This window comes from Panicum virgatum, chromosome 6N (genome assembly GCF_016808335.1).
Source record: "Panicum virgatum strain AP13 chromosome 6N, P.virgatum_v5, whole genome shotgun sequence".
In the NCBI taxonomy this organism is placed as follows: Eukaryota; Viridiplantae; Streptophyta; class Magnoliopsida; order Poales; family Poaceae; genus Panicum; species Panicum virgatum.
The window spans coordinates 43591990-43663717 of NC_053150.1; the positions used below are offsets into that span (position 1 = coordinate 43591990).

The 71728-nt window shown below is 45.5% G+C and overlaps 4 protein-coding genes and 1 long non-coding RNA gene across 5 annotated transcripts; 3 read left to right on the forward strand and 2 right to left on the reverse strand.

Moving 5' to 3' along the window:
- The first annotated feature begins 2712 nt into the window (after positions 1-2712).
- On the forward strand, positions 2713-4673 carry LOC120679520 (aspartic proteinase nepenthesin-1-like). Its single transcript, XM_039961129.1, has one exon. It carries the CDS (start codon positions 3130-3132, stop codon positions 4522-4524), a length of 1395 nt encoding a protein of 464 aa, XP_039817063.1. The 5' UTR covers positions 2713-3129; the 3' UTR covers positions 4525-4673.
- A 5622-nt stretch (positions 4674-10295) lies between these two features.
- On the reverse strand, positions 10296-11654 carry LOC120680097. The gene has a single exon (XM_039961730.1). The coding sequence runs from the start codon at positions 10824-10826 to the stop codon at positions 10389-10391; it is 438 nt and encodes a 145-aa protein (XP_039817664.1). The 5' UTR covers positions 10827-11654; the 3' UTR covers positions 10296-10388.
- A 1986-nt stretch (positions 11655-13640) lies between these two features.
- On the reverse strand, positions 13641-19167 carry LOC120678192 (pistil-specific extensin-like protein). Its single transcript, XM_039959343.1, has 7 exons — positions 19007-19167; positions 16853-17334; positions 16580-16649; positions 16317-16372; positions 15555-15648; positions 15177-15366; positions 13641-14159 (listed from the first exon to the last, which is right to left on the reverse strand). Exons 1-6 carry the CDS (start codon positions 19165-19167, stop codon positions 15258-15260), a joined length of 972 nt encoding a protein of 323 aa, XP_039815277.1. The 3' UTR covers positions 13641-14159; positions 15177-15257.
- A 10703-nt stretch (positions 19168-29870) lies between these two features.
- LOC120679878 (disease resistance protein RGA5-like) lies at positions 29871-34631 on the forward strand. The gene is made up of 4 exons (XM_039961540.1): positions 29871-30801; positions 32390-34113; positions 34219-34266; positions 34395-34631. The coding sequence occupies exons 1-2, from the start codon at positions 30218-30220 to the stop codon at positions 34104-34106; spliced, it is 2301 nt and encodes a 766-aa protein (XP_039817474.1). The 5' UTR covers positions 29871-30217; the 3' UTR covers positions 34107-34113; positions 34219-34266; positions 34395-34631.
- A 34546-nt stretch (positions 34632-69177) lies between these two features.
- On the forward strand, positions 69178-71606 carry LOC120680095. Its single transcript, XR_005677463.1, has 3 exons — positions 69178-69714; positions 69817-69944; positions 71550-71606. It is a non-coding gene; the product is annotated as an uncharacterized LOC120680095 (long non-coding RNA).
- Positions 71607-71728: the final 122 nt, after the last annotated feature.

Consider the following 71728-nt stretch of genomic DNA (forward strand, 5'->3'; position numbering starts at 1 on the left):
CAGAGTTTTCTCCTTTCTTTTCCCCTAGAGGGAGGAGCATGCAGTAGCTGCTATGTTTGATTCATATGGTATACTCCTTCGGTTCTTAAATATATGACACTATTGATTTTTTTCTTCATTTGACTATTCATCTTTTCTATAAATATTTATACAAATAGTCAAATCTTCAAGTTAGATTCAAGAGACTCTTGATAATAGACATAAAGGTACTCATTTCACTTTATTTAACTAACTGATTAATTAAATAATATTGGTCAAAGTTGAAGAAAAAAGTCAATGGTGTCATATAAAAAAGAATGAAAGGAGTACTACTCTTGTACATACTAGCACTTTGGAGGACGTTATGCTCACTTGATAGTAAAAAAAACGCGGCCGGAGGGGTGAACGGACCCCAACCATTTTTCATTAAGAGGAAGCAACACGGCTTCACCCGGCCGCGGAAAAATCGCCCGAACCCTAGCCCATGCCCAAGAGGATCAAGCCTTGCGGCGAGCACAACGAGGGGGATTTTTTTGTCCACGAGAAAATTCGTTCCGGCTGGGAATCGAACCAGCAACCTCGAGTGGGAGTGTCATCGGGCTGGGCTAGCCAGTTGGCCGCCCAACCTTAGGCGCTCACTTGATAGTACGAGTATAATATTACTCCCAACGAGAGTAAACTTTGTTCTTACACTTCGGATCCTTTCAAACCCGCATGCTTGGGCACCTCGATATGCAGGCAGAGCTGCCTTGCGTATCACTCATGTGCTACTCCTCCCAAGGGAGTACTGATAACTGATAATGGTACATAGCCAGGAACGGTCAGTTCAAGTGGCAGCAGAATTCTTGGACACTGGCCTTGTTTGCTTCTTTCTAGAATGGGCTAGAACATACTTTAATCACTAATTACCACTGTTATGTCGGCTAAAGTGGACTATGCCCCCCCCCTCCTCCATGCTAGCTTCATTGCATATCTCTGTTTGCCTGAACTGTTACAACTAATAACATAGAACATAGAGAAAATTAGCATGAGAAGTAACAGATCCATGGAAGAGAGAGTGAGTTCAAGTACTCCATAGTGGTTGCCAAATAAGGGATCACCTTGCTCCCATCAAATTTCTTTGCATGGATGGGAGTTCCAAAGATAGAAGAAGAAGAGGCTCTATGCTCGTTTGGACTACATTGACTGAAAGAGTAAAAAAACAATCGTATATGGGCTGTAAAGAGTAAAAAAGTATTGAGCCATTGAACCAGTTCAGTCCACCATGTACTCAAGCCCCCATCAACTAGGTCATACCTTAATTCGATACTTTAGTCCAACATCAAATTAATCAAAGTTGTGGCATTGTTGTGATTACTGTAGCATTCCCCCCCTTTTAGGTTCAATCCTAGCTCCGCCACTGCTAATTACGGTGTCAAACAAAACTAATTTACAAAACTAACTTCAGAACCCCGCGTTAGGAACTTTGAAGAATCTAATGAGGACTTTGATCGCAGGATTAGAGAATGGTACTGTAGCATCACTGTAGCTAATCGTCAATTAATTATCATCATTATATTCGTAGCGAAAAGTTACACTCATCTCTGAAGAGATTTTACAAATAGACTTTATTTAGCCCGCTATGCATGCACTAGAATACCCGTTTTAGGATTCCTAGGTAGAACGGGAACCAAACGGGGGCCACTTACCTTGTGACCTGTCTGCAGCATTGCGCCTTCTAATTAAATGAATTGAAACGAATGTTTATGTTCTGAGATCAAACAAGAATTAAGGCATGTACAATGGCAATTATTATGCCGTCTATTGCTGGTTTATTGTGATTTTCGAGAGCAAACCGGGAGGCGACGGCCTCTGCCGTCCTCTCGCGAGGCGACGGCCCCATCCCGTTGCCCGAGAGGAAGCGACGGCTTGGCACATCCGTTGTAGCAGCAGCTGTAAGATGATAACGGCGACGACGGATCCTCTGCGAGTTCGTGCTCACGCTCCCGATTTGATGGGCAAATACGACTTTCCGCCCGCCCACGTTCGTCACGCCGCCCCGCCGCAACCGCTCCAAGCCAAGCCTCGCTGCTGCCCACGCCACGCTCGCCGGCAACCGCTCGCTGCTGCCCGACGGGTGCGGCGGCGGCGCCAGTGCTGGCCTCCGCACCAAGCCTCGCTGCTGCCGACGCCACACTCGCCGGTAGCCGCTCGCTGCTGCCTGCCTGCGGCAGCAGCCTGCCCTGCCATGGAGGAAGGTGGTCAGTGGAGCATGCAAGCACGGGAGAGAGAAATGAGGGGCTGAGAGACGAGAGAGATGAGTCAGAAATGAGTGGCTGAGAGACGAGAGAGAGAGATGAGTCGGAAATATTTTTGACCCACTTTTACACTAAAACCCTTAGCTATTTTATAAAATAGCCTTTAGCAATTCATGTATTCTAGTTATCTATTGGTCTATGTTTTTTTAAAAATATATATATTATTATGTGATTTATTTGCATTCACAAATGATTTTTTCATGCCACAAACTAACACATAAAGATCCATTCACATGTTTGATCACTATATTTCATGTGCCTAGCAATATATTAAATAGTCTGCAGACAGCTACAGTGACACACCATTATACAGGTTGTCTGTTCTGTCGTCTGCGTGCGTTATTCTAGACACATACAGACGCCAGTCGTCTAACCATTGTACATGCCTTTATTGTGCTATCATCATGGTTAACATGGACAGGAAGTTTGAGTCCCGGCCGGCTCCCCAATCCCCATCACCATTTCATAAGCTACTGAATGCCTTCCAAGCTCCATCACAATTCACAAATCTCTAGGTTTGATGAGCTTGCGTTGATCCGCCGGAGATGAAAACAAACCAAAATTATTCCAACTGAACACCCGTTCGTCCCTGCATCTCTGCGCAAGTTTCCACCTTCGGCTCCGTAACCAAAATTTTCACCGGCACTGAAGCCTGCGAATAGCCTCCTCTTTGCTCGAGTAGTTTACGCCATTATCCATGGTCAATCAACCCTTGAATCCAAATTCTCACCTTATCCAAGACACCAACTGGTAGTACATTCCCAGACCAAGCTTCTCCCTTCCCTGCAGTGCAGAAACCATCTGGAGCGTGGTTTCATTAGACGCAGTTTATAAAAGAAGAGGAGGAGGGGCCATGGGGAATCCCCCTGATTACAGCAAACCGCCGCTACCAGCTGCGTGTCGCACTCGCTACTGCTGCCACAGAATGGCGAGCCTCGCGCTCTTCCTCATCCTACTCGTGCTGCCTGCCAGGTCGATGCCCGCCGCGCATTGCGACGGCAACGTCGGGTTCGAGCTCAAGCTGACCCACGTCGACGCGGGCGCGTCCTACACCAAGGTGGAGCTCCTCCGACGCGCCGTCGCCCGGAGCAAGGCCCGCGTGGCCGCGCTGCAGGCCGTCGCCGCGGTGGCCGACCCGGTCGCCGCCGCGCGCGTCCTGGTGACGGCCAGCACCGGCGAGTACCTGCTCGGCCTGGCCATCGGCACGCCGCCGCTCTTCTACACGGCGGTCTTGGACACCGGCAGCGACCTCATCTGGACGCAGTGCGCGCCGTGCCTGCTGTGCGTCGACCAGCCCACGCCCTACTTCGACGCCAAGCGGTCCGCCACGTACCGCGCGCTGCCGTGCCGGTCGCCGCGGTGCGGGCAGCTCTACTACCCGGCCTGCTTCCAGAAGGTGTGCGTGTACCAGTACTACTACGGCGACACCGCGTCCACCGCCGGCGTCCTCGCCAACGAGACCTTCACGTTCGGCGCCAGCAACTCCACCAAGGTCCGGGTGCCCAACGTCTCGTTCGGGTGCGGCAGCATCAACGCCGGCGACCTCGCCAACAGCTCCGGCATGGTTGGCTTCGGCCGCGGGCCGCTCTCGCTGGTGAGCCAGCTCGGCCCGTCCAGGTTCTCCTACTGCCTGACGTCCTACCTCTCGCCGACGCCGAGCCGGCTCTACTTCGGCGTGTTCGCCAACCTCAACAGCACAAACACCAGCTCCAGCTCCGGGTCGCCGGTGCAGTCCACGCCGTTCGTCGTCAACCCATCGCTGCCGAGCATGTACTTCCTGTCGCTCAGGGGCATCAGCCTGGGGGCCCGGCGCCTGCCAATCGACCCGCTGGCGTTCGCCATCAACGACGACGGCACGGGCGGCGTCGTCATCGACTCCGGCACGTCCATCACGTGGCTGCAGCAGGACGCCTACGAGGCCGTGCGCCGCGGGCTGCTCTCCGCCATCCCGCTGCCGGCGATGAACGACACGGACATCGGCCTGGACACGTGCTTCCAGTGGCCGCCGCCGCCAAACGTGACCGTGACCGTGCCAGACTTCGTGCTCCACTTCGACGGCGCCAACATGACGCTGCCGCCGGAGAACTACATGCTGATCGCGAGCACCACGGGGTACCTGTGCCTGGCGATGGTGCCCTCCGGCGTCGGCACCATCATCGGCAACTACCAGCAGCAGAACCTGCACATCCTCTACGACATCGCGAACAGCTTGCTGTCGTTCGTGCCAGCTCCGTGCGACATTATATAGAGCTTTTCCTGTGAGGCCTCTAAGAATAAATTTGGTGCTGGTCGTTGCAGCTTGTAGTGTTGTAGTCATTGCATCACGCTTGAGATTGTATTGCTGTATCATCACCAATTCTGTAGCTGGAAATTTAGTGTGCAAGCAGTCTTTTTGGTAAACTAGGTTCGTTCCCGTGCGTTGCTACGGGTAAAATAAATTTATTCTATAAGCATCGATATTCATCGTATAAAATGTTTCTTAACTCTAGCAACATATAGCAACAGATGCATACCACTTTGAATCAGATTGAAATACAAAATCAGCGTCGATCAGAAGGGATTATCTGTTGGGCAATTCGGATGCTCAACCCCAGATTTTTTCCACGGTTATATCCAATGGTACATTTATAGTATTAGCTCCAAGCAGTAGCTATGTAGTATTGCTTTGCTAAATGTTGCTGCTAACTATGCTCGCCATCTTGACCACATGAATAATTCTGCTACATTCTCGAGGCACAAGTAGCTGTTGATTTGCAATGAAAATATTTAAAATGTTCTCTTTGACCATGGATTTGCCAACCCTGGCAGTCAGTCATCTCCCACGCCTTGATCTTCTTTGCTCGGCCGCTCCTTAGGCTGTCCGCATTGGGACCTCTATCCCGCCCGCTATGTCGTCCTACAGTATGGCTTTAGAGGAAATCACGCTGCACCAGAGCACGCTACGGCCTCCGCTAAAGCAGCGGATGGGAGTATGGCTTTAGAGGAAATCACGCTGCACCAGAGCACGCTACGGCCTCCGCTAAAGCAGCGGACGGGAGTGCGTCCGCCATCCTAGCAGAGGTAGAGGGGGTACGCTAAAGTAGCGGGACCCACGCGACCACGCCTCCAAGCGTCGTCCCCAACCACCCTGATACTTAGTACTATTATTATGGTAAGATTTAAAACCATAAGGAACAACCTTCTTTAGGAGGTCACAAGCGGGGGCGTCTATTTGTCGCCTTAAGCGACTTGAGATCGATCGCATCGCAGAAGGGTCCAGACAGGTGCGCGCACGCTCGGGGGGAAGCGGACGGGAAAGTTGGGCCCGGCCCATTAGCTGGGCGCATAATGTTGGGCCTGCGATTGTTTTTTCTATTATGTTAAATACTTTACAAATTTCTGAATGTTTCAAAGAAAAATTCAAATTGGTCCGAAGAAATTGGTAAAAAATTGCAGATTCGATTGAATACAATAAATTTCAGATTATTGGAACATTTTGGAGTGTTTTGGAAAAAATGTTTACAAGAAAAAGTTCTGAATAAATGTTGTTAAAAACTTCGGAATTGTTTGAAAACATTTCAGATTGTTTCGAAATAATTTCAGGTTTGTTTTGGAAGCATTTTAGAGTGTTTTAAAAAATATTTGCAAAAAAGTTCTCAACAAATGTTGTTAAACACTTTGGAATGTTTACACAAGAAAAGTTCTGAATAAATATTGTTAAACACTTCAAATAAATAATTGCCAGAAATGTTCAGAAAAAAGTTTTGAACTTTTAAAAATGTTCCTAAAGAATTTGTTTGGAAACATTTCATAATGTTCCTTAGAACTTTTCGAAATGTTCCCGAACATTCGAAAAGTTTTCAAACAAGTTTGTAAACATTTCAAAGTGTCGAGTGAAAAAATATTTGACAACAATTCACAATGTTCTGGATAACTGCCAGAAATGTTTAGAAAAAAGTTTTGAACTTTTAAAAATGTTCATGAGGAATTTGTTTTGGAACATTTTTAGAATGTTCCATTAGAACTTTTCAGATGTTCCAAAGTGTTCCGGAACATTCAGATGTTTTGGAATTGGAAAACATTTCAAAAGTATTCCGGAACATTCAAATGTTTCAGAAACATTTCAAAAGTGTTTTGAAAACATTCTGTTATGTTTTCAGAATGTTCCGAAACTTTTAATTTGGCCGGCCCCAGCAAAGTTCATTGCACGGCACGTTGCAATGGAAGAAGAAAAAGAAAACGAAGAAAAGCTTAATGGGCTTTCACGGTTCACAGAAACAAAACAAAAGAAAACAAAAGAAAGATAAAAAAAGGAAACAAAACAAAAGAAAGGGGGTGGCGTGCGTTAGCTGTAACGGAAGAAGATAAAAAAAAAGAACGAAGAAAAGCTTCTCTCACGGTTCACGGAACCAAAACAAGAGAAAGCAGGTGGCGTAAGCTTCCGGCCTTCTGCGACACAATGGCGCGCAGTAGCTCGCGCGACAAATAGAAATCCCCTCACAAGCTAAAAATATTACCGTCGCCCTATAGCACAAATAGCAGAATGGTACAACTTAGTATTATCACAAATGCATATGCATAAAAGTGTACCTCTCAAGTAAAATGGTGTCCTCCATCTTGCCATCAGAAAAACATCTAATATCTTATTATAAAACCCTCCATTCCCATATCCTGCAGCACCAGCGGCGCAAGAACACTCATTCTTCAGGACACTACAATGTTCACATGACAAAACAATCAAGGAAATGAAATGGCTCAGACCAGGAAAAAAAGGCAAAGTGATTTTTGCTCATCCTCCACCACTCCAAAGTATGATGCTACTAAACAAAAATTTTCATAACTCAACAAATATCCTGAAAGAGAACAAATATCACGAGCATAGTCACAGGATTCGGGGTCGATGCCTCGTCCCTCGACCCGGGAACGTCGTTCCGATTCGAGGGTCGGGGTCGAAGAGGGTCAGTGTCCCATTCAAGGTTGGATCGTGTCCCGGTTTGAAAGGGGTCGCAGCCCCATTGCTAGCAGATTTAATTGGGATAAGGAGGTTAAGGACAGTGGATTGGTGTGGTTTTTGTTAGACAATGAGCTGAGTACGTGTAGCATGGTCTAAATGTACTTTTTTATATGTTTCTTATATGCTTGTGCAGATTAGTTTCTTCATTAGTAGCACATATATAGTTTTTGTCTTTATCGACCCGAAGATATCGACCCCGATGAATCAGGGTCGCGTCCCACATAATAATTTATCGTTCCATAGATGTATACCCCCTTCGTACCACAATTTTATAAAATGACGACCCTCGACCCTCAACCCCGTTCCTCGACCCGGTCGACCCAGGAACTTTGTGACTATGATCACGAGACAAAGTCACTAAATTCTCTTACATAGTACACCTAAAAAACAGTAGATACTGCCTTCTACTCCTTCCCCATTGAGGAATTCCAATTAAGGGATCAAAAGTTTTGCCTGCCAAGTGCCATCATGATATAATCAAGCACATATCCTCCAGAATTATATGGTAAACATGCATTAGCAGCATCTTAGCACAAAGTGAGTAGTTCTACGATTCTAAATATAATCTTAGTTAAGGATTAAGTGAAGCAATTCAATACATGAGAAAAATAAGGTGGAGTTGGACCATAGACCAACCACAAGACACTGAGAGGTGCAGAAGTTGTCAGGAAAGGAGAACCAAACGCAGTAGCAGCAAGAAACTCCATGATCACCCCAAGCTAAGATCACCTCAATGCGTCACTCCACCTCACACAATTCTAGCGTCCATGACATTGGGGACATGCACAACTAAACACGCCACACAATCCCCCGAACCAGGCACGGAATCTCAGTGATTTGATCCAACCAGAGATGAGCAAGTCCGGGGATGAGGCGGGAGGCGAGTGGTTTACCCGAGTGGGTAGGTGAGCGCGGCGCGGAGGCTGGCGGGAAGCTGCTGATCGACCATATCTCGAAGAAGGTGGGCCGAGCGCCCTTCCCTCCCACCTAGAATAGCACTGCTGCTGCCCGCGCTGCGGGAAGGAGCTAGGGTTGGGGCTGCGGACCGGATCTAGTAAAAAAGAGGATCAATAAGACCAGGGGTGTATTCGGTGCGACCGGAGACACGTTGCGTCATCGCGAAGTTTGTGTCGAGGCAAAGCGAAGTCGTAAAGGCGGCGTGCCCATCCGGGGGGCCGGTGCCATGACTTCATATAAGAGCATTTTGGTCATTTGTCAGGTGCCTATATATATATATATATAAATATATTCAACACCAGGGTACCCCGCCGGTGCCGCCCAACTCCGGCGAGTAAAAATCACCCCGGTTATTACTTCTCCCACCAACATACAATCCGTAACATCAATGCAATTAAAAGTCTACATCTCTTTTCTCCGGCTTAGTGGGATTGGTTTACGGTCCAAGAACTAACCTTTTACGGTGGCTTGGTGGGATTGGTTTACGCATGCAAATCGCACTATTGATTGCTATTTATTGGTAGCAAATAAAATAGGCATTATTGCCATATTTATTATGGCCATTTTGCTCTATAATTGGTGGCAATTAATTGTCTTAATTTTGTTTACCCTAATACTCTCCTCCCTCATCAAAACTGTTAAGCAATAATGCATGGATTTGATCCCCACTTTCCCAGCCCCATCTGATGCTTCGTCAAGCTGTGATGGGGGCTGCCGCCACCTTCCTAGGAATGGTAACACGGCCATGGGCGTTGCGGCAGCTCTTCATCCACTGGCATCTATGTCGACAAATTCCCTAGGAGGCATATCATGGTGTTTTCAGGAGAGCGCGCCAGGCATCGACACTCATGGCGACCGCAGGCAACCGTTGTTGGGTGCCTGGAGGGCGGCGCAACGGTGCTTTGATTTGATGGGTTATGGCGCATCCATGCGCCCCTCTCTGGCGAGTCTGTTAGTGCCACTTCATCATCTAATTTCACAGATCTAGTCCGTTAGAATCTCAACTCATCCTGTTCACTTAGCGTAACAACTATCCATATTGTTTATCCTTGACATAGATTGTAAAAAAATTATTTCTTTTTGCAGATCCAAATTATAGAAAGATCGACAATAGAGTAGAGAAGGAATGACATTCATGGGAGTTTTACTTTTTGAGTGGCCAAATTAGGCACTGAACTTTAGGTGTTCACCAGTCTAATTCAGAAGGGTAATTTTTAATATCTATACGCAAGTAGTACTTTGTGTGCACGATTTGTTCCATTCTTCTAATTTGGTGCTCTGTCATAATATTGAGATATGCAGGATTCCAATCTGATTACATGGGTTTCCTGCTTCTTTGTTGCTTTATTCAATTACTTCTCCACAACTACTAATTTACTACAACTTTTCTAAGAGCCACCCGATGATGCATGCAGGAATATAGGGTGCACTAATTTTGAATTGCTTATGGAAGCCAATCGACGCTAATTTGGAGAATTGCAAGACATAAGTAATTTTAAATTCGCTTAGGAGTAATTTACAACTTCATTAGTGTGTCAATTGCTTACATTTTTTGTTAGCCAAAGTATCTGCATAGTATCTTGACATATTGTTTCTAATATCGTGTAGATAACCTTGTATACCTTTCATTGGAGAAGCGGCAAGCTAGAAGGATGCATGGATAGAAGGATGCAGGGATCGATGCATTCATGGATGTTTATTCGCTTCCTTTTGTTCTTAGAATGAGTGGTCAAATTTTGTCCATGTACACGAAGATATCTTGGAGTAATTATTTGTTGATAGTATAAATATTTCTTGTTCGCACATTTTAAATTACTCCTCGAAAATTATTCCCTTTGGGAAAAAGGAGTAAGCACTCCTTGTTTCCCAGAGAAAATTACTCCTTCGCTTACAAACTAATTACAGTCATAGGACCTTGTTGGAGCTCCAGAAGCTAGCTACTGACTTTTTAAGGCTGCGGCACAAAAATGGTGTATATTAGAGCAACTCCAACAGTTTGATTTTCTCCTATTCCTTTTCCATTTTTTCTCAATATAGGGAATTGATGTTGAAAAAATTCCTCCAACAGATTGATTTTCCATCTCCCTTTTCTCTTTATTTTTTCTCAATCCCCAATATTACATCTCCAATCCCCAATAGAAAGGGAACAAACCATCATCTCCCTATCCTCCCGACCGGCCTCCTGCGCCCAGCGCCGCCAGGGCCGCGCCCCCGGCAGCACCACGCCCAGCGCCGCGAGGGCCACGCCCTCCGCCGCCGCCCCCGCATCCTGATGGCCGCCGACGAGCATGGAGGCCGCCGCCGCCCATGGAGTCCTCCTCCGTGATGGGCACCACGCTGGCCATGATGTCCAGCACCCCGGCGAGCTGCACCCGCACGCCGTTGGCCGCGGTGGTCCGCGTCACCGACAGCCCCGGCACGGCGGCCGACTCCCAGCGCGCGCCGGCCTCGGCGGGGATGCTGACGGGCTCGTCGTCCAGGGCCAGCTCCAGGCGGTCCACGTCGCTGCTCCACCTGGCCGTCTTGGCGGCGCCCAGGTAGAGGCGGTGATGGGCGAAGCGGATGCCGAGCGCCTGGATCCAGGTGAAGTCGCGCCTCATGCTCGGGTTGCGCTTGCCGATGAAGTGGGCGTTGATGTGCAGGTTGGCGTCGGAGAGGATGCAGAAGTCCTGGTCCCTCTTGCCGTGGAAGTAGAAGTTGTTGCCGTCGCCGCCGGTGAAGCGGGGGTCGCCTCACGACACGCCGGGGTAGAAGTCGCACAAAAGAAATTAAATTGTATGTGATCGATCGATGGATTAGCTAGTGAAGAAGAAATTAAAGCAAGCAAGCTCTCTGTGGGCGTACTGCAGAAGCTCTTGCATCCTGGGTAGAGGATAATGCACTGGTTGGGGCATCGCTTGTCGCACTTGGCGTTGCAGCTGGGCTTGTTGCCGTTGGTGTCGCCGCAAGCCAGCTGCTGGTCCGGTGCTGCTCTGCAGCGCGCTGCCGGCGCTGCTCTACAGCTCGCTCCCGGCGGCCGGCGGACGAGCAGGCAGACGGACGAGCGGTTGCAACAAGAAAGGGGAAAGGAAATGAGGAAGACAATGACAGGTTGACCCCACATGACAGGACGAGGAAAGGGGAAAAGAGAAAATCAATCTGCTGGATCACTTCTCCCTAAAATATTAAAATTGTGATTGGAAATTCCCCTATAAAAAAAAGGAAAATGAAAAAATCAATTTGTTAGAGTTGCTCTTACGATCGCAGAGGCTTGTCAGATTTCCGGCTGCAAGAGCCGCCGGAGTGCTGAAATCTAAAGGCATTAACACATATGCGCAATGCAGGTTGGATTCAATTTTTACTGCCGCTTATGAAAGCAGAGTAATTTTGCTTGTACCATATGCTCATCGGAGCTCCAGTGGAGGCTCCATCGCACGCGTTGAATCATATTCAACTCGCAGAATAATATTTCTATTGAAATATGGACCTAACATTTGAAGGATAATCCTCTGTCAATTTGAAATATACTTGTGACATTTAAAAAATTACTTTTATTGTGAATTGAAAATACTCCTGTCATTTGCAAAAGTACCTTCCTGTATACTCATTTAAAAGATTTTCCACACATACAAATTTTCATGCAAGCATGGATCGCTGTGCACATAGAAGGATGCAATAATAAACAGAATAAGAAAAAATGAAGGTAATCTTGCACTAATCACGCAGTTTGTTGTCATGCAAACCTGCCTTACTTTTTCCTTCGTTGATGCACTGAACCTGGACTGCATGCTGACCGTATTAAGGAATCCAGTAATTACTGGTAGAGACTAGCACATATTAAAAATGGATCCGCCATAACGCCTGGTGACGATTTTTTAATATTTTTCAAATTCTGTGTGATTAGCTAGTGTTTTTTTAGATACTTGATTACATATTACGCATGGTTCTAATTGTTTCCAAAAACAAAGTTCACTCATGACATAGAAGGGTCGCTTTTTACTCCTACGTACACATAAGGTATTTTCAGATCGTTGGAGGTCGGGCGACTGCTTCCAAAAATATGAGGATTCACATTGTCTACGTTTTATTCTTTCTACCTTTTTACTACTCTACAACACCAGTACGTTTTACTCTTTCAAACGGACAGCCTTTTCACTCCTCTACAACTCCATGTAGTAAATATTGAGCTTGACGCTGGCAACAGCATGGAATTCTGTGACAGACCCGTGAATTGTCCTTGCACCAATTAAATATTGTTTATCACTATGGTGCATTGAAACACAACCATGCTCCAAAATATCAGTGGCCATCGATCAAATCTGCATTAAAACACTTGGCTGTCAGCCAGCTTTTACCACTCGCCGGAGTCAAATTATTCATTAAATACACGCGCCTTAGAGATTTTACTACCCATGAACCAAAGCACCGTAATTTCTCCCCTCGCCGGAGTTCTGGAGCGGCTCCGCCGTTGATATTAAATAGCTATTCAACAACCCGCATGCTAAATAGACCAGTCCAAAACCAAAAATAAATTCAAAACACCACGGGATTGCTTACCTCAGGATCTTGTCCCCACTATGCGGATGGGGATTAGGGGCAACCAGTGCACCAAGAACGACGGCCACCATGAATCCGTGATGCAGCAATGTCGGTGCCTACCATTGGTGGGTAGCGCTGCTGACCAAGGGGTGGGACGATGAACCCAAGATGCTGCTGATTGACGATTCGAGGGCTGCAGCGGCGAGGTGCGGGATCTGCATCCTGCATGGAGTCATCGGCAGCGGCGGCCGCCGCCGCAACAGGATTTTGGGCATCGTTTTCTACGGGTGCAAAAGGAAAGAGGTGGTTCGGTCTGGGCTGCTGGCTCAATTAGACAGGAGCCGCCGCAGAAGCCGAGCCAAGCTGTAGGAGAGCCACGCAGCGTTCGGACGCGTAAGTTGGATCTGGCCACAGAATTAATTAGTTATTCTGTAGCCAGCTATAGAAAATCACTTCTCTCTCTATATATATATATATAACAGAGCTAATCTCTACCTTAAGGAATAGCTATTCCATAGCTGAGTCAGCCAGCCCACCATTGCGATCCCGCCTGGCGCCCCTCCCGTGCCGTTCCCTGCGCCCGCGTTCCCTTCTCCCTTCTGTTTTTTTCCTCATTGACTCCGCATGTCCGGTTTCTATATTTTTAATCGGTTGTTACTGGTTTTTTTTTATCGGTGGTGCACGGGCAGCCGGGTAGGCATGCAAGTGCATTTTTTTCCCAGGACATGCGAGTGTGACGACACGCCATTTTTTGGTCAGAACATAAAATATTCTCATTCTAGAGAAAGAAAACATTAATTCCAGCTGGGATGATCGTTCAGGTCATTGAGTAAAACCGTAACCATTTTCTATCATACCATAAGACTTGTCGCTGAAGCATATGTAATCATAAAAACTTCAATTCTATGCAAAGTAGCAGTAAGTTCTCTTATCACAAAACTGAGAACACTTTGCATTTACATTCACCATATTTAAACCGAGCACACCATAAGAGTTCATAAAAACTCAATGCATTCTGCTATTTTATTGACCCTGTTTTTACAATATGGTAGAACAATAAACAAAAAGGAAATCAGAAACTATCTAGCCAATCAACCATCTCATGTGCAGGTATCCAGCATGCATATTGCAATCTGCATAAGAGCTAAGAATTATTAGTATATGCAGGTTAAAGACAGCCTATACACATTGCATAAGAGCAAAACTAGGGGCGCATGGGAGCAAACAGAGATGGAGGGCGTGTTGAGGAAGCTCCTGAGCAGATGGCACGCCGAAGGAGGATTTGGTCGCAGGATCCGGCGCTGTTGGGAGTACTCTCCTAGGGGCGACGGGAGGACAGAGTGACATCGCGGAGCGCCGGAGGAGCACCGGCGACGGGAGGAGCGGAAGCGACATAATCCCAAGCTGGGTGACACCTGCAAAACAGAGGGTGCAGACTAATTTATTTCTCACTAGGAAGTCTAGTGCCACAAGACTAAAGCTTCAAAATAATATGGTTCACAAGGTGAAATGAAGGAGTAAAAACAGTTACACGAACTATTTTTATTTTTTACTACGAAAGTCTGAACTGAACCAGGATAGCATGCTTGTTCTCTTATTGTCTGAACTGAAAAATGCACACAGTATGTAGCACCATGCCGTTGTATATACTCTAGAGAAAGACTGAACTGGTCCATATTATGCTCATGACAGGGTGGGGGAGCAAAGTGATATGCATAATCAGATACTGAAATTTCAGAATGCATAAGCATGCATATGGACACCTCAGTCTCAAATATCAACGTCTACATATAATGATGAAGTGGTACCACAATATGCCTAAAGTCTAATAGGTGCAATCTAAGAAGAGATTCTGGCAGGATTTCATAAAACTAACCACAGGTAGTTCAATAGATATATTACTACTAGAATAAGTTATTTGCAACCACACAAGCCTGATAGCAAAATCTATCATGCCTGGACGGATGAAACCTAATGAACCATAAAAGCCACAATTGTCTGAAGCTAACCAAACTGATCTCAATACTTTGATGTGAGACTAGAAAAACTTCAATTAGATGGGATGTAGCAGAGATAGGTTTCTTGTCACGAATAATGACATATATGCACATGCAAAAAAAGATACTATCTTCTAAAATGATGCAAGTGAACCATAAAAAACTCAGTTATTGGCGACCATACTAGTCTACTCACCAATTCTGCAGTCTACACACTAAGTCTAGTATTGTGGATTTGTGGTACATAATTTGCTAGCAGCAAATAACAACATATGTAAATGTAAATAGCTTGCCTTCCAAACACCCTGGTATAATAATACCAAGGGATAAAGCAGTTTGCAGGACCCATCTCATGGAAAAGCCATAAGAAAATGTTGGAGCTGAAGAATAGACTGATGATATTCAAAGGTGCAGAGCTGCAGGCAGGAACCTAACCTATGGTCATGGAAGTTTTGCAAGAAGATGGTCCTGGAGCTCAAGACCTGTATAGAGGGTGTTCCACAGGCAGAGGTCAGGTTAGCACGAGCAGAGGTTGGATTCACGAGACGTTGTTTGCCGTCTAGCTGTCGCCTCCAGCAGGGTCAGAATGGTTGTCGCAGCAGGATCGATCCGGTCATCCATATCCCTCCAGAGACAACAAAAAGGAGATGAGGCATTGGGATTCAACAAGTAATCCAGATGTATACCTCTAGGTAATTAAGATTTCAGGAACATTAAAAAAAAGCAACAGAAAAAATCAAGATTGGATAGGGGCAGCATCATGATTAGGAGAGGATCGTTGCTTGACCATCCGAGCAGCTTGGTGTCACTGACCTTCTTTTTTTGCAGAGCTCGTCCGTGTACGCCCCATTGTACACCCGCTGTTCTGCAGCCTCATCTCCATGGTCATGGAACCTGCAGTGGCATCCTGATTCAAAAGAAAAAAAAAGAATTATCTATGCTGCACCAATGAGTATTTTCAACATTCAAGAAACAACAGTGATGGCAATGATATGCAGCATTGATAAAGACGAGCTGATAATATACTGGCAATGCCGTATATCTCTGGGAAATCAGTAGCATTTGTGTCGATAAACACAGGCTGGCTTTACTAGGCAATTAAGCTCACCTCTGTATTAGGCTTTGCTAGAAAAATAAGCAGTGCAAAGTTTAGGAAAAATCACCAACATATATACGAAAGAGCTTAAAACTGCATGTCCTTTGTAAAAAAGAAAATAATCACCAACTTATATACAAAAGCTACTTCAGGAAATGAATGGTATGTTTCATGAGATAATCATAAAATAATTAATTTCATGGCTACAGGAAAGAAGCAACATGCATGTATCATACACTGGAAGGATATATATAATTTAAATAAAGCTTTGATCTGCCTATGACAGCGCTACTGATTGGAAATCACAGAAAATGATGATGTATCTTGAATCTTGAATACATATGTCTCAATGTGTATTCATTTTCACGTATAAAAGCAATCCAGGTGACATTAATTTGCACATATAAAACCTATTAAACTGGAGCATAATTCTCTAAGTTCTCAAGAAAACCGCAAAAACAAAGAATACATACACCTGCCTGGACAGGAGGCACATAGAAGATGCTCCCCGGCTCGGTTGAGAACCAATATAATCCTGCATGCAAATCGACATTGTGTCAATGTCTGGTGTGACACGAACAAGAACAGGGAAGGGAGAACTGAAAAAAAGGATCAGGTAACGGTTGCAAGTTTGCAACAACCTAAAACCTTATTTGAAAATACACACTGGACAAATCATCAACACTTACTAGGAAATTGACCAAAACCAATGGAAATCAAGCAGGGCGAGGATAGAGGGTACCTTGTGCCTTGCAGGGAATCAGCAGCATTCATCCAAAAACCTGGATCGCTCCGTTGAGCTGCTCCACAGTCTGATCTAACAAGAAGACGAAAGGATCTGAGCTGCAATACGATCGTGAAGTGGTGATGAAATTAAACATTCTGCCAGCTAAAATGATCCAATCCATTTGCAAATCGCCCATACCTAAACGGGAAATCTAGAAAAATATTTGGGGAATAAAATTGGATGGGATTGGGGGCACAACGGTGCACCTTGAGCCAGTGGGGGAATCACCTGATAGAAAAGCCAGACCGGCGTTGGGAACGGGAGATCGTCGCCTTGAATGCGGGAACACGCAGGGGCTGACCAGCAGCGGGCGGTGGGCGGCGCCAGTCCCCGGATCAGCAACGGGACGAACGGCGTCGGGAGCAGACGCTGCAGCTCGCCGGGCAGGGGCTCGCGCAGGCCGGCGGGAGCAGTCGCTGCAAGCTCGCCGGACGACACGGGCGCCTAGGAATCGCGCGGCCGGCGACGCAAGGCGGAGGGAAACACGGGGGCCAGCGGCGCAGGGGAATCGCGGGGCCGCGCCGCATCTGCGAGCTGGTGGAGGGGGCGGGGGAAAAAACCGCTCGGACGAGCTAGTGGAGAGGGGGCGGGGGGGGGGGGGGGGGGGGGGGGGGAACCGCTCGGATGTGGGGGAGAGAAAACCGGGCGCGGGGAGAACGGCGGCAGGGGTCGGGTCGGATCCGAGTCGAGCGCGGGGTGGGGCTCGGGTACTAAATATGTTATTCAGTAGCCAGGATACTCAATAAACCTATTATATATATAAGGTATATATATAAGGGTTGTGTGGGCAGTTTACTTTTTGCATATTTTTTTGGAGGTCCTCTCGTTTTGTATGTGAGAGAGTTTAGTTTAGGGATTGAGAGAGGGAGAATTGTGGCTCTTTGTTTAAGCTTTTTACCCTCCATACTTTGATTAGATTAGGAGTGATTTGTAGCCGGACCTAGTTAAATAATCCAAGGATCGATGTCATGTTCACCTTACCAATCCCAAGTGTTTTTCTTTTTCTACAATTTTCGGTTGGTATTTCTAGTGATTTTGGATTCGCGAGATTTACTCAATTTTTACGTAATTGTTTTTTAATCTGTTGGGTCTAGTAGTCCTCAACTTTTGTTACAATTCATGATGTTTCGAGGCAATAACTAGAAACATACGCGCGCGGCTAGCCGCGCGATCAATACTGAGAATGTTTGCTATAGAAAATCAGTTGTGTTGATATTTTTTTCTTTACTCGCGTCAACATTTGAGTTTCTGGAAGCTTTCTCAAAGTGAGCATCAAAACCCAAATTTTCAATACTTTTAGGTTGCCTGATTATTTGAAATGAAGAGGCTGCTTCTTACACATTGAATGAAATAAACTGCAGTGTCTCTAATGTAATTTCTATAATTTCTGCAATTTCAATGCATGAACCTTTTCCATTCAACTCTGAAGAGGCTCCAAATTGTGATACGAGATTGTACAGAAACTTAAGATCACCATCATCAAACAGTAGGCAACATGCAGAGGGTTAAGCAAGAGAATGAATTTTCTGAATAGGCTCCAAATTCTGATACGAGTGTACATCAACTCAAGACCACCATCATCAAACAGTAGGCAACATGCGGAGGATCAAACAGGAGACTGAATTTTGTTTAGTGATAACCATTACATATTGAGATTTAAAACAGTCATACATGCTAGACTGCATGATTGACGTTGCAAGTACTACTTCACTTTAGTGTCAACACTTGTAACTACTACCTAGACAGGGGTAACTATAGCTACATAGTGGAGAGAGCTTTGCTTCTTCAGATAGTTGGCAACAAATGGATACAGTTTGACGTCACCATTAGTGGTACTCAGGGGCAGAGCCAGCATGGGGGCAGAGGGGGCTTGAGCCCTCCTACCCCCAAGAACTCCATTGGAGCAAAGAGGATGGAGGAGGTGGAGAGAAGGGAAATGAGAGCCAGCATGGGGGCGGAGGGGGCTTGAGCCCTCCTACCCCCAAGAACTCCATTGGAGCAAAGAGGATGGAGGAGGTGGAGAGAAGGGAAATGAGGAAGAAGAAAGGGAGGAAGAGGAATGAGCCCCCTAGGTGCTGGGGCTGGCTCCGCCACTGGTGGTACTAATTGTGCTTGTGGACATATAATAGGCATTACAGTTTGTAAATGACGTAGAAGCTATAATTGTTCCTAGGCAAAGGACGTCTAGGTCCAGCGTTGGTTCAGTGAGTAGCTTGCCTTGGAGGCATTTCATCGAGCAGCTATCGGGCGCTTGCTGGCGTTTCACCAGTGAATGGCGATGCTTGCTTGCTTCAGCATGCGGTGATGGCATGGTTGCTCGCCGGCGGCTAGCATCGGGTGGGGCATGTGGCGAGATCGGGCGGGTCTATGGGGCGCTATCACGGCCGGATGTGGCCGTGGCTCGCAGTGTGGGTGGGTTTGCTGTTGAGCGTGGGCTCGCCGCCGCTCTCCACGACGGGCTTCGAGTTGGTGCCGGGGGAGTCGCGCTGCGTGGACACGCCCGCGGCGTGGTCGGGCCGCTTCTGGCGCCGCACGCTCTGCATCTCTCTCTCTCTCTCTCTCTCGCCCCCCGTGGCCCGCTCTCCCTCCCTCCTTTCGCTCGTGCTCGGCGGCTCCGCTGCGCCGCCCCTTGCCTACCCCCTCTGGTGCTCCAGCAGGGAGGAGCAACGGCAGCGCAGCCTCCACCGGCCGTCACACGTCGGAGCAACACGGGGGGGGGGGGGGGGGGGGTGGCTGCGGCGGCGGGAGATCGCTTCTGCAGCTCGTGGCGAGCGCGCTGTGCCAGTGGTTGTTTGCCGCCTGCGAGCGAGCGCGGGGTGGTAGTGGTTGCTTGCCGCCGGCGAGCATTGGGGTGGTAGTGGTTGCTTGCCGCCGGCGAGCATTGAGACAGGTCGGCGGCGGGTTGGTGGGCTATCATCGATGCGATGGGATGGCGAAATAGCTGGTGACAGAAACAAGCAAGAACACTGAAATCGAGTATGAAATCGGAAGGAATGAGATTGCACAACTCGAGTTTACCTGTTGATTCGTCAGTTCGTCAGATTTCCCAGTGGTTTGGATAGTTTTGCAGAGTTTTAACGTAGGGGATAGAGAAGCTGAAGAGTCATGCTATGGGTCTATAGATATAAAAATAGAGTAGAGAAAAGGAAAAGTCCGGAACAGTGTTGAGGCGTGGGTTTGGTACGAGATCTTGGATACTGCATCTACTCTACCCGTTGATAAATCTGAGCTGTTAAAAATAGAATCTACGGCTGTCAACAAAGAGTCGACGTGGCTCAATGAATTGCTTGAGCTTGGCTCAAGTTTCGTTAGGGAGAGATTTGAGTTTAAAGAGTGTCCTTGTTTTTTTTCCTCTTTCCCCTCTTCTAGCTGGTGCGGCGCGCACAGGCCTGTGCGTGTAGCAGGCCGAGTCGCGGCCCACGAGCGGGCGCACCCTGCTGGCCTTTTTATCTATTATATATTTAAAAAAATCAAAATTTCAAAAATATGTGGCCGTTTCAGAAAATTGTGAAAATGGGCCCCTGTCGCCCATAATCCCTGTCACCCAGGCAGGGGGCGACATGCCCTTTTGGTAAAAAAAATTTACAAACAAGTCCCTGGGCAGCGCAGCGCGGGGACTCGGCGGCAGGGGGGCCGGTCGCCCCCAACGGGCGACAAGGGGGGCCTGTCGCCCTCCCCTCGGGCGACAGAGTCCCCCCACTCTATATAAGGCCTCCACCCCCATTCCCTCCTCATTTGAGCTAAAAAATTCCACCAAAAATTCAGAAAAAAAGAGAGGGGTGAGGAGAAGGGAAGCGGCGAAGCTCTGCCGGATTGCGCACTTGTGATCTGCAGGTAATTATATTTAACTTATATATTTTTTCATTGCTATTGTAGAGTAATTAAATTTAATTAGTGCTATAGTAGAACCATTTAAGTAGGAGTTTAAGGATATTTTAGTTACGTAGTAGTAAATTAGTTTAGGAAATTAAGATTACGTGTTTATTATTTCAATTGCAGTACTATTAGAGACGTGTTTATAAATTAGTTATGATTTAGACTAGAATTTCCGATATGCAGTATAGAATTTGAGTGTTATCACGTAGTTATGAATACTTATATGTTGTAGTTAAAATTCGTACTTAGTTTGTACGGATGATTGAATAATGTAGTGAAGTAAAGAGTATGACTCGATAAGTATTTGGTGATGTACAGATATGTCGAGCAAGATGCAGTTTCAAGTGTTTTTTCGGTAACGGTAATATTTTGTATAGACCAAATGGAGTAGACCTTTCTGCCTTTAAGTGCACATCTAGCGCTATAGATAAACCTCTAGAGAGGAGTTTATATAAGTGGCTGCAGTGTGGGTTCTGTGTTGATCCGGAGACACATGTGATGACCGTCCATACTCTTGTGAATTGGGAGTTAGAAGGTGATTTATAGGAATTGATGATGATACACAGCACTGATGACTGGCAGAAGTACATGCAAGCAGCTCTAGAGCGTGGGTGGCCTCTGGCAATTCTTGTTCAAACTCGGGAGAAGATACGAAATGAAATCAAACATAGTGCATATCAAGCAACACCGAGTATTCAAAGAGATGGTGCAGATCAAGCAACTCCGAGTATTCAAAGAGGTGGTGCAGATCAATCAACTCCTAGTATTCAAAGAGAGACAAACTATGTTGAGCAAGATGAGCCAGAAGAGATAGAGAACCCAAACATCGGACCACAGGGCCTTGCTGATGAGGGAGAGAGGATACATAGCATTGTGGACGAGATGGAGGCAAAAGACCATGCCGCAATGGAGATGGAAGAACATGAGGGCTCATCTGATGACGAGCAGTACTCATTGCCAAAAGAGTGGAAGGAGCATGGTTTTGGCAATCATGTCGTAGAAGATGTACGACATCAAAAGTGGGAGTACAGAGGGAATGAGGTGGTGCAAGGTGCAACATATCCAAACATTGAAGCCGTAAAAGATGCTGTGAGAATGTGGGCAATATCATTGAAGCGAGAATTTAGAGTCGTGAAGTCTGGCAGTAAAGAATATGAGGTGAAGTGTGTGAATGCTGGATGTCCATGGCGAGTACATGCATTCAGGGGTAGATGGAAGTCGAACTGGAAATGTTCCATTGTGACAGAGCACACTTGTTTGCTGTCAGAAGTTCAGCTATCACATCGCAATATATCATGCGACTTTGTTGCAAAGCAAATATATGAGTTGATTATGGACAACCTAAATTATGAGCCAAAAATAATTGTTCGACATATTGAGCAAACTTACCAGTACAGCATTAGTTATTTGAAGGCATGGCGGACTAAACAAAAGGTGTTCGAGATGCGGTTCGGCACATACGAGGCATCATATGATAACCTACCTCAAATGTTATCCTATGTTGTTGCTAGAAACCCTGGAAGTTTCTATGACACTTACCTCGTGCCAACCGTGAGGAGGGGACAAAGCTTTCTGCTTCGAGCCTTCTTTTGCCTAGATGCATGTGTGAGAGCTTTTCAGTATTGTCTTCCGGTTTTATGCATTGATAGGATATTTCTGACTGGAAGGTACAAAGGGTAGATACTCACCACAATCGGGGTAGACTGCAACCACCAAATAGTACCGGTCGCCTTTGCATTTGTTGAGAATGAGAGCATAGAAAGTTGGTATTGGTTCCTCGAACGAGTGAAGATTCATGTTGTTGCCGCCCGTCCAGATGTGTGCTTTATAAGTGATAGGCACGCAGGTCTGCTACAAGCAATTATGAAATTACAAGTCGGAAACGGAACAACGCCTCCATTATGGCCAGATGTGCAAAACAGGTGGTGAATTAGGCATATGGGTGCAAACTTCTTTGACCACTTCAAGAACAAGGAATTAAAGGACTTGTTCAAGAGGTTGTGCACTCAGAATCAGCAGAGAAAATTTAATGCTTTGTGGCAGATGCTTGATCAGCTAACTGCGGAGCAAGTGAAGGCAAGGGCAGCCGGAACCAGCAGTAGCCAGTCAGCAGATGCAAGGGCTTCTTTGGAGAAGCCATTTTCGCACTGGATTCGAGGTGCACCGAAGGAGAAATGGTCATTCCTTTATGATACAAACGGAATGCGGTACGGTATCCAGACAACAAACTACGCAGAGTGTTTCAATATGGTACCAACGATGTTGTCTTCTCGTTGTTATTAACTACTTTTCATGCATACACCTCTGTTCTCTCGCGCATTTTCCATTACGTACGAATTATAAACATTGAAACCGTAAACTAACATTTATTTATACACAACAAATGCAAACTTCCATGTTCAGTACAACACATATCATAGATCATGTCATGAAATCATCTACATCGTCATCCGAGTTCTCATAGGGTGGTGCTGCACGAGAGTTTGAAGACTTGGACGAATCTCCGGTTCTCTGATCCTATCTTGGAGGCCAAGGTTTGGGGGGCATAAAATCATCATCGTTGTCATCCCAGTTAACACAAGATGGTGCTGAAGGTGGTGCGTTACAACTGGACGAGCCTCTGGTTCCCTGATCAGGTCTTGGAGGCCAAGGTTTGGGGGGCATGAAATCATCATCGTCGTCCCAGGTAACACAAGATGGTGCTGCAGGTGGTCAAGTACAACTGGACGAACCTCCGGTTCGCTGATCAGGTCTTGGAGGCTATGGTTTGGGTGGCATGAAGTCATCTTGGTCGTCGTCGAGGTTAATAGAAGTTCGTGATGCAGGTGGTGCAGTATGACTTGATGAACTTCTGGATCTCTGTTCATGCGGACGCAAAGTTGTATTACCCGACGATCTTCAGCACCTCCTTCGTCTAGTTTGAGACATAGGGCCACCGAAGATTAATACCAATTTACGGAAATTGGGTATTGATTTGTTAATCAACTCCGTGTCCTCAGGAAAACCCTTGCATATAAATACAAAAAAATATTATAGTTTCAAAAATATGAATTAAAAATACATTTAAATATTAGATCTGAATGAAAGTTACCTTAATGTGTATCTCATACACCTCTGGCCGCATCCATATCTTAGCAGTACTTTCTTAGAATCCAATAACATTAGGATGATTCGCAAGTTCACATATATGCATGTATACCTTACAGCGTTTTAGCAGGTGTCCCTTTAGTTCTTGCGTTGTAATATCATGAAACAGTGTGCAAACTTGAAACCCTAATACTTTGGCCATAATCATCTCTATCGTACCATCCGCATGTGAATCCAACTTCTTTCTAGGCACAAGATCTTTCATGATATCAAGTATTATAGTAGATTTCTCTTCGGTCCAGAAAAAACCTCCAAAATTGGAGGCAGCCATGGCGAAATGCTGAAATAAAAATAGCTACTATTATTCTAAGATTACGATCCAATATTTCAATATATAAATATTACTTCTACTCTGATTCATAAAAAAAAACACAATGAAAGGTCAAACGTTAATACCTGCAGATCATAGATGCGCACTTCGGCAAGGCTTCGTCGCTTTCCTTCTTCTCACCCCTCTCTTCTTTTTTCTATTTTTTCTGGAATTTTAGAGAATAGAATGAGGGGTGAGAGGGGAGGGGGGTTTAAATAGGGCAGCACTGCCCTGTCGCCCGGTGGGAGGGCGACTGGCCCCCCTGCACCACGTCCCCCGCCAGGGACCTGTTCGAAGAATAAATTCGAAAAAAAAATTACAGAAAGGTCCCTGTTGCCCGTTGCTTGGGCGACAGGGGGGCCTGTCGCCCCCCATGGCCGACAGGGGTCCATTTTTGAAATTTCTTGAAACCGTCATATATTTTTGAAATTTTGTATTTTTTTAAATATAAAAAAGAAAAAGAGGCCACCCTGCTGTGCTCCAGCCCATCTCGTAGCGCAGCCCAGGCACGAGTTGCTGCCCAGAAGGGGCGCACGTCCTAGGCGGCCCACGCAAGCCTGCACCGACCAGCAGCAGCTGGGCTCGGAGCCCAAGAATAAAGCCAGCGCCAGCATGGCAGCATTTCGGTTTCTGCTGACCGCCAGGCCGGCCCAGGAAGGCGTGCACGGCCTGAGTAGGTCGTGTGGCTCAGACAGCTAGCAGGCCGACAGCACCGTGAGCATCATCAACAACAATTGTTTAATCTTTGCTTGTATGCTTTGGGTCAATCATTTGTGTAGTTGATTAGCTTGTTGTTTGAATGAACTTGAGCTCGTGTATATGACCTATTGAATGTTGAGGTTAAACATGTTGCTCGCCTACTAGCTTATATTCATTGTTAAATCACTTGCTGTTACCATTTGCAGGCTTACTTGTTCTCACTCGTACTTGTGTCACCTTTCCGGTTAGAAGGGAAGTGTGTCGGATTAAAATCAGGACATTGACCTTATTCTCATCAAGGAGAACTTTTTAAAGACTCCCATTTATCCCCACCCCAACACACGCACTCATCTCTGGTCGCACCTCCCAATCCTTCAATCTGGATCTAGCATTAAACTAGGTGCTCGTGCTTGTAGATAAATCATTCATCGAGTTTGCCCATGTGGTTAGCATCCATATTTTAGAGGATCTGCTGATCACCAAAACAATTTTGATGTATATATGAGAGAAAGTGAACATAAAAGTCTCTGTTAAGGAAAGAAAAGAACCATTTCATATTTTCATTTTTCTTCCTTAATTATCTCGCAACTTTTTTTTTGAGAAAGAGATGCAACCAATACATAAGTTGCACAGTACATCTCAATCTTAGCAAAGTCCCTGAGCAACATCTCAATCTTACAGCAAAGTCCCTAAGCAAAGAGGAAATTACAACAAGAACCCTACTGTTTATCTTTCTCCTCCACATAGAGCTTTAAGCCACCAAACACAACAATCCAAAACGAAGGACGGACTCCAGACATTGGCAAACTGCAAGAGATTTCCGTTGAAAGAGCATCAACTGTCGGCCACTTTGATTTGGCCCCTCACCACTTCTTCCACTATTGATGTGAAGCATCCAATTCCAGAAGAACCAGAGCACAGCACCAGCACCTCCGTCAAAGAGGAAAGGACTCATATAGAAAGGCTTGAGGAACCCAAAGCTTCCACAGAAACTTCAGATCCAGAAAGCCCCAAACTGACGGACCCAACACCACCGCCGGAGTGAACGATGGCCAAGAAGATAGAAGCTCGGAGTACCATATTCCACGAACGCGACGCCGACTCCCTCATCCGAGCGCCGCCGGGAAAACTCACATCTCATGCTGCCACCAGCACAGAAGGAGAAGAAGCAGACAAACTAGAAGCCGTCGTTTTCAACGCCGCCGCTAGACACGCAACACAGGTAGACAACGCACACCAATAGCCCAAACATGCTGCCACGGATCGAGCCTCTCTGCCTCCACCTGCAGACGAATGCAGGCAGCAGCGACGCCCGCTCCATCGGCAACCCTACCTAGCCCTAACCACCTAAAACTAGAAGCTAAAACTACGCTGGCCACCGTTCCACCCGATTCCCTTGCCATACTGTCGCCGGCGAGGGGAATCGGGCGGATCGACGCCAGAACCGGCTCCGCCCCTCGCCTTTCTCAAGAACTGTTGAGGAGAAGGGGAAAGAAGTGCCTGCACTCCTTGTGACAATTATCTCACAACTTGATATGGAGGACAGGTAAAAAGTAAATAATCACCTGAAATTGGAACCTTCTTTCGAAGTTTGATCAGGGCAAAAGTATTTTACTCTGAAGAAGTTAACTATTATTGGCATCATAAAAGAAATTACAGCTAGTTCATTTTGTATAGCAAAGCGTAGATGAGATGGCCAATGTTAACACTCACACATGATGTGGCTCAACAGCAAGATCCAATCATACATCCACGTTGCCAAGAAGGCACAGAAACAATTCAAACAAATCAGCAAGAATTCCACTGGAGCTGATTAGGAAAGTTGCAAGGTTATTAAGATGTTGTCTGAACTCTGAAGCCAGTGAGATTGCTACCTCCATGTTCGAATCCTCATCGTATCTCTTGTCAAAACGAAAATTTCTATGCCAAGTTCCAGCAAGTGGTCCCTTATCTCCAAGAAATTCCAGAAGAGAAGAGTTGTTTGCGAGGAGGAGCAATTGCGAGAGCTGGAATTTCGCATTATTAGAGCATCTCCACTAGTCTCCCAATCCCCAATCCAACTACTGTATTAGGAGAGTAGATAGGAAACTAGTGCTCCAGCAGTCTTCCAAAATCTTCCCTTTTCCCCAATAGTTATTGGGACATCCCAATAATTCGCCTCCTTTCTCCCTAAATAAAGGGAAAGTTGTGACTCTCCCAATATGGTAGTTGGATTGTGAGAAGATTATTGGGAGACTGCAAAAGCAACTCCTCCAATAATCCTAAAACTGCTATTGGGACATCTCCCAATACTAGTTATTGAGAAAGAATTATTGGGAGACTGGTGGAGATGTTAGGCAGCTCAACTTACCGCAGAATGAAGCGAGATCATACCGGTATGACAATAAGAACTCAGAAGTGCACTAAATGTCCAGTCACAATTCACGAACGGATCAGCTGATCAGATCAGGATCTAGCACTAGCACAACGTAGAGATATGTGTAAGGAACATGGTCCCATTAGGTTATTGTTTGTGATTTTGGTGACTAGGCTATCAACCCGTGCTCCCGCACGGGCTAATTAGAGTTATTTTAAAAATAAATTATATAATTAATAACTATAATTATCTATCTCAGGCACTCTAATCTATTAAATATTCTAACATATAATATAAAATGCATATTTATCATTATAGTTGCAATAAATTTTATTTTGCACAACACCTCCATGTGTGTTTGATATATATATTTAATTAAACTATTTATTTATGATTTAGTGTTCTTATCTCTTTCATCGTACATGAATACACATTGACACTTATAGTAGGTAGTATTTTATATAAATAATAATATAATAATAATAGAAATAGTAATATAGAATTTTATATTGATATACTTTTATATTTTATTTAGATTCAGATTTTAGGGTAATTAACTTTTAATGATGACATAATTGAATAATTTATATATAAATTTAGGGGTTGTTTTGCATATTTAATAGCATAGGTGGTAATTTACATGAAGATTATGGGGTTACTTTAGATTTTTTTTATAATGGTAGAGGTGGGTAATTTATATATATGTTTAGGGGTTACTTTGTTCTATTTTTATAATGGCAAAGGTGGGTAATTTATTAAAAAAGATAACAGATCCAATGACTATTATGATTAAAGTAGTATGGATGGCTAGATGTTTCTGTTTTTTGTGAGAATTTCTAGGAATTCTCTATTTTTTTATAGTGTCCACCTAGGATCCTAGGTGGCTTCACATGGAGACTTCAAAGGAGCCTCCAATTAGTAATAGTAAGATTGTGTGACAACATAATCAATGGAACTAACAAGTTTATGAGATCACATTTGTAGTATTTTTAGGTCTAATGGATAAAATCCAATGTGTCCAATTCGTCGTAGAGATATGTCTAACTCACCGTTGAGATGTCCCACTCGCCGATGAGATGACAAGTAGCAGTGAAAAAGTAGAGAAAATATATTTGAAATGTCCAAATGACCGCCGTGACGTTTTGGACAAAGTTAGCAAAAACAGCAGCATCGGAAGAATCGATGGTATGCCATTGGTGTATTCGATGGGCATTGGATGAATCGATACTAGGGCGTCGGTGCATTGGGAAGCATAGGAGCCAAGCCAAGCGAAGGAAGCCAAGAGGCACCGGTTGAACCGATGGTGCCATGATGAGGCGTCAGTGCATTCATCGGGGTATTCACCAGAGACGATGTCAAGCGAACTGGAGCAAAGTCTTCAGCACCGGATGAACCGGTACCATCGGAGCATAGCATCAGTGCAAGTGACAGCAGCAATAAAGTGAGAATTCCTTCAACACTGTTGCCCACTGGATGAACCGATTGTACTCCACCGAAAATTCCGATGGTAGCCACGTCAGCTGTCAGAAGACCCAAGATCAGGGCGTAGAAGAACCGACTCCCTCCCATCGGAAGTTCCAATGCCCTACGCAGAAAAGGGATAACGGCTCCAAACAGCTAGTTCGACTTGGTGGGCTATATATATGCCATCCCCCGGCCATTTCAAGGTTGCTGGAGTTGCTAGAAGTCTGACACACCCAAGAACATCTCCAAGCCATCAGTGCTTAGTGATCAAATCTTTAGACCTTAGCACACATTTATGAGTGTTAGTACTAGGTTTAGCTCTTGAGAGAGTGAGAGAGCAAGGTGTTAAGCCTTGTGTGCTGGTTCTAGAGTGAACCACAATTGTATCTCGGTGCGTCGGCCTCCTTGGAGTCTTGGTGGCTCGCCGGCACGTCAACGACCCTCCGACTTGGTGTGGAGCAGCATCGACAACTTTGTGCGGAGGATATGGAGACCCCGCCCTTCTTGGTGAAGCTCCTTAGTGGAAAACAGGTTCAAGGTGACCATGATTGTGTTCACGAAAGAGACTTGATTGCCGTGAAGCGATACACTTTGTGAGTGCTTCGACAACGTAGATGTAGGTGTGTCTTTGTGGCTAACCGAACCACGGGATAAATCTTCGTGTCGGAGAGTTTGCTTCCTCTCATCCCGCCTTTACGTTTCTGCATTTCATACTAGAAATCTTTGTGTGGCTTTATTTTCATAGAGTAGTATCTTAATAGAATTGACTATATGTTGCTAAACTCTTTTGGGATGAGAGTTTCACACTAGAAGAACCGTTAGTTGCACATTTAAATATCATGTTTTAGTTTAAATTTTGTGCAAACTAGTTGGAGCCAAAAGTTAAAATTTTAAGTTGACTAATTCACCTCCTCCCCCTCTTAAGCTAGAGCACCCGCTCACTTTCAATACCAAGTCTTTTACGGCCATGCTGCAACGATACCAACATTTTTTCCATGAATGAAGTCTGCTCGCTGCTTAAGAGCTTGCGCCTTCTTCCCACATTTTTTTTCTTAAGCTGGGGAAACACAATACAATAAGCATCCAGTAGGTATGCACATGCTTAACTCCCTAGGGGCGAGTCAAAATGCCCAGAGTATTATATCCGCAACGTGGGACAGGAGCAATTAATCGAACATGGTAGCAGCGAACTACTACTCCGGAATTAATTAGAGCGGCCAAATGGAATCAAATTTTTTCAAGTCAACACAACTCTGGACACGAAAGAGATCGGAAGCATCCGCTCATCAACCTGCACGCATCCAGTTGGTACATGGTATCCCACAACGTGAGACACGAGAAAGCGAACTGCTGGCAACTGGCAACACGGAATCAATAAAGTCGGCACCGGAAGCATCCGCTCATCAGTCTGCACGCATCCATCCACCCAGACAGAAATTAAACGAACAGAGCAAGGTTCGAGAGCGAGCGCAACAATGGAGGGCCCTCTGGTGAGCGCGGCAACGGGAACCCTGCAATCCGTTGTGCAGAAGCTGACCGCTCTGCTTGGCGAGGAGTACAAGCGCTTCAAGCGGATGCGCCACGAGATCAAGTTTCTCGCTGATGAACTCGACACCATGAAGGCCTTTCTCGTCGAGAAATCCAAGGTTGAACCGTTGAAGATACTGATGAACAAGATAAGGTCTGGATAAAGCATGTGCGAGAGCTGTCGTACGACATCGAAGACAGCCTCGACAAGTTCATGCTACATGAGTCCGCCAAGCCGGACGGCTTCATGGAGAAGATCAGGAGCTTGCTGGACAGGACCAAGAGTCGCCATCGGATAGTCAAGGAGATTGAAGATCTCAAGAAAAAGGTCATTGAGGTGGCCGAAAGGAAACAAAGGTACAGGGGCGGTGACCAGTCCGTAGTCAATGCCAACAATGCATCGGTTGATCCAAGAGCGCGTTTTATATTTGAGGATGCGATGAAGCTTGTTGGCATCAATGGACCCAAGGGTGAGCTCATCAGTTTGATGGAACAAGATCAGAGTGGAGATGGCTCGTTCAAGCAACAACCAAACCTGATCTCAATTGTTGGATCTGGAGGGCTCGGAAAAACAACTCTAGCAAACCAGGTATATCAAGAGCTTAAAGGTCAGTTCAAGCATCGGGCGTTCTTATCGGTATCAAGGAATCCGGACATCAAGGAAATTTTGAGAAGTATCCTTTATGAAGTGGTGAGCAAGGAAGATTTTAAAGACGTGATGAAGGGAGATTATGTTAGCACAGTGGCTGCGGAGAATCAACTTATCAAAACTATCTGGGACTATCTCCAAGACAAAAGGTACTGCCTAAAATCATTTGGACCTTTTATCTTAGAAATACTGAATAGCTAACGTCATTTCATTTTAGAAACAGGGATTTAATTTTTTTTTTTGCAGAAGAGACAGATCTACATCAAAATATCCGTCACTAGTAGGTTAATACCAGTAATTTACCCAAATAAACACTTGCATACATTTATATATAAATTCTACTCAAATCTTTGGCCTGTTTGGAAGAGTAGGACCAGTCTAGGAATTTTCAGGATTTAGTGCAAATTTTTACTAAATCCTTGGGATGATAATCCTAAAACTCCTCTTCCAAACAAGGCCAGTGTGTGTTGCAGTACATTTAAAATTTTGACTGGATTCGTTTTGCATACACTTAAGAATGTACATGTGTGTTGCAATACACTTGTTGTTATGACCCCAGGGCATTTTGCAATGAATAGATATGTTCCAATGATTAAACAATCTACAAACATAACGGCCAAATATGTGTAGCAAAGACCATGTTGTCTAAAATGAAATAGATGAGAAGAAGCTATCGTAGGTCATATGTATTCATAAGAGCAGCTCCAAACCTGGAGAGTATTAATAAGGTCAAACCATCTATAAGTTTTTACGTAAAGATAACAAAATACATAACTCATACAAAATGTTTGTTACTATTTTCTGGGATTAGCAAAAGGCAGGCCCAACAATTTTTTCAACACTTTAAATGTCACTGTTTCAGCAGACTAAAGGTCACTAGTGGAGAACGGGCCTTTTGTTCCGAATCTCAACTCCCTTAACAGCAGTTCTTATTGCCCCTTGATGTTTTTGGCCCATTGTTGTATCCGATTCAACAATTGATACATATTTATTCTCCTCTGAAAAAATGGAACTTCCGGGCTTTGGTGAGTTGGCCGAGACTTCCAAGTCCAATAACCGGGACTAAAGACCATGTGCAAGGCAAAAAAATATTCTATGCGATTCAGGACTCGAACCCAAGATGTCTCACCTTGCGTGTAACTTCCTTACCACCCCAACTACACTACACATGTTACTTTAAATGAGATGTCTTTCTTTTAAACTAACTCGTGAAACACCTTTTAGTCTAGGTTGAAACCATCAACTAGGACTAAAGACCATTTTGGTCCGGGTTGGAGCCACCAACTGGGATAAAAGAGTCATCCTTTAGTCCCAGTTGGTGTTACCATCCGGGACTAAATGTCTAGAACTTTTGGTCCCGGTTGGAGCCACTAACCAGAACTAAATGGTGATTTTTTGTCCTAGTTGGTGACTCCAACCGGGAGTAAATCTCCCGGATGCCCCCTAGCCATTGGACCCAGGACTAAAGCCTTCATTGGTCCCGGGTTCAACGGTTGTCGGGACAAATGTGCAGGATCAAAGACTATTTCTGTAGTAGTGGGTAACATGTCCCCGTACAAATGTGCACACACTATTTTAACTCCGTTTTTACATCGTAATAATTCAAACTTTTATGTCTCAATATAGCATAGATGTATAAACTTGAATCAAGTCTGTAATTGCATTCGAACAATTGTTTCAGCTTATTTTTACCTTTCTGGTCAATGAGCACAGCATTCCTCCATCTTTGTTTTGCAGATACTTTATTGTGCTCGATGATATATGGGATGTGAAAACATGGAACCTCCTTGAGCATGTCTTCCCCAAGTCCAACTGTGGCAGTAAAGTCATCACAACTACTCGTATAAACGATGTTGCTCAGGCATGCAGTAGATCATTCACTAATGGACACATATACAATATAAGGCCGCTTAGTATGGCGCATTCAGCACAGTTATTCTACAGAAGACTATTCAACCATGAAGAAAAATGCCCTTCACACCTTCAAGAAATTTCTGGCCAAATCTTGGAGAAATGTGGCGGCCTACCGTTAGCAATCATCGCTATATCTGGTTTGCTGTCCAGCAAGGAAAAAACAAAAGAACAATGGAATCTAGTAAAAATTTCAATTGGCCGTGGAGTTGAAAGAGATTCTAGTGTCGAAGGAATGTCAAAGATACTATCGTTCAGTTACTTCGATCTTCCTCTCCATCTTAGAACTTGCCTACTGTACCTAAGTATATATCCAGAAGATTATACGATTGGGAAGGAGAATTTGATAAGAAGGTGGATTGGCGAGGGATTCATCCATGAACAAAACGGAATTCCAGCATACAATTTAGGCGAGAGGTGTTTTAATGATCTCGTCAATAGGAGCTTGATCCAATCAGGAGGGAGAGACAAATTTGATGAGGTGAATAGCTGCCGAGTTCATGACATAGTTCTTGATTTCATTGTATCCAAGGCTATTGAGGAGAACTTTGTTACTTTAATAGGAGTACCCGGTATAAATCCTATTGCTGGAAACAAGGTCCGTCGGTTGTCTATCCAGAATGATGGTCAAATCCCATCAGGGCTAATTTTATCTAGTGTCAGGTCACTTAATGTTTTCGGAGGTAATGTGGAAATCCCATCTCTATCGGAGCTTAGACTCTTGCGTGTTTTAGCCTTTGAAGACTGTGAGCAGTTAGCAGATGATCATCTTGCAGATGTAGGCAATTTGTTGCACCTCAGATATCTGAAGCTCAACCATGCACATTCTGTTACAAAGCTTCCACAAGAAACAGCAGAGCTACAACACTTGAGGGCACTTGAAGTACATGGGCACAACAAAATAATGGAAATTCCAACGGCCATTTGTCAGGTTGAACGATTGGAATGTCTGGTAACTCTAGTTACAGACGATTATACTATATTGCCTGATGAAATTGTAGACATGAAAGCACTGAGAGTGTTGGTAGGTGTTAATGTGTATATTCATTCGGTCGGCTTCATTAAGCGGCTTGGTGAACTAACAAATCTGAGGAAGCTGGGCATGCTATTCGTCAACAGCGATGCTGATGAAGAATGGGAGGAGAAATATGGAGAGATTGTCTCTTCGATCTATAAGCTTACCCAAGCAAACCTTGATTCTCTGCATATTCATACTGTAAATGAGCCGCCAGAGTTGCTGGACAATCTAAGCAAAGAACACCCTGAGCCACTTGGCCTTCGGGAACTTGTCATTGAGGGGGATGACGTCTCAGGCCTTGCAGCGTGGTGGGGTTTACTTATGAACCTCCAGAAGTTACTCTTCTGTGCATATGAAAGAGTTAGCGATGAAGATGTGGAGACCCTTAGAAGCCTATCCGATCTGAAGTACCTCTGCATCCATCTCTGGGATGCACCCGACGATCCTGAAGTGAAGGCTCCGCTGGAGAGAGCAATGAAGGCCCATCCCAACCGTCCCAAATTGGTATGGATAGATGAGTACTAGATCTCAGGTACCAATTCTTCCTTGCACAGACTTCTTGGCTCAGAATACCTGTTACTTCTTTCTTCCGTTTTCGCACAAAGATACCTGTTCAATCGCTGTTTCCCGGCACCAGGATCCCCTAGAGGCAGCGATGAAGGCCCATCCCAACAGCCCCAAATTGGTATGCATACAATGATTAAAGACCTCAGGCACAAATCTTCCTTTCGAACACAGTTATTTCGCTCCGAACCTTCATTTCTTTCTTCCGTCAGCTCACAGGATACTTTATCATCCTTTGTTTTTCCTTAGGTCCATTCGGCCGGCAACGTCTTGGATGAGGGCCCACTTACTCTTATTATTTCCAGCCAGCTGTTACTTTGGAGGGAAAATACAAAGAGCAGAGTGGGGTGGTTATTTCCTTGTCCCTCCCAACTAAATCATAGCAAAGCTACGATAATCACTAAAATGCTCGTGGAGGAAAATCTGGGCATGCATACTGTTCTTCTTTGGAAAACTCTTTCATATATCATCCTTTGTTTCCCTTCATGTTGATACATTGCAAGTTTTTGTACACGGGGTCATAATATTTGAGATTAAATGGATTTCAACTTATTATATTCTCCTTTGTGGTGCGTCACACTTGGTATATGCTCTTTTCGGTGTTATATAGTGAAATACTTAAAAGGAAATATATCTGGTGGAAACCACACATTCGTGAAAACCCATGCAAATCACGATAAAAAAGTCATCTAAATTCACCAAAAAAATCACACATCTAGATGATATAATGATACACAATCTTGTAAAATATCATGTCCAAACTCGACTTCATTTGTGAGATATAAAAATAACAATTTTCAAGCCAGAAAGTTGTCCAGATGATTTGTTAGAAATTTGTTATTTTTATATCTCACAAACGGAGTCGAGTTTGGATAAGATATTTTACAATATTGTGTATCATCATATCATCTACATGTGTGATTTTTTTGATGAATTTAGACAAATTTTTTGCCGTGGTTTGCACAGGTTTTCACTAAAATTGTGGTTTCCACTAGATAGTTGTATTTTATACCTTATACAGCATAAACCTCTTCAAAGCGAACTATCTACGGAACATATTTGCAGCTGAAGTGAGGTTCCTGGCCCCAGCGTCGCCCTCCCCACGCGGGTCACTTGGGCGGCGGCCAGCCCTAGCCGCCGTCAGCCTTTTCCCTTGGCCCTCTCCACCGCGCCGCCGCCGGAGCAGGCCGCTAGCAAGGCCCTGCAGCTTGTCAGGATGGCGGCGGCGAGACTCCCTTTTACTCGGTGGGGATAGCGGCGTGCTCTGTAGCAGGCCGGCGGGGTGTGCCCTCGAGCGAGCATGGGGCTCTGCGGCGGTGCCGACCAGGCTCTAGGCGGCGTCAGGGGCTCTCCTTCCTCGTTCGCTCCCCTCTTCCTTCCCCGTTACGAGAGTGGACGAAATGTCAATGGAGTGCTGAGTGCTTGAATCTAGGGGAGTTCTAGCAGTGGCGGAACTGGAAACAATTTTAAAGAAGGCGGTGGCTAAACAAACTTCAATAATATTTGTATACAAAAAATTTGCAATTTACATTAATATTTTATTAACCACGCTAATATGGACTAGCTAGTCACAGTATTTATTATTTAATCATGCAATGACAATTCACAAAAAAAAATAGGAGCAAGATCAATATATCTTGTTTATTTTAGTTTTGCCTTGGTTTCCTACAAAGATTAGGCCTAATTTTTTTTAAAAATATTTCATTATGCCATACGGAATCACAATATTTACGTAGCATACCGTATCAATAATATTATATTTATATAGTTTTACATTGGAGAAGTATAGACAGAAGCCATGGCTTTGATGGCTAATGCTATGGCATTAGTGGAGCAAGTAGGTTTGTTGTTGCCATCCATTTCGGCTGTGGCCACCCGCCTGCTTTACGTCAGCGTCTTATCGTGCATTCGCGCGACGCCAATTGTGAGACGTGAGTTCGATGGCTCCCTCCACTGAGACATTAATGAACTATGACTAGTGAGCAGCCACACACAGAGAACGAAGAGAAATTTCAGAGCTAGAGATCAGAGTGGATCGTGGACTTTCGAGAAGCCGAATGATATCGTGGGTTGAAGTGGGTTAAAATTAAGAGCTACTTAAAACTCGAGCTAAGATTAAGCTGAAATTAAAGGGTACTTAAAAACTTGAGCGAAGATTAAGATAAAATTAAAAGATACTTAACTTGAGCAATAATAATTAAGAGTATCAAACAAAAATTATATGGTTAGGGTGGCTATGGCTCCTGCCAGACCCCCTCAGTTCTGCCACTGAGTTCTGGTTCTCGAAGGAGTTCCTTGACAACGGCGGTTTCTTCGAGGAGGATAGCTTGGCTGGCCTCTCGCGCCGCCGGGGGGGGGGGGGGGGGGGCTAGTTGGCGAGCGTGCGTCGCCAGTGAACAGGTACCTCTTCTACTATTTTTCATCCTCCTTCCTTCTTCCTTCACGTCGCCCCCGCCGTCAACCGCCTCCTCCGACTCCGGTGGCCTCTGCCGCAGCCCTCCACCGCCGCCACACTAACCGAGCCCGCCACCACACCGCCCAGCTGCCGTCGCGCCGTCTTTTCCTCGCCTCCGCTGCCGGCCACCGCCCGCCGGTTGTCGGCCCCGGCCGGCCGGCGGCGCTCCCGCGTCGCCGCACCCTCCGCCGGCCGAACTGCCGCCACCGCCTAGCCGCCGCCCGCCCCGACCTTCTCCTCTATGGCCAGTGGCCATGAAGCCGCCCCCACCCCGGGCAACCTGGAATCTAAGGCTGCCACCTCCTGCCACCACTCCGGTCGCCGATGACCTCGTCGCCGGCCGCTCCGTCCACCTCCCACCCTCCCTGGCCGACCCCTCTCCCTCCCTCAGACCCCAGACCCACTGGCCGCACCCTCCACGACGGCGGAGACGGGCCGCGCGCTGCTATAGTTAGCAGCGCACGCGCGCCGTATAAGAAATTCGCCTTGTGGTGCTCCTTAGGATGGGTCCATGGTAATCGGAGAATGAGCGAGGGGTTGGTCAGCGCAAAACAGAGACTACTTTGTTAAATATTTGACCAGTTAAAGGTCTTTAAATAAAAAATATAATCCATAGTAGAGTGTTTTATGTAAATATTTGTATTGTGTTTAGTAGTTTCGATCCAAATTCGAGTGTTAAATGAATACACTTGGATCACAATTAGTAGTCACGATCCAAATGAGGAGATTTATTATGAAACGTGATCCGAATATTTACAGTAAACCCCTGGTTTGGATTGCGATTATTGATCGCTATCCAAATGAGGGGCAATTTACAAATGTGTGGAATGAGCCTATGCACCGCACTCACGGCGCCACGCTCTCCCTCCAGTCTCTGGCAGCGGTGGGGGCCGCAGTGCCCTTCCTCCCTTTGGAGAACCATTTTGGCGCCTAGTTGCTCCACATGTTCACCGTATTCTTCTGGAAGGCATAGGCCATGTTTGTTTCCGCTTTTCTGGACCTCGCTTTTATGAGAATCAAGATTCTGAGATAAGCCAACTGTCTGGAGAATCGGCTGTCTGAATAAGCTGGGTATTTGGCAATGCTGATTATTTTGAGTCGATTCTTTGAGCTGAATGGTAAAATGTCTGAAATACCCTTAGTGCTGATGATATCTTATTTTTTTGCTAAATACGAGCGGATGTCAATAATTTGGAAGCTAGATGTTTGTTCTTCATAAATGTGCCATTCCATTTTCAGACTGGCATTTCTGAGAAGTAACTAAAGCTCTGAATCTCAATTTAACCTGACGTGTTCAGAGCTGATTTTGAATGGTTAAAGACGGAATCAAACAAAGTGCATGTAATGAAAAATGTAGAGGCAAGTATCCCCTACAACTTTTATGTTTACGAATTTTAATGTTCAGTGATAAATTTGGATGTTGACCCACAGAATCTAGAGAAAAGGGGGCACAAGACTCGCGTTCATGTAAGGAAAGGAACGAAAGGGCCAGCAATGCCGCTCTAGCTCGACGAGGGTTCGAGGGCAGGGACGCGAGGGGCCGGCGGCGGAGCTGCTACATATCAGGGAGGGCAGGGTTCCGACAGGGGCTGCTGGCGCTGCTCCAGTCGGGGGAAAGAAGGGGCGGCGGCGCAGCTCTACTCGAGGGATGGCAGGGGCGGCGCTCGTCGTAGATCCAGCCTCTGGGGCGAAGGGCGGCGCAATTCCGGGTAGCAGGGGGCGGTGTAAGTGGAGGGGCGGCAGGGGGGGTGGGGGGCAGCGGAGGGGTGTCGGGGAGAGACAGGCGGCGGAGGGTAGTGACGGGAAAAGCGACTCGCTTACCAGCGAAGCGACCTCGGGGACGTGTTTGTGGGAATCGGTGTTCACGTTGTTTCGGTGAATGCCACAGAAGCGGCGACCCCAAGAATCGGATTATAATCGAGACGTTTGGGTGGTCTTTTAGTTTTTTTTCCATCAAGAATCCGCTTATAAGCGAAAACAAATAGGGCCATAGGCGAGAGGCACAAGGGCACCAGTGGCGCGAGGCCACCTCCTCCACGGCCCGACGTCACTGTTTCAGTTTCGCTGCCGAAGTCGTGGCTGCCGCCTGGCGCCAGGATCGATGCCCCCATCCTAATTCGCCGCATCCGAGTGGGACGGCGATGATCAGCCTCGCCTCCTCCCTTACTGTCTCAATCTTGACTCAATGTATCATTTAAATCCTTAAATTCTCAAAGTATATTTTTAAATCTTTAAACTTATCCTGAGATTTTATTCAAATCCCTAAACTTATCTTAATGTATTGTTTCGGTTCCTAAACTTATCCACAGGATCGAGGTTAACAACATTTACATTTTTCGAAATAAAGATTTTTTCTTCTAGATGGTTTTTGGATATTGAACCTGAAACAAATTGGTGAACCATGATTTCATCCCATACGCAGACCTGGGACGAAGAGTGTTCGCCTCAAACTGAAGAGCGTCAAAATAACTAGGGATTAGAAATAGTGATTGTCAACTGTCAACTTCAATGTGAGTATGAGTATATTTTGCATTGTAGCTCTATTAATTTATTCAGATTTTTCTAAGTATAGTAAGTATGGCTTTGGAACATGATGCATTGGAGCGTTGTGCATCCGCTCTAGCGTCGGTACACAATAATTTGAAGCGTACCGGACATTCTCTTGAGTTCCGCCCTAAGGAGAGTCTTGAACTTGTTAGTAGTCGTATTCGTCGTTAGATTAAGAAAGCATTTCACATCTTCACAATTTCAAAAGCAGATCACAAGTTTCAGCATGGGTTTAATGTTGAGTTGTATGGTATGAATGATGATCGCGAGTTGATGGCTCGATTTAATGCAAGACGCAAAGCGTCAGGGATGACAGAATTTGACCATAATGTGTTGAGACTTTGCAAGGTGGTTTACGAGGCATTGGTCAATAGGTCTCGTGAGTAGGATGTATTAGCATGTACGACCTATATCTTAATTTGTACCGTTTAGTTTGTCATGTTGTGTAATGGTGTATGTAGACTTTTTAATTAATCGTGGTGTATGGTGAATTTATTTTCCAAATTGTATGATGAATATTGCAGATCTTTTATTTATTCATTTTATGTTACTATAATTCTCCAAATTAATTCATTTTGGTTACATTTAATGTATTCAATATATTTAATGAAATCTATCCATTTGAATTATGCATACGTGAAATTTAATACTGAAATTAGTTGTATTTTGTGAAAACAATGCAGATGGACCGGCAATGGATGTACAATGTTGACCGACGTTCTAACGAATTAATTGATGGGCTGCATTATTTTTTAGCTGTAGTCGAGGCAAACAAGCAAGATGGTTTCATGTGTTGCTCGTGCTTAAATTGCCAGAATAAGATGGATTATTCTTCTCTTCGAAAGTCCTTCACAGCCACATTTTAACTAATTGTTTCATGCCCAAGTATGTTTGTTGGACCAAGCACAGAGAAAAAGTAGTTACCATAGAAAACAATGAAGAAGAAGATTTTGACGATCACTTTCCTAGAAATGCTGGATTCAGTGCCTTCGATAATGATATTTCCATGGAAGTGCCTGAACCAGATGCAGCAGAAGATGATCCTGGCGATGATTTGGGGCAGGCATTGCGCAATGTGCATGCAGATTGTGATAGTGAAAAGAAGAGGATGAAGTTCAAGAAGATGTTAGAGAACCACATCAAGTTGTTATACCGAGGCTGCGAAGATAGATTGAAGAAGCTTGGAACCACCCTAGAGTTGCTGTAATGGAAGGCGACATATGGTGTATCCAACAAGGGATTTGGTGAGTTACTGAAACATTTAAAAAATGCTTTCTAAGGACAACGAATTGCCTACCATAACGTACGAAGCCAAATAACTTGTTTTCCCTCTAGGATTGGAGGTACAGAAGATACATGCGAGCCCCAATGACTGCATTCTCTACCGAGGCGATGAATACGAGAATTTGGATGCATGCCCCATATGTGGTCCATTGTGTTAGAAGATCAGAAAAGATGATCCTGGGGATGTCAAGGGGGAGCATCACTAAAACAGAGGTCCTATCAAGGTCTTGTGGTACTCGCCTATAATACCATGTTTGAAGTGTCTGTTTAGAAATAAAGAGAATGCTAAATTGATGCGATGGCACAAAGTGAAACGCAAGCAAGACTTGATGTTGAGACACCCGGCTAATGGGTCGCAGTGGAGAAAAATAGATAGAGCCTACAAAGACTTTGAATCAGATGCGAGAAACATAAGGTTCGGCTTCAGTACGGATGCCATGAATCCTTTCAGTGAGATGAGCAGTAGTCATAGCACTTGGCCTGTGACTCTATGCATGTACAATCTTCCACCATGGCTCTGCATGAAGTAAAAGTTCATCATGATTCCAGTGCTTATCCAGGGCCCAAAGCAGCCTGAAAATGACATTGGTGTGTACCTAAGACCATTGGTCGAATAACTCTTATTGCTCTAGCGCGATGAAGGCGTACGAATGTGGGATGTGTCAGACCCGGGGTCACGGGGTACCTAACGCGGCACAGATCAGTACCGTGTATGTGATAGGACATGTCTCATACTCATGCCTCATGTAACTAGTCAGTATAGAAGGAAACCACCCGAGTAATACTCTGGATAGACTCCTAGGCTCATATCGATCTAGGGTTTCATGTAACCCTGCTCCCCAGGCCTATATAAGGTCGGGCAGAGACCCCTCCAAAGCATATACACACACCATAACTACCCAAGGCAATGCAAACCACCCAATAGGACGTAGAGTATTATGCAACTCACGGCCCAAACCTGTCTAAACCCTTGTGTTCCTTGTACCATCGTGTTCTTGATCTTGGCAACTTCCCACGATCATTCATCTACCTAAGGGTATCACTAGGTAGACATGACGATAAAACACCGACAGCTGGCGCCCACCGTGGGGCAAATCTCTGGCGATCCTCCAACAAACTCGATGGCTTCCTCCAACTTCTTCAACGCCCTGGTGAAGGGCACAACCTTTATCATTGGATCATGGACCTGCATCGCAGATGGATCGGGTGGTTTTAGTAATCACCTTGCCGATCAAGAGAACGTCGAATCCAGCTACATCAATTAGCTTCCTCTCCCAAACAACTTGGCAACTCAAGCTGCCATCACAGAAAATCCTCCGGAGGATCCCTAGGAAGGAGAAACTTTTGATCTAATTAAAAAAAACTGGACCGATCCTGAGGCAACAACCCATCCTCGAGTAGACAACTCCGATCTACTCAACAAAACTGATCGCGTTTCCGAAGAACTCGTTGAGTGCATTAACCTCGTGCAAACTACTCTAGAAGAAAACATCATTCCATTCGTCAAAAATATTACAGTAACAAGATCACACCACCTTCAATCAGAGGACATCTTTGCCCACCCGGATCAAGTGGATAACTCTCTGCTAGATTGTATCAACCTAACTGAGGATACCCTCAACGCCAAGGAGTACGATGCTCCTGAGGCAAAATTTAATCAAGACTTCGACGAATTCACGAGGAGGCTTGATAACCTTGACCCACTCAACCCTGATTACACTCAGATAAACCTAGAGTTCCTCGATCCAACTGATGATTGAGAATTCGTTGATTACATAAGTAGTCTCAATAATCTAGACACTTTCGACGATCATGACAACTGGATAAATGATGTCGATCTATTTATGGAAGGGTTATGCAACCCACATATAATTGACGAACTTTGGCAAAAATCAAAAGCTAAAAAGATGTGAGACAATTTTCAATCTAGCCCATAGAATCATCATGCACCTGAGGGGAACATCCTGTGACCTATAAGTCAGTGTGATCTTCCCCCAACTAACGAAACATCGCACGGATTGGACGACATGGCTCTTCGGGCTGAGATGGGACTCCCTCCCCTAAAACCATACTATTGCACACCAACCTTTCCTTTAGGATTACAAAACTTAGCCTTCGCCTTCCGGGAGGCTACCAAGTCGAAAATCCTAACCGACTAGAAAAGGATCTAGATTCCTTAATCTTGCTCGGGCAAGGAAAGGCCACTGAGGGCCAGGCGGTCTTTACAACTGATCAAATCAAAACCGAATCAGAGGAGGGGGGCTTGAACCCTATTGTTGACGGCCCTTAAGTCAGAAATAAAGCCATCAACTCCTGCATCTTTTCATAACTTTCAAGCACCAAAAGTAGTTATAGGGCTTAATGCTAACCATTTCCACAAGTTTTGGTGATTCTTGGATTGCAGGCACCCATACACGGAACAGAGCAAAAACAGACGAAAGACGCAACACAAATGCACAGAATATCCGACGCTGCGTCATACCAACAAAGAGGGCCCACAAACCAGACCAAACCGACCAACCCAGCCCCGGCACCGACCAATCTGACATCAGGACTCACCAAGCAGAGACCCAGACGAAGGCGGTGGTCAGAGGCGGCCACAGGGGTTTGGCCGACCCCACATGGCAGGGGCTCAGGCTGAGTTTTGGCGGGAACGTCGTTCTTATCCTCCAGAAGGCGGTTGTCAATGTTTCCATAATTGTTGATGGCGGGAACCGACCTTTGGAGCTATATAAAGGGCCTCCACACACTCTCTCAACGCATCACCATTCATCACTCCATTCACTTGTTGGAGAAGTAGTAGTAGGTCTCCTCTTGTATCATTAGAGTAGAGGGAGTGTGCGGGAGAAAGTTCGGAGAAGGGCCGGACGTGTCGGCCTCTCTTCGTCTTGTACCTCGGCGGGTACGAATCACTTGAGTAAGTATCCAAAGTTCATCTTCCGTTAAGTTCTTGGTTTAGTATTCTTAAGTTATTCATTTGTTTACGGGTTCATCGTCCGTTCTCGTAACGGTTGCTCTAGTAGAGGGCCCCTGATAAAGACGGGTAACCCTGCGCAACGCTAGAGTAAGTAGTCGAAGGCTTAAGCGTGGTGCTTAGGTCCTAGATTGCCTTTGTTTGCCTCGTGCTCCACAATATTGCGGGTTAGACCGCAGGTGGTGACAGCCCTGTCGGTCCGCTACGAAGCTGCTTCGTGGTTAGTGTACTCCCCCCTATCCGTGTACGACATAGAGCCACAAGCCAAAGGTCCCTAACAGTACCTGGGTCAGACCGGTGCCCGAAGTAAACAAGTGACGAGCCTAAGTCTACCTTGCCTTGATCTTTATCTTTAGATAAACCACACTACCCGAAGCTCGCCTACCTCTTCTTCTCCTAGGTTGAACTAGCCAGAAGGTCGTTACACATCCGTTCCCTGTGAAATCTCGATACCCTGAATACTCTCCGGGTGAAGTGCTACAACGGTATCTTCTGTGCGCTTGCGGATTACTCTGTGATCATTAAGAAATACCAACAAGCATTTCTGGCGCCGTTGCCGGGGAACGGTTGCTGTAGTTATCTTCGAACCTAGTTTGCCCGTGTATCTTTTCTTTTACCTTTTCTTTTCTTTTATCCTTTTCTTATATCATGGAAAACCTTTCTATCCAAAACCTTTCTGCTCCCAAGGGCGAGTTCGTAGAGCCACCACAATCGTCGAAGCCAATCACAGCTTCTAGCTTTGAACTCCGCCCTGGCTTTATAGCCATGGTTCGGGAACAAACCTTCTCAGGACATGATAATGAAAATCCCTACCACCACCTACGAGAGTTCGAGCAGTTGTGCTCATGCCTGTCAATCGCAGGCATGGCACAAGAAACACTTCAGTGGAGGTTGTTTCCCTTCTCTCTTAGTGAGAGGGCAAGACAATGGTACGCCCATAACGTAGGAAAGGTAAACGGAGAATGGGAAGAACTACGAGATAGATTCTGTCTCACGTTCTTTCCCATTTCTCGCATCGCTTCCCTACGAAAAGAAATCCTCGACTTTTGTCAGGATGAGAAGGAATCCTTAGGTGCAGCCTGGGCCAGGTTTTCACAGCTTACACATGCCGGCCCAGACTTGTCTATCCCTGACCACATGTTGCTTCAACACTTCTGGTTAGGGCTTAGCAAGGAATCTGCAGTGCAACTTGACATCTCTGCCGGAGGATCATTCACCCATAAAACCACAGCCGAAGGAGAAACTCTCCTGGATCGTATCCTAGAGAACACATCCTTCACAGAAACCCTTCCGGCAGCAGAATCTTCAAGCCATGAAGAAGTTCCGTTGGTTGATTCCACAAATCCAGCACCAAATTCCGTAGAACCAACCACCGAATCTTCCCCCGAACCAGAAACAATAAAGGAAGAAGAAATTCAACCTCCAGAGTTTCCCTTCAACATCGAGGTGGACGTTTTCCAAAACTTCGGAAACACCTCGATGTATCCACGTGAAAAGAGACCTCCAGTTCCCAGGGACCCAATAACCGGGTACACGAAGGGGAGATGTCACTCAAAGCAATTCGATTACAAACCCCCTTATACACTCTTCCCTGTTTCATCCAAGGAACTGCTGTCTCTACTCATTACAGCCCCACGGTCGGAGCAAACATCATGTCTGCATCCTTTGCGCTTAGCCACCTAAGCGACAACCCATTGCACCCGACCTCAAGATCCCTCTGGAGTAGACCTTGCTCCACCATGGAAGGGATTGGAATATTGCATGACGTACCGATTTGGTACGATAAGATTGAACTTGCCCTAGACTTTCATATTTTCGAAGTCCAAGACTTCGATATTTTGATTGGGCATCCCGTCGAGAAGATGTTCCAAAATATTTTTCCCTTAGGAACACTCAACGTAACTCTTGGAGGTAAGGACATTAGCTTGCCAATCCTCCGGTCAAAGGATTCCATGACCGAACCTACACCCCAAGAAGAAACAATTGACGAGGTCGAAGCCATCCTTCCCGTAGAAACTCCTGAATCTTCCTTAGAAAACGACGCCGAACTCTTTACTGAAGAAGAGGACGATCATGATGAAACAATTGAGTTACCCACTCATGAACAACCACCTCATTAACCCATAGAACTAAAACCTCTTCCTTATGGACTCCGCTATGCTTTTCTAAATGATAATTCTGAAACCCCCGTCATCATTAGCGACAAGCTATCTGACGAGGAAACAACAAAATTAATTGCTGTTCTGGAAAAGCATAGGGCCGTGTTCGGCTACTCACTCCAAGACCTTAAGGGAATCAGCCCTGCCCTCTGCACGCATCGTATTCCGATAGATTCTACAAAAACATCTTCCAGAGAGCCTCAGTGTAGGCTCAACCATACGATGCGAGAGGTTGTCAAGAAAGAGGTCCTGAAACTCCTGCATGCCGTGATAATCTATCCCGTACCACATAGCGAGTGGGTTAGCCCAGTCCAGGTAGTACCAAAAAAGGGAGGTATGACGGTCGTTGAAAATAACAAAAACGAACTAATCCCTCAACGAACCGTCACGGGATGGAGGATGTGCATAGATTACCAAAAACTCAACGCAGCCACAAAGAAGGATCACTTCCCGCTTCCGTTCATTGACGAAATGTTAGAATGGCTAGCTAAGCATTCCTTCTTCTGTTTTCTTGATGGGTATTCGGGTTATCATCAGATTCCCATCCATCCCGACGATCAGAGTAAGACCACATTTACATGCCCCTACGGAACCTATGCTTATCGTAGGATGTCGTTTGGGCTATGTAATGCTCCGGCATCATTTCAAAGATGCATGATGTCTATCTTTTCCGACATGATCGAGGAAATCATGGAAGTTTTCATGGACGATTTCTCCGTCTATGGAAAAACTTTTGATCATTGTCTTGAAAATTTAGACAGGGTCTTACAAAGAAGCCAAGAGAAGGACCTGGTTCTCAATTGGTAAAAATTCCATTTCATGGTCCGTGAAGGCATCGTCCTCGGGCACCTAGTGTCCGAAAGAGGGATAGTGGTGGATAAAGCCAAAATTGAAGTCATAGAACAGCTTCCACCTCCGGTGAACATTAATAGCATTCGTAGCTTCCTAGGTCATGCGGGGTTCTACAGAAGATTCATTAAAGACTTTTCACAAACTGCTAGACCCCTCACAAGCCTGTTAGCTAAAGACACACCCTTCGAGTTCACCGACGAGTGCTTGAAAGCCTTTAACACTCTGAAAAAGGCACTCATCTCGGCTCTGATCATCCAACCTCCGGATTGGAGCCTTCTCTTCGAAATAATGTGTGATGCCAGTGACTTTGCTGTTGGGGCGGTCTTAGGCCAAACCAAAGATAAAAAGCATCACGCAATCGCTTATGCTAGCAAGACGCTAACAGGAGCCCAACTTAATTATGCAACCATAGAGGAGCTCCTGGCAGTTGTGTTTGCTATAGACAAGTTTAGATCTTATCTGGTTGGAGCAAAGGTCATTGTTTATACTGATCATGCAGCTTTAAAATACTTGCTCACCAAGAAAGATGCTAAACCTCGTTTGATAAGATGGATTCTCTTACTGCAAGAATTTGACCTTGAAATAAAAGATAAAAAGAGAGTAGAGAATACGGTTGCAGATCATCTATCGGGTATGCAGGTTACTAACTTGCACGAACCTCCGATAAACGACTTTCTACGCGATGACATGCTGCTGAAAGTGACGGACTCAACCCCGTGGTATGCAAATATTGTGAACTTTATGGTTGTAGGATATGTGCCACCAGGGGAGAACAAGAAAAAGCTGATCTACGAGAGCCGTCGACACCTCTTGGACGACATATACTTATACAGGGTATGATCAGATGGTCTGCTGAGATGATGCGTACCCACAACGAAAGCCATACAAATCATCAAGAAATTCCACACTGCAGCATATGGAGGCCACTACGGAGCATTCAGAACTCAAGCAAAAATCTGGCAAAGTGGTTTCTTTTGGCCAACAATGTATGAAGACACCAGAGAGTTCATTCAAAGGTGTCGCAGATGCCAGATGCATGGTGGCATAACAACTCGCAATGCAATGCCCCTCACAAACAATCTTCAAGTCGAACTATTCGATGTCTGGGGCATTGATTTCATGGGACCATTCCCAAAGTCCCAGGATTGCGAGTACATACTGGTGGCAGTAGAGTACGTATCCAAGTGGGTGGAAGCATTACCATGCAGAGCTGCCAACGCCAAACACGCCCGGAAGATGTTCCAAGAAGTCATCTTCCCTCGGTTTGGAACTCCAAGAATGGTTATAAGTGACGGAGGGTCACACTTCATTGACAAGACCTTCCGAAACTACCTCAGGGAGTTAGGAGCCAAGCACAATATTGCCACTCCATACCACCCACAAACCAACAGTCAAGCAGAGACATCCAACAAACAAATCAAAAATATCCTGCAGAAGACCATCAACGAGATGGGGAAGGGATGGAAGAGTAAGTTGCCTGATGCACTCTGGGCATACAGGACAGCATACAAGACCCCATCGGAATGTCCCCATTTCAGCTTGTCTACGGCAAAACATGCCATCTGCCAGTGGAACTAGAACACAGAGCCCACTAGGCCATCCAGCAATGGAACATGGATTTGAAGCAAGCCGGAAAGAACCGACAGATCCAACTGGCAGAATTGGAAGAATGAAGAGAGAAGGCTTACCACAGTGCCAAGATTTACAAAGACAGAACAAAACGATGGCACGACAAGAGGATCAAGCCGAAGGAATTCAAACCCGGAGATAAGGTACTATTGTTTAATTCCAGGGTTAAGCTCTTCAGCGAAGGAAAACTCCGAAGCAAGTGGAAGGGGCCATATACCGTCGTCAACGCATCATCACATGGATCCGTCACACTCCAAGACGACGAAGGTAAGTTGTTCAAGGTAAATGGCCAACATTTAAAAGCTTTTCATGTGCCATATAACTCCAGTGACAAGTTTGATATTATAAATTTAGTAGATTTCGACACATTCCAAACTCCTTAGCCCCAAAATAAAATCAAAACCACTTGCATGGGGGCCACCTTGTGCCCCCTGACTCGTGAGAGAAAACTGAGAGCCAGAGGGGCCCAAGTGGGGCCGGCCGAACCCCTGGGGTCGGCCAGCCCCACCTGGCAGCTGCAGCACTTCAAATTTCGTATTCGAGTCCCCTCAAACGGCCACTTCTCATTTCCATACGTGCTGGGATGCAGAAAGGAAAATTTCTCCCGGTTTTGGCTTTAAAATGATCCTCTCTTTCTCCTTTCTTCCTCACCTCCATCTTGATCTTCTTGCTCTCACCCCTCCACAAACTCTGATCATTCCCATGGCCGGCAAGGCAATCATCCTGTTCAATGAAGCCTCGTCCACATTCGCCCTCGAGGGAGAGCCCTCACCGGCGAACCTCGCCCTTGCACTCATGAAAGTTGACCAGGATGCCGAGCACATCGCCAAGACGCCACTGGCGATCATCCCTACACCAGCACCGAAGGAGGAGGTGAGGGGTGCCGACAGGGGGCCGGCCGAACCCTTGGTTTGGCCGAGCCACCCCGGTAGCCCCTCGGCCTCCCGCTCGACGCTGCACACCATCAGGAAGATCTCCACCAAGAGGGGTAGGTGCCCGGGCTTAGGAGGTTCTACACGTCCGACGACAGGGATGCTCGCACCGAAGGACGTCTCCAAGCGCCTCTTCGCCGACCCGCTTCCGCTGATGCCATTAGAGGAGGGATAGGAACACGTATATTTGCTGTACACAAAGAGTGGGGATGTCGTTAGCCATAACTATGTAACTACACCACCCGCACCACCACGACACCCTCGCCTCCACATCATTTTCATGTTGTGGGCATCTGTACCCCAGGCGGTGGGTACGGCAAGGGGTTGATGCCCGGACTCTCTCCTAAGGATAACGGAGAAGCTGTGTCCGTGGCATCCTCCCCTAAGGGTGCCAAGCGCGTCAAGAGACACATCCCCCCTCCTCCGATCACGCGTCCCGGTGGGCAGTATGAGAGCGAGGATGAGCAGGTCCTCAAGGGGCCTATGGTCGCCTAGCTCCTCCGCATAGTGATCAAACTGCGCGATGGGCATAAGGAGCTTAGCAACCACGTGGCGGAGCTCACTCTAGAGCTCAAGTCCGTCAAGGACGACTACGATACGCTCTGCCGCGGTCTAGGCGTTAAGATAGAAAGCCTGGAAAAGCGAGTTGAGAAGGGCAACCTCTAGATTGCACATCATCCTTCGCAGTATCCTTTGGGCACATTACCACTTTACTTTTCAGCATTTATTTTCATGTATTTCCCTTCATATGTAATGTGCCCCCATATTTGATAATTCAATAAAAGATCAACTCCCCGGTTTTCAAACCGGCAGAGTTTTGTTTTATTTCCATGTGTTTTTGAATAAAGATCGCAGGCAAAAGACTAGTGTGGGGGAGTAGCACGTAGCTAACACAACACACAGCACCGAGACAGGCCACACACAAAAAGGACAAGGCCAGAGGGGCCACCCTTGGGCCGGCCGACCCATGGGTTCGGCCGAGCCCAAGGAGAGCCCACCTCGGCCCAGCTTTCTCCTGGACCCCGGTTTGTATCTCTACTTCTATTTCCCTGATTTTCCAATGAAAATCCTGCACAAACAAATAAAAATTAAAAAGAACCATGCACTCCATGCACTTCATGATAAAATTTGCATACTCTTTATTCCTTGTTTTTGCCTCATTCTTGTGAACCAATTCATGATAGGGACCCCATGCTAATCTAGTAATTGATTTTTGAGATATGGTTAAAACAAAAGGAACCTAGCTATCCCTTGCAAAGTACTTAGAATTTCTTTTAAAAAATAAAAATTTAATAGCATGGCTCCTCGTTTGTTTATAAAATTCCTATCCAAGGCCATATATTGTTCAAACTTAAAACCTTCTACATATGCAACTTGTTATCTCTTTGAGCTTTGTCAAATTGTTGTGACCCTTTTGAGAGATGCATTTCATATTCCCATGATCAAGATCACGTTCACTCCACATATTTTACCAACTTCTATACTGGAAGTTGTGCATCCATCCCACAAAATAAAAAATCCATGTTATTCATAGCTATTCTCTCCAAGCTGAAAGGACATGGGCTAGTAAAAAAAAATTTGGACACACGAAGGTCCAAAGCATTCAAAAGAGAAAGAAAAGAAATTTGGAAACATGAAGGTCCAACATGTTTCAAAAGAAAGTTAACCCATGTCCAAAAGAAAATAAGAGAGAAATAGCTCATGAAAGGAGTTCGTATATCATCCACAAATTTCACACACTTGCACATCTTGATCTAGGTTTATGACTTGTTTGTCCTAAAGGATCCAGTCTTTGACTTAGCAACACAAGACGAACAGGTATGCTTTCAACTTTTCCCTACCCTGAGCTCCACATAAGCCTTTCTAGAGGTAGGAGGAAAAGAAGGCATGATCTACCTTGGTGAGGAATCCAAAAAGCAAAAAGAGAGATCTGAGAATACAAACTGAGGAGCTAAGCTATGTTTTGGTTTTGAAAATTAGTAAAACCTAAGTACCTAAGCTTGGGAGACTAAGGAACCTGAAGTTTAAACCATTCCAAGATTCAATTATCAAGGTAAGCATGGTAGACACTTAAAAAAAAGTTCACAAGTCTGGGAGAAAACTTGGAATAACTTGCATGCAGGTTTCTTCAAGGGAGTTGCATCCACATTATTCTTCGTCTCATTACTCGAGGACGAGCAAAGGCTAAGTGTGGGGGTGTTGTTGACGGCCCTTAAGTCAGAAATAAAGCCATCAACTCCTGCATCTTTTCATAACTTTCAAGCACCAAAAGTAGTTATAGGGCTTAATGCTAACCATTTCCACAAGTTTTGGTGATTCTTGGATTGCAGGCACCCATACCCGGAACAGAGCAAAAACAGACGAAAGACACAACACAAATGCACAGAATATCCGACGCTGCGTCATACCAACAAAGAGGGCCCACAAACCAGACCAAACCGACCAACCCAGACCCGGCACCGACCAATGTGACATTAGGACCCACCAAGCAGAGACCCAGACGAAGGCGGTGGCCAGAGGCGGCCATAGGGGTTCGGCCGACCCCAAATGGCAGGGGTTCAGGCTGAGTTTTGGCGGGAACATCGTTCTTATCCTCCAGAAGGCAGTTGTCAATGTTTCCATAATTGTTGATGGCGGGAACCAACCTTTGGAGCTATATAAAGGGCCTCCACACACTCTCTCAACGCATCACCATTCATCACTCCATTCACTTGTTGGAGAAGTAGTAGTAGGTCTCCTCTTGTATCATTAGAGTAGAGGGAGTGTGCAGGAGAAGGATCGGAGAAGAGCCGGACGTGTCGGCCTCTCTTCATCTTGTACCTCGGCGGGTACAAATCACTTGAGTAAGTATCCGAAGTTCATCTTCCGTTAAGTTCTTGGTTTAGTATTCTTAAGTTATTCATTTGTTCACAAGTTCATCGTCCGTTCTCATAACAGTTGCTCTAGTAGAGGGCCCCTGATAAAGATGGGTAACCCTGCGCAATGCTAGAGTAAGTAGTCGAAGGCTTAAGTGTGGTGCTTAGGTCCTAGATTGCCTTTGTTTGCCTCGTGCTCCATAGTATTGCAGGGTAGACCGCAGGTGATGACAGCCCTGTCGGTCCGCTACGAAGCTGATTCGTAGTTAGTGTACTCCCCCCTGTCCATGTACGGCGTAGAGCCACAAGCCGGAGGTCCCTAACAGTTCCTGGGTCAGACCGGTGCCCGAAGTAAACAAGTGACGAGCCTAAGTCTACCTTGCCTTGATCTTTAACTTTAGATAAACCACACTACCTGAAGCTCGCCTACCTCTTCTTCTCCTGGGTTGAACTAGCCAGAAGGTCGTTACACATCCGTTCCATGTGAAATCTCGATACCCTGAATACTCTTCGGGTGAAGTGCTACAACGGTATCTTCCGTGCGCTTGCGGATTACTCTGTGATCATTAAGAAATACCAACACCGATCAACTCTATTATGACTATAAAATCATCCCCCGAGGGTCGAATTATGTATTGGAGCAACCCTCACGATCAAATCTTACTAGAGACAGGCGTCCAGGCCTATGAAGAGCTTCCCTTCCAAGAGGGACCAACCCTACCACCCCAACGGAAAGAAGCAGACACCAAAGGCCTCTGGTGAGAAGTCAATATGGTGCGCCTTATGGAGATCGACTACGTCGACGATTTGATGGAGTGAGTTTATCTGGACGACTATGACTCCAACAACTTCAGAGAGTACCTATCTGACGACGACATGCAAACAACTACAACCACAATGGAGGTAAAAGGAACCTTCAACCATGAGTCCTCCCTTCCACCTCCGAATGCCGCCAACGCCTACTCGAACGCCTCCAAAAAGACACCGGAGGGTCCCACGACTACTCCAACAATGACCTATGCAATGTCATCAACATCGATCGCAATGCCCGCACCATCATCATCTCCAAGAGGCTGGAACATGAAGAAGCAGAGGCATGCAGCCCCTCCTCCAACTATGGCATCCACGATGACTACTCGAGACCGGCACGGAAGCGGCCAAATGTCAGGACTCACAACTCGGAAGCTGGCCCATCCAGACCAGATCCTCCACATCACCAGGGTAGACGAGCTGCACTCGTCTAGGATCGCTTTGAGCAAGCTCTCCAGAAGCGTTGCTCATTGCACCCAAGCGGCAAGCACTCGGCCTTAAATGCTGCAATCTTAGCAAGGCTCTGGGAGCTTCACAGCTCCGACCAAATCCTCCTCGCAAGCCTGATGAGACACGTCAAGGTTGAAGGAGCTACAAAGACAACACCGTTCTAAAAGAACATTATCCTATGATCTACTATCAAATATACATATTAAGTTTAGTCGGCACATTTGTGCACATGAGGCTGGTACTCATGTAGTTTTGCTCTCTCTGGGATTCCCACCCCGGTAACATCTCCATGATCCTATTCTGGCAGGCACATGGGAAGTTTCTGTTACTTTCGAGTCCTTGAATTCGGCAGGAAGCATCTCCGGCTACTCCCTTTCGGGCTAGTACTCAGGTAGTTTTGCTCTCCCTGGGATGGCGTTCCCACCTCGATAACATCTCCATGATCCTGTTCTGGCAGGTACACGTGCAGTTTTTGTTACCTTCGAGCCCTTGAACTCGGCAGGAAGAATCTCTGACTACTCCCTTTTAGGCTAGTACTTGGGTAGTTTTGATCTCCCTAGGAATGTGTTCCCACCCCGGTAACATCTCCATAATCCTATTCTGGCAAGTACACAGACAGTTTATGTTACCTTCGAGCCCTTGAACTCAGTGGGAAGCATCTCCGACTACTCCCTTTCAAGCTAGTACTCAGGTAGTTTACTCTCCCTGGGACTATGCTTCCACCCTAGTAGTAGGCATCTCCGACTACTACCTATGGGTCAGTACTCGATCAACTTGTGATTGCACGTTAAAGGTCCAAGCAATGGGAAAACGACACCTATATCCATGAGATACCCTCATCACAGTATGCTGTACACACATAATACTCTACACTCTTGAACTTGCACAATTTGAGAACATTATGAGTACTCGAAGATTCAAGATCACATTCTGGAAGATATTACACATCTGATCATTACTTTTTTTTATGCTTACTTCCATGATGCATCCTTCATCCATGTGGGAACGTGCTTCAGGCATTCCAACATGGATCTTGAGTCCGTAAAGCCATGATGAGGAGGTTGCACCATGTCAACAACAACACGAGTTGCTTCCTCCAGGTCAAAGATTTCTTTACCTTTTCGCTCTTTATCGCGATTAAGCTTGTAGATGGTGAACATGTTCTTGGCAATCTTCTTGTTAGCCGCATCCAGTTGCTTTCCGACAGTCTTGTAGTCTTCAAGATTTGCATATGATTGTCGCAATTATGCACAATCCCAAAGAGCTTGATCCCTCCCTCCGGCAGAGCAAGATCACAAAACATAATAACAACAATAAAAGTACTATTTAGATTGCTCAGAATAGATATTCACTCTTGATCTCGGTGACTTCCCGTGATCATTCATCTACCTAAGGGTATTCCTAGGTGGACGTGATGGTAAAACACCGACAAGATGAATACAAATAGGAAAAATTCAACCTAAGAGCATTATTGTTCGTAACGATCAATGATTGGCCAGCTCTTAGTAACCTGTCAGGATATTCGAACAAGGGATATAGAGTCTGCACACACTATTTGGATGATACTGTCAGACCCGGGGTAGCGGGACTGCTCATAGGCATAGAATGTTCTAGAGTAAGGGATAGCTTATGGATGTACCTTACCTCTTTTGTAACTATCCGAATATGCGTAGAACTAGCTGCAGTACAAAGGAAACTACCGATTGTGTTGTAATAGGACTCCAACTGTACTCGGCTAGGACTTTCCATGTAACCCTGTCCCCCCGGATATATAAGGGCGGGCAGGGACCCCCTCCAAACAATCATCAACACCTAAGGCAATACAAACCACACAGGACATAGGGTATTACGCAAACTCGCGGCCCGAACCTGTCTAAATCTTTGTGTTCCTTGTACCATCGAGTTTCAAAGCAGTCGATCCCTACCTTCAAACCTTACTGCTAAGGGTATCTCTGAGCAGGCTTGGCGGTAAACACCGACAGCTGGCGCGCCAGGTAGGGGATTCGGCGAGTTCACTAGCAAATTCGATGGCCGGATCGAGCGACGCCAACAACACGCCAGAGGGTACAACCCTTGTTTTTGGTTCTTGGGCATGCACGGCTGACGGATGGGGCGGCTTCTCCAGCCACCTTGTCAAGCCTGACTCGCCTAAACTGAAAACCATCTCCCAACTCGCCGACTGTTGGCGCTCCTTAAGTACACCTTTTATCCCTTGTTTATCCTTGATAATTGCATGAATTTAATATCAAAATCACTAACCGTCCTAACCCCGGCCTAATTATTGGTCATTTTCACACTTGCACATATATTTTGGAGGAACTTCATTTTTGCAGGTTTTTGGCCTATTTTGAACAATGAAATGACGAGGCCCGTGATCGAGCGCTAACACGGAGAAAGACGAAGGCCAAAGCCCAAAGGAAGGACCAAAGCCCATGTTGATTCGAAGCACATTCATGCACATCCATCCTCCAAGAGAGCCCAAAGGACCAAGCCCACGAAGATGAGATCAAGATACTTCGGGATTAAGCAAAGCAAATGAAGATTTAAGGAAGGATTCCCTATCCTATCCTTTCCTCGAAGATATCTCCAAGATAACAACGTCCAAAGGGGTGCAATTGTGAAGGACAGAAACTCTAGAAGATGCGAGGAGTCTACATGTGAAAAATGAGACCGAGGCGAGCCCGAAAAGTGGTAGGCCGGCCGGCCTAGGCCTATGGGGCCGGCCGGCCCAGCCCGTTTTTGAGTCGGTTTGGCCTCCCCTTCGACCGGTGGCTTCCTCGGCTTATAAATAGCTCCCACCTTATTCAACTCGAGGCATCCATCCAACCAGAACTCGACGAAAACCTAGGGCCAAGACCGGAGGGAGACGACGGCCGCCGCAAGACTTCGAAGTTGTCTAGGAGATGGCTTAGGCCATCCCTAGCCGCAATGGCCTCCCTGCGTGGTTGTGTCATGGTGGAGTTCATGAGCTAGTTGGAGTCGTCAATGGTGTATACGCGGTGGTGGCGATCCAAACGAATCTATTATGTGAGTAATGTCTTCATGTCATCCAATCTATTTAGCGATCATGTCTCTCCTCTTTCGATTTCGTTCTTGCTTTGGGTGCGCTTATTCCTAGATCTATTCTCGAGATAGATTGCATGGGGTGTTCTTGTAGCTATGGTGGCTAGGAGTTCATACCGGATCTACCTAAAGGGGGTTCGACTTGCTTCAGGGTATCCCGTTGAAAAGGGGGGCGTCGTGACAGGCCGTCTCCACAGAGTAGGTTGGGTATCGAGGGATCGGAATGGAGGTTTTGATTTAAAGAGGCTTTGGATGAGATGCATGTTGAGCTTACTCGTTTAGCTAGAACTACAACTAGAATGCGTGTGATAGGTTTAGTCATGCCTTCGGTCATGCTTTATCCTTACCGATGTTCATGGATGAGATCAACCTTCGTACATCACTTATATCTATCAAAGGTTCACCTTTTATATACAATTAAAGCTTCATGTTAGGATAGATCCGTTAGATTAGATGGGAAACCCTAGTAAGTTCATTGTCGATCCACGGATTGATAAACCTTGGGGGAATACTCTAAGGGAAAAGCTACCACAAACCGTGCGCTTGCGGTATACAAATCGGGGGCGTTAGTGAACGTCAACAAGCTTTTCTGGCGCCGTTGCCGGGGATCGGCAACTCGAACCCTAGGGCGATCTATCTAATTTTTTGGGCTAACCCTAAATTTTATTATTGCATATACCCTTGTTTTCTTGTTCGTGTCCTTGAAAGCAGGTGGAAAAAGCTAGACACCAATCTTGGGCTTCGAGAAGTCCACAACCCGCTCCAACAAACTTCGACAATCGACGACAAGACGATCGAGGAGTTCTCGACATCAACATCGAAAACCCTAGATCCACTTCGACAAGATGTGAATAACATCAAGTTTCGCTCTTTAGTGGTAGGTGCTAACTTTTGTTAGTGGCCCAGCATCCGCTATCGAGTCCCCACTCCCTAAAGCAAAAGATGATAAATAAGGTATGCCACCGTGTCAATTGATTTTAAAGACTAATGTTTTTGGGAAGATTTGTTTGCTCAAGCAATAGGTATGAAGCACGTCCGAAAAGAAAATCGTGCGATTGGATCATCATCATCTATGAAGTGTCGCTGTTGTGATGAGTTTTTCGTCCAAGATCAGATATGTGCCATGAGGAAATAATAGATTATTATGAAGTTCCATCAAGTCTTCTTTCCAACGCATCAAAAATCGTTAATTTTGGAGATCGGTGTGAAGAGTTATGGAAAGATCTTTCAACGTTGAGCGTTCTGAAATCTCTCGGGACGAAGCGTAGCGCCGGAGTAAAACAAGCATAACTTTTTCATCCGAGGTCCAATTTGGGTAAATGACTACTTGTTGGAAACATGATTTGATGCACCTCACAATGAGCTTGGAGTTTGGTACATGTTCTGCACTGGACAAAGGAGCAATTCAACGAAGAAAGGTGCAGCAGCAAACAACGGAGAAAGTGATGACGATGTCAAAGGATGATTGGAAGGCTGAGTGCACAAAAGATGATGATTTGAAGTTGACCAAAGCTGGAGGCAACAAGATTAGAAGAATCATGACACCACCTATCTTCTCCAGTGGGATGCTCGATATACTTCTAGTCGAGTGATGCTATCAAGGAAGAAAACCGCTCAGATCATCAACACAAAGCACGGGAGCCTCCACTAATCCCGATACCTTGGGTAAAGCAAGAATCATGGAGAAGACACATCATTGAAGCCATGCTATGTGCTGGTAAATCAATGGTGATGACCTTGAAGCCAAGGACGCACGACAAGACGCTCCAAAGACCACATGATTGAGATCATTGACATCTTCGGATGAATTCACAAGAAGATACTATTCTCATCAATATTCTGCTCGACCTCAGAAGAAAATTGCAGTATATTTTTGGATATTCAAAAGCTCCACGAAGTTCCTATTCCAACGAATCAAGAATGAAGTCAATTGAAGTTTCCCACAAGAAGTTATGGCCAAAACATCGAAAGTCGTGCACTCTGAAATTTTCTGGACAGCACACAACGCCAAAAGTGAAACGGTCATAACTCTCTCATTTGGACTCTGTTTAAAGCGAGTGACCACTCGTTGGAAAGGTAATTTCATAAACTTTTCAATAGATCTATATTTTGGTATATGTTATGTTGAGTGTACAGGAGAGATTCAACGAAGAAGAGGCAGGAGCAACGCGATGAGAACGAGATAAAGAAGATGACGATGACAACAATGAAGGGGAGCTTGGGCGATGTTTTCATCAAGCATACATGATAAAATTCAGAGGCTTGGAGCAGAGGAAGAACCCCAATGACATTGGCAAATGAAGGCACAAGCGGTCGACCTTCGACAAATGAAGATGTTGCAAACAAACCACGACGGATTACAAGAGCGCAACATTCAACACATGGAGACGTGAGAAGCAAATCACGACGGACCATGAAGAGTGCATCAAGATGACATCTCGCACAAAGCACCACAACTCCAATGAGTATGAAAAAGCTCCGAGGCTAAGGTATACAGTGAATTCTCAAGCTTCTATTGGTTTTGTTGATAATCGTTAAAAATCTCATGCTCGAACCAATAGTCGGAATGAAAGTTTAAATTCTATGCCTTGTTCTTTTCATGATGATATTCTAGAGTTTCTTGAGAATGTTGATTTCATGCTTAAAAAAAACCTCTGCCTAATGATGAGCTCCGCGCTATGAAAGAAACACATGCTGCATTTAATTACACCATGTCTTGATGATGAAATTTAATTGAGGATGTGATTATGTTGCATATGTTTACAAATAATTGCAAATCTCGATCTTGCTTTGCGTTTGGTCAAGCTCATGACCCTAAAAGAGCACATGTCGGGAGAAGCCCCGAATTTCACTAACCATGCAGGACAAGAAACTCAAATGATGAGGAGGGAAACTGTGCCCAAAATTTTGAACACCATCATCAACATATTCAAGTTTCAAGGACGGACGTCGCTAAGCCTCATCAATTTTGTGCACAAGTCCAGAGGTTTACAATGCAAGAAAGTTGAATATTCAGGATCTCCATCAAGTCCTCGGTTCAACGCATCCATGATCGATACAATGGAAAACCCACGGGAGGAGCTATGTCTCAAACATCGGAGATGCACGTGCTGAAATCAGCACGAGGCAGATTGCAGTAACGGGGAAAAAGGGGCATAACTCTCTCAATTGGAATGCGTTTTAGGTAAATGAAGACTTGTTGGAAAGAAGATTTCGTGCACCTTGCATTGGATCAATTGGTTGGTGCAACTCCCAATCTGGACAGATAGAAAATTCATGAAAAGAAAGGTAGCGACGAAGGACAACAAAGAAGGAGGTGACGATGATGTGAGCGACGATTGGGCAAGTTTTCCATTAAGCGTGATTGATCATGTCCAACATGGGAAGTGGAATAAGAGCTGCATGGAACACCTTCACCTCTTGCATGAAGGACCATGGCTTCGCATCAATGAGAAGGTATGTAAGAAAGTCGAGCTCTATGACTTTAAATGAAGCGCTTTGTGGGAGGCAACCCGATCTTTTATTTTATATATATTAATATGACCGTCTACATTGCACTCTTTAATCAGAATATCAAGTAACATTGTACCATTGCTCTAATAAAAACCACAACTTCATGTTGTTCATTCTAAATGTTATTGAGGGAGCACTTTGTTATTTGATCTTGGGAAACTTGTAGACCTTTTTGTGTGCCTATTAGTGTTTAGAGTCTTTTTATTTGTGTCTTTTTAGAGAGATTTATGAAGCATTGCACCACCATTTGATTCTAAACTTGTGGCTAGTTAACTTAGGCTAACTTTTTGTTTTGTTTTAGACCACCTCATCATGTCATATCATTTTATTCACCCACCCCATGTTGCATTGCATACCATGTTGTTCGTCTCACCCTTGCATTGCATTGCATGTTGCATTTTTTTTATAAAAAAACCTTTTCTAAAAAACATTGACTAGCCTCGCTTTTGAGATCCTAAAACCCTTAGGAAAACCACTCATAGAACAATCCCAAAACCATAGGGTATGTTTTTCATTCAAAAAAAATCTAACTCTTGTTTCTCTCTAGTTTTTTTGAAACCACCTTAGATAGAATTTCTATACCCAACACTCTCTCTTCAAAATTTTTGTTTTAAGCCAAAAATATAGGAAACCCATAAACCTACTTCTAAAACCTTGTTAGCTCGGTTGCTTGATCCTTTTTCGATAAATAACCTTTTCATTGACAAAAGCCTCACTTCTTATGAAGTGTCGCGAAGGCTTTTTGTCACTCTTAGCAATTGATTTTGGATAAGCTAGTTGCGAAATAACCTCGAAAGGTCCTTTCAACCTTGCTAACACTTGTTTTTGCTAACATTGCATTTGCACTTTGCGTCCATTCCATTGTTCATGCACTCATTTTGCTAGCTTGGTCTCAACTTTATTGATGAAAGCTTTCATATCCATGTTAATGCTTCACGTGAGCATTTTCCTTTTTGCAATCTTGTGTAAACATGGTGTTTAGACATGATTGAAGACCATCATCATTTAGTTACCAAGCTATGAGGTTGCATTTGGTTGGTTTATAAGCTTTGCAATGCGCTTTATTTTTTCTTGTGCTATGAAGGCCTATTGATCTTGGGATAGACATGGTGTTTTGACCTTGATTAAATAAGTCTTTGTGGCTATGGAGAAGTTCAGCAATCTAGTTGTAAACATGGTGTTTAGAACTAGGTGTAAACATTGTCTTTGTTTATATACCTTCCTCTCATTTGCATTTACACTAGCACACACGTACACTCACTAGTTTCGCTATGCTAACTTTGCCACAATTTGAGATTTTAGGAATGGTAGGTTTGTTGGCATTTGTTTCTACTCCCGACCGTCACCCCGGGGGTAGTGTGTGTTTAAAATGTTTTGCAGGCATGAAGAAGCGCTCCCATGAGTTCAAGACCAAAAGAATTTCAATCAAGATCATCAACATCGTCGAAACCCGAGAAGGACGCAGCTGTTTACATCAATTTGAGAACATGTTCAGAGCTGTACAAGAAGCAAAAAGTTGATATTCAGAAGTTCCATCAAATTCCCATTCCAACGCATTCAAGATCATTGAATTTGAAGACCCGTACAAGGAGATATGGCAAGAACATTGGACGTTGCGCGTTCTGAAATTCGTCGGGACAGATTGCAGCGCTGGGATAAAATGGACACAACTCTCTTGTTCGGAATCAATTTTGGGCGAATAAGGACTCGTTGGAAAGGAAAATTCGTGCACTTCGCAATGGAGCAATGTTTCAGTACAGGTTCTGTTCTGGAAATTGAAAGTAAAATTTGTGAAGATGAGGCAGCAATGAGACAACGAGGAATTGAAGGTGGCGATGACGACGTGAAGCAATGATTGGGACCATGACTTAGTACAAGAAGAAGTTGAAGGAAATTGAGGCAACAAAGGTGAAGACACATTGAAGATGATATTCATACACATGAGGGAAGGACTTCAAGAATTTCAAGATGGTCCATTTTCTCCTTCCACGCATAGCATCATGCTAAGCATGGGGGAGGATTTCGTGGACAAGGAAGAAAGATCTCATGGAGTAAGATAATCACGGTTGCCACAAGATGCTCATGATTCTTCTTCCATGCTTAGCACAATGCTTAAGTATGGGGGAGGCCGCGCTACACTTCATTACGAGCATCGAGAAGGACGGTAATTCTTCCTCAACTCTCTCTTTTTCTAAATGCTTGTACATATATGCCTTCAACCATAGATGCAACCTTTGTATATATCTCTCAACCTATCACATGGCTTCTAGGAGGACAACCTAGTTTCGTTTTTGTTTTCAATAAGTGTAGGATCGCCATCACTTTGAGCTCACCACAATGATACATTTTGGCAATGCCTTTTGCTTATGGAAAAATGATGAAAGTTGCTGCTTTGTTTTACCTACGCTATGTTGTATATGACTTGACCATTTGCTCTCAATTAAATGGAATTAAAATGATTAAATACCGGCTCTTTTATTTGTGGAGGTTAAATGACTAAATTCTAAACCCACATATTATATGTTGCTCTTTGATTTAAGTCTACCGATGACCTTAAACCTTGTGTTGTTTAATTTGAAAACTTAATTCCTATGCTATCTACATTTGTGAATCTCTTGCAAAATTCTACCTACCAAAGCCTATACATACATATTCTTTCATGATGAAACCTTTAGATTGCAAACTTATATTTTGATGAGTTGGATTAAGATAGATTTCTTTGGTATGAGACTAAGAAGCTGGTCATTCCGTTTTTTTGTGTAACCTTCTTTTTGCTAGCCTATTTATCCATGCATTGTGAGTTTCTACTTTGGGAATCTTACAAACCTCACTGGATATCCACTCTAAACCAAAAATATCTTTTTGTGATTACCTCTTTGACCACAACCCAATTTGAGTATGGATTATCATTTCGACGGAATCAAAAGAATCAAGGGCACCATATAAAGAAAAGTTTTGGGAGACAAGGCTCCCCGGAGATACTTTGATGCCTAATAGAATCGCGACTTGGCTTTGGGTTTGCTTTGCTCTTGCATGGTTTACCTAGAGTACATCAACTATCGTGTTCTTGTTGTTCGTTACCGATTATCCTCGTGTAGTGACAGTATGCGGGAGGGAAAGGTTTTGATCCTGGAACACACCTTCAAGCGGTTTTACGAAGAAGAAGGTGAATTTGAGATACTTACCCTAGCTAGTTGGTTCTCCCACTATTCATACTCGAGGACGAGCATTCGTTCAAGCATGGGGGGATGGCTGGGTAAGTATTCTATGTTATCAAAAGTTCTAAGGAGCAAAAAGAAAGAAAAAAAAGAAAAATGAAAAAAGGGGAGAAAAGAAAAGAAAAAAAAGAGAAGAATAAAATGCTCCTTAGTTCTTTTTGGTTTCATTAATTTTCCAAGTTACTTTGAAGAATTATTCCATACTCAAATCTTCCAACCATGTGCAATCCGATAATGAGAACTTCATTTGTGGCTCGGGATCATCCATTTGCCACTTGCACATGTCCACCTATCTAAATGTGTGTGTTTCATCTTTCCCCCTCTCCAACATTATTTTCCAATGGCCTTTTTGACTAGTCTCGGTAATCCCATTAGATCTCTCTCTTAGTTTGACAATATTTCAGATATAATGTTTTGCTAGGATTGTTTTTACCTACCAAGCTCCACATAAGCCTTCCACTTTTATATATGAGTAGAATAGGTTGAAGACAATCTAATGTAGGCTTGAGCGACTTGATGAGATGAGTAGTTCCATGATCTTTTGCAAGAGAACCTCACTTATGTTTGATATGCATTCTTTTGAAAACTCTTCACGATGAAACAAGGTAAAGGTTTGAAGTTCGCTTAAGTTTGAGAGCATTGCATTTATTTATTATTGTGGCTTGTTCTTTAATTGCTAGTCTATCTTCCATAATGAAGAAGTAGCCGGTCACAACATGAACTTAAATGCTAAATCCTTGAGAGAGCAATATGTCTTGTTATGTATGACTAAGTGCAGAGAGGACATTGAGGGGCAACGCTGATTTCTTTATAAGCAAAGCTCCTGGACTTACTCAAGGACGAGCAAGGTTTAAGCATGGGGGGAATGTTGGCGCTCCTTAAGTACACCTTTTATCCCTTGTTTATCCTTGATAATTGCATGAATTTAATATCAAAATCACTAACCGTCCTAACCCCGGCCTAATTATTGGTCATTTTCACACTTGCACATATATTTTGGAGGAACTTCGTTTTTGCAGGTTTTTGGCCTATTTTGAAGCATGAAATGATGAGGCCCGTGATCGAGCGCTAACACGGAGAAAGACGAAGGCCAAAGCCCAAAGGAAGGACCAAAGCCCATGTTGATTCGAAGCACATTCATGCACATCCATCCTCCAAGAGAGCCCAAAGGACCAAGCCCACGAAGATGAGATCAAGATACTTCGGGATTAAGCAAAGCAAATGAAGATTTAAGGAAGGATTCCCTATCCTATCCTTTCCTCGAAGATATCTCCAAGATAACGACGTCCAAAGGGGTGCAATTGTGAAGGACAGAAACTCTAGAAGATGCGAGGAGTCTACACGTGAAAAATGAGACCGAGGCGAGCCCGAAAAGGGGTAGGCCGGCCGGCCTAGGCCTATGGGGCCGGCCGGCCCAGCCCGTTTTCGAGTCGGTTTGGCCTCCCCTTCGACCAGTGGCTTCCTCGGCTTATAAATATATCCCACCCTATTCAACTCGAGGCATCCATCCAACCAGAACTCGACGAAAACCTAGGGCCAAGACCGGAGGGAGACGACGGCCGCCGCAAGACTTCGAAGTTGTCTAGGAGATGGCTTAGGCCATCCCTAGCCACCATGGCCTCCCTGCGTGGTTGTGTCATGGTGGAGTTCATGAGCTAGTTGGAGTCGTCAATGGTGTATACGCGGTGGTGGCGATCCAAACGAATCTATTATGTGAGTAATGTCTTCATGTCATCCGATCTATTTAGCGATCATGTCTCTCCTCTTTCGATTTCGTTCTTGCTTTGGGTGCGCTTATTCCTAGATCTATTCTCGAGATAGATTGCATGGGGTGTTCTTGTAGCTATGGTGGCTAGGAGTTCATACCGGATCTACCCAAAGGGGGTTCGACTTGCTTCTGGGTATCCCGTTGAAAAGGGGGGCATCATGACAGGCCGTCTCCACAGAGTAGGTTGGGTATCGAGGGATCGGATTGGAGGTTTTGATTTAAAGAGGCTTTGGATGAGATGGATGTTGAGCTTACTCATTTAGCTAGAACTACAACTAGAATGCGTGTGATAGGTTTAGTCATGCCTTCGGTCATGCTTTATCCTTACCGATGTTCATGGATGAGATCAACCTTCGTACATCACTTATATCTATCAAAGGTTCACCTTTTATATGCAATTAATGCTTCATGTTAGGATAGATCCATTAGATTAGATGGGAAACCCTAGTAAGTTCATTGTCGATCCACGGATTGATAAACCTTGGGGGAATACTCTAAGGGAAAAGCTACCACGAACCGTGCGCTTGCAGTATACAAATCGGGGGCGTTTGTGAATGTCAACACCGACTTTCGCGAGTCTGCGGATCTCGACAAACAAAGAGTTCTACCTGAACTCAACTCGGACAACCCAGAAAATGTATCAACTCCAACTTGAACCCTTGGTTCAGTCGAGTTCGACACAAACTCTGACTCCGAAAAACCCCACTTTTCCAAAAACCTCGGAAAATAGTTGACTCATCTCAAGACGATCAAACGCCCCAAGATCAAAAACTCAGAACTACTCGATGGAGTAAATTGAGTTTCACGGTCAATTGAGGGCTACATCAAACTTGCAGAAACCGCTCTTGGCCCATCTAAATCACAGAACCCAGAAGTGTTGAACCCACCGCAGAAAAGGTCGGGCGATATTCTCTCAGGGATCGATCGAGTGGATTCCAAGCTCGTCGACTATATTAAGATAGCTGAAAGCACCCTGCAAAACCAAGAGCAGAAAACGGGAGGAGGAATCTGCGGGGGAGCTGGTGGGACAAACCCTCAGCTTGTTCGGTTGGGACCGTCTATCTCCAGGATACCTCAGAACCCTTCACCGAAACCTGCTCACATTCGGACTCCTGAGCCAGGAGAGTCCTCATTCGATCAGGACTTTGACCAATTCATGAACGGACTCGACAACTTTGAACCATTCGATGATCTCGAAGACTGGTCCAACAACGTCGACTTATTCATGGACGCTACGGCCAAACCACCCGAACATGTTGACGCTCTTTGGGAACTGGCTAAGCGTAAGAAGGGAAAAGCCAAAGCTCCAAAACAATCCAGTGAGTCTATTTTCGACAAACCCTGGATCAAGAAGCCTGAAGGGCTGACTCCCACTCAATCATGGCTACACTGGATGAACGAGAATGCCCTTCGTGTTGAGATGGGCATCCCGCTTCTCGCTCTCCCAAAGCACACATATTCTAAAATCGGTGGACTAACCGATTCCGAATTCGAGTACTCTTCCAACTCGGAGAACGAACTGGATGACCTAATTCATTACAGCAAGTCGAGTCCAACTCGACCAAGAACTCCAAGTCTGATCAGGACTGCCTCCCTAACTTGGTCATATATGCAACGCCGCAAGGACGGACAGTGCACCTAAGGAAGACACAAGATTCCACCACTTCTGGCACCCAGCCAACGGATCTGCCCTTCCAACAAAGCAACCCTCTAGTCTCGTCCTCAGGCAAACAAGACCACAAAGTTCAAGATCTTTGCCGTGAAATCCTCATGGTTCTCATCTCTGAAGTTTAGGAACCTGAGGGTGATTCCACGGAGCGTCTCAACCTAGACGACTACAACTCTGATGATTTCGATGAGTTCCTTTCCGACAACATGGAAACTACTCCTCCTACAATCACAGAACCCCAAGCTACTGTCAAGGAAGATCCGCCTGCGCCTCCTCCAGCGGTGACAGTCACCGTGCAATTAGAAGAGCAACATCCAGCAGAAGATCTCTACGAGCGTCACCGCCTGCTTAACCAGAAGAGAGCGTTCAGGCGTCAGCGCCTCGCCAATAGCTAGTAGGAGCAGCAGGGTGACAACAACGACTACTCCAACTGCAACCTTCGCAATGTGATCAACATTGGCCGCGACGCGCGTAACGTCATCATCTCGAGGAGAAAGGAGCGCGAGGAAGTCGAGGCTTACAGCCCTTCTTCCAACTACCACATCCCACCAAAGGCTGCCGCACGGTTCAAGAAGCTCAAGCCGGCAACCGCTAGTACCCATCCTCAGGGTAAGCCGCGCACCCTGCGGGTTGTTTACTAAAAACTGCAGGGGTTCTTTTGCAAAAGGGGTTGGTGCCGACCATTATCTGCCTGAGTTGACTTGGGCTGGATCTATTTTGGGCCGTTCGATCTGGATCGCGCGGCCAGGAAAGGTTGGGCGCGGGAGCGGCATTGGAAGCGCTGGCGCACGGCGGCGCACGACAGCGGGTCGCCGGAGTTTGCCAATCCGGCGCTCTAGGACTCGGTTCGGCCTGTGGTTTGGTCGTGGGTGGAGTACGCGACGTGCGTAATCCACCTGGGGGGTTAGTGGGGTTCTTGTGACACCCCGGCCTACAGATAGTACTGGAGAATTTGAGAATCTCTCAGATAAGGCAGAAGAGTTATTCTTTAGTTCTCTTTTGTGGGTTTATGTGACATATATGTGGAGTTAGCAGCAGTGATGCCTGCGCAATGTTGTCTAAATGAGATAGAACCTTAAATAGTGGAGTTTTTCTCTCTTCCTTGACCTTACCAATCTGTGTTTCCTCTTTACCCAGCTCAGATGTCGGCAGAACAAAAAGACCTTGGAGACAGTGCAATGGGTGATGGTGAGAAAGCTTGCCCGTGTTGCCAATTCTACGGCGTCCCTTGTCGTCAAGTTCGCGCGACTGAAGATGAAGCTACAACTAGGAGGAACCAGAGGTTGTTCTCCAGTACAAAGAGAAAGAGGTCTCGTCAAGAGCAGCTAGCAGATGATTCCCTTTTCCTTGATGGTCCATCGTTCGATGAGCTACAGACCATCCAGAAGAGAAAGGATCATGAGTGCTCTGGAGATACACAGGTAAAGAACCAAGCACTCTATGATTATGTTGATGGGTTGACTATCACTATGAATGTGATTCAGCCACGCAGCCACAAGGAGTCCAAAAAGCAAGCAGCAGAAATGATGCAAGATGGGATGTTAAGTTCACAGGGAGGTCAACCAAGTAGCCCCATTCACCACCACCGCATGTGCTACAAATGCGGGCAAAAAGGTCATTATGCCAAAAGTTGTCCACAGAAGCGCCTGTCACCGGCTCCACCAGCACCTCAGGCTCCACGGCAGGCAGGACAGCAGGGGCGCCCAGTCCAACCCAGGGCGCCACGATAGGGGAAGGTGAACCACGTAACGGTCGAGTCAGCGGCCGAGGCTCCTAATGTGGTTATTGGTACATTCATGGTCAACTCTTATCCAGCTACGGTGCTTTTCGATACCGGTGCTACTCATTCTTTCATTTCCAAGTCATTTGCTGAGCAGCATCGTATACCAGTTTCTTGTATGAGGACAGCTATGGTAGTTACCTCACCTGGGGGCCAGATACACACATGCTCTATATGCTCGAGAGTTAGTATTGTCATAAGGGGGGCAGAATTCCGCACTGGTTTGATCGTCATTGATTCCTCAGAGATAGATGCGATTTTGGGCATGGAGACCCTTACCAGATGGGGAGTCCGTATTGATTGTGCTCAGCGGACAGTTCACTTGTCAGTATCCGATGGCCAAGAGGTGATAGTCAGTGCTACAGAGCCTTCTAGTTTTCTTCATCAGATGGAGACTAGACCCACGTTTGGTATTCGCGTGGTGTCTGAATTCCCGGATGTCTTTCCGGAGGACTTGCCAGAAGAAGGAAGAGGAGTTGATGAAGACCTATCCGGATCTCTTTGCTAGCCAGTCCAGAATCTCGGGACGAGATTCCTGTAAGGGGGTAGGATTTGTAACACCCTAATTTAATTTTCCAATTTAATAATAAATTTAATTGGCTTTATTTAATTTTCTAAGATTTATTGTGTTTAGTATGGCATATAATCCCATTTTGTTCCATAAGTAATTAAAATTTATCATAGGGTTAAAATGCTTGTGCATTCATGCTGGTGCATATGTTGTTTATTTTGGTTGAGTGCTAGGGAGTTTGAATTCAAGTTTGTTTGAATTCAAACTAGTTTGTGTGAGTTTGCAAAAGAAAAGGAAATAGAAAAAAAAAGAAAACACAAAACCCCAACCGGACCCAAACCAGCCCAGGCAGCCCAGCAGCCCAGCGTTTCCCTCTCCCTTCGGCCCGAACCCCACGGCCCAGCACCTTTCGCCCCGGCCCGCGGTGCGCTGGCCCAGCAGCGCCGGCCCACCTCTCCAACCCGGCCTAGCTTGCATGTTGCCGCGGCCCAGCGCTTGTTTCCCCTCTACCACACCAGCCCGCCTCCTTCTTCTGCCGCATGGGGGCCGCTGATCAGCGTCTCCCCCTTACCTTCCATCTTCTTCCCCGCGCCGTCCGCCCGAACTCGCCGCCGCGTTTCCCTCCTTCCCCGCGCGAACCCCGCGTGCCCGGGCCTTCCTCCTCCCCTCTTAATTAGCGCCCAAGCCATTCCTCTCTTCCTATCCCTCAACCTCCAGCACGCGATGCCCCTGCGAGGCGCTCAGCACCCCAATGCGTGACCCCGGCCAGTGCTCCCCGACGGCGACGCGACGGCTCCCCGCTGCAGCTTCCCTCAGTGTGGCGCCCCTTCCTCGGCGTTGATGCGCGGGTGCCATCCCTCCTGACTGCCACCGGTCTCCTTGTTTCCCTTGGTGAGCACGTCCTCTAGCAGAGCATCTTCGATTTCTATAGTCCGCCCTCAATTCCTCTGCTCGTTCCTGCAGGCCATCCCACCATCTCCTTGGAGCCCAGCAAGTGCTCGACGAAATGCCCCACCACGACAGCAGCACAAGACATATCCCTGCCCATGCCCAAGCTGCAACCTGGGCACCCACCAAGTGTTTAGGATTATGCTCCAAAGGTGACTCCGCGATCTCTTTGTCAATTTGACTCATGTCCCTGTAAAGTGCACAACCTTACTCATTTTGGGTGTTGTGGTGTCTATTGCCATGTCGATGACCAGCTTGGTGAGATGACAACCATGACCTTGGACTGAATCGCGAGCCCGAGCTCGATGCTGATCGTCATGGCGATGCCCCTTCACGACGCCAACTCGTTTCGGCATCAACTCTCTTCCTGCCACAGCCCTCGGTGAGAACCCCGACCTTGCTATCCTGTGATGTCGGCCTTTGAGCCGATGAAACTAGTGCCTGTGATGTTCGGCCTTTGTGGCATGATCTTCCTGTGAACGCCGTTGCCATCGAGCCGATGAGCCTTCTCTTATGCACATGCCTGTCCAGCCTTCGTGCCGCTTTTATTTGCAGGGCACGTTATCCTCGTGCTATCACAGTATGCCCCTGGCACACATGCCGTGGACATACTCGTGTAGCACACACACCTCTAATTTATTCTCCTATGGCATGCACGAGCCGTGAGTTATCGCTCGGTACAGATGTTATGTTGCCGAAATTTCTAACTTTCCTAGTACATTAGATCATATGCACGATCAGACTCTCTGGCTACTACGGGCTGCACTCGTAGCATCGCCAATGCTCTTAATCTAGTCAACTCATTCAGTTCATACATGGCCATGAGCTCTCGCTCGCCACGGCCATTGCTTGTCACACATTTAATCAGACATTCACGTTTGCACACGGCCTCGAGCTCTAGCTCGCCTCGGCTGTGACTGTCATTTCCATTTCATTTCTAGCTTACACCTGACAACCTGGCATCGAGCGACTACTTGCTTGTGCCATAGCTCGTACTCCTACCATCATCTTTCTGCTTTTCTAAACGCGACCAACGGTTTCCTCGCATGGCTTCTCGTGTGGGAGAATTAACCTAAGGGGTTCTCAGCCACTGGTTCAGTATCACTAATTGGGCTCAGATCTGGATTCTATCCAGCCCTTTATGGTTGATCTCGACTCGGCTATCCCCCTCATGCCTTTCTTTCCCTCTATTTTTTTCTCTCTCCAAGTTCGCTGTTGCCACTGCTTTTGGTAGTCGAGCAGTCATGCGTGCCTTGCTTGCTGGGTAGCCCCTCTGCCTATGCTAGTCACGCACACCAGGTGCATCACCCTGCATGCTTTTGTCCATATAGGCAAGGAAGACTACATGCATGTGAACATGCCTAACTAGAACAGCCGGCTCGAATCATTCACATCGAGTTCATTTTCCTTCCACCAATATTTGGTTCGTGCATGCGTATTCATTTATTTAATCAATTTGTTTTCTTTTCATTCAACTTCAGCACTAGTCCATCAATCCTGATTCATACCCTTGAATTTCTCCCAAACATCTTGTGGTATTATTTTTAATATCATTTCATTGTTAAGTTTTATGTGGACACTACCGATTGATGTCATATTAATAATTAGCTTCATATTGCTTTCATGGTATAGTATTTAATTACCAAATTATTACTATGCCACTGCACTGCAATATTAAGTTAAATTATTAAAGTGATATACTACTCTCTTGTGTATACATATCTTTCTAATGATTTATCCTTGTATCATCATCTCAAGTGCGATATCTAAAACATTCTCCTTGTCCGATGAGATTTACCTAAGCCTATCTTCCTCATTTTAAGTTTGAATTTAATGTTTCTTGTGCTCTTGTGATCTTAGCCTCGAGCCTCATTCTTTAGTGCGTTCCTTTATAGCTTTCTTGTGTTTGATGTTTGTTCTTAGTTTTTGCTCTTGTTTGTATGTATGTGTATATGTGGACTTGTTTTGGCGTTGCGATCGTGAGTAGACGTTGAACTACCGGAGAAGCATCAGTACCAGTACCCGGAGCAGCCGCCTTCTGACCAATTTGAGCAGCAGCAGGAGCAGTACGAGGAAGGCAAGTATAACATGAACAACCTATCATTTTTAAATACAATTTCATACTGCATTTTAATACTGTATGCCTATAAGGATTTCCTAGCCACT

What these genes read in the sequence shown, in the direction of transcription:
- LOC120679520 (XM_039961129.1), top strand. Translation starts at nt 3,130, where the DNA reads ATGGGGAATCCCCCTGATTACAGCAAACCGCCGCTACCAGCTGCGTGT.
- LOC120680097 (XM_039961730.1), bottom strand. Translation starts at nt 10,826, where the DNA reads ATGAGGCGCGACTTCACCTGGATCCAGGCGCTCGGCATCCGCTTCGCC.
- LOC120678192 (XM_039959343.1), bottom strand. Translation starts at nt 19,167, where the DNA reads ATGCAGAGCGTGCGGCGCCAGAAGCGGCCCGACCACGCCGCGGGCGTG. An exon ending in AGCCACGGCCACATCCGGCC is followed by an intron (nt 17,335 to 19,006) that starts GTGATAGCGCCC and finishes TAACATATTTAG; the next exon opens with TACCCGAGCCCCACCCCGCG. An exon ending in GAGCTCTGCAAAAAAAGAAG is followed by an intron (nt 15,367 to 15,554) that starts GTCAGTGACACC and finishes TTGTCTCTGGAG; the next exon opens with GGATATGGATGACCGGATCG.
- LOC120679878 (XM_039961540.1), top strand. Translation starts at nt 30,218, where the DNA reads ATGCTACATGAGTCCGCCAAGCCGGACGGCTTCATGGAGAAGATCAGG. An exon ending in GACTATCTCCAAGACAAAAG is followed by an intron (nt 30,802 to 32,389) that starts GTACTGCCTAAA and finishes TTTGTTTTGCAG; the next exon opens with ATACTTTATTGTGCTCGATG.